The 72,089-nt window shown below is 38.5% G+C and overlaps 1 long non-coding RNA gene across 1 annotated transcript; it reads right to left on the bottom strand.

Moving 5' to 3' along the window:
• Window positions 1–30,450: 30,450 nt before the first annotated feature.
• Window positions 30,451–54,772, bottom strand: LOC118496902. The gene is made up of 4 exons (XR_004899462.1): window positions 54,741–54,772; window positions 50,697–50,704; window positions 39,847–39,963; window positions 30,451–30,470 (listed from the first exon to the last, which is right to left on the bottom strand). It is a non-coding gene; the product is annotated as an uncharacterized LOC118496902 (long non-coding RNA).
• Window positions 54,773–72,089: the final 17,317 nt, after the last annotated feature.

Here is a 72,089-nt window from a genome sequence, read left to right as displayed (position 1 = left end):
GGGGAGGGAAGTGTGATGGGTGAGCAAAGGTGAAGGGGAATAAGAGGTACACATTTCTAGTTATAAAATTCATAAGCCACAGGGATGTAGTGTGCAGCACAGGAAATATGTTAATAATATTATAATAACTTTGCACGGTGACAGATGGTTACTAAACTTACTGTGGTGATAACATTGTAAAGGTATATAAATGTCTAATTACTATGTTGTGCACCTAAAACTGATATAACATTGTATGCCAAATATACTTTAATAAAATAAAGTAAAAAATGGGGGAAACCCATACAAAATATGAGAAGAAAGTCATAAACTATCTTGAGAGAAAATATTAGGAGACAAAATTGGGGCAAATGCAAAATTCTTTATAGTACCATAAGATCCCAAGGTGAAGGGAAGTGGGGAGGATAGAGGCTTTTCTTGGCCCATCAACAACACCTCCCTTTTGGACATTGTTTAAAAAGGAAGAGACAAACTTTTGGAACATCTTTACAGTGGCTCTCTGCCATAACCACACACTAAAACCTCTTGTGAATTTATTTTAAAATATGATTATTATTCAATGAGTGGGGGTAGAGTCTTGAAAATAAGCTTTTTGAATTTGCTTATAATAATACCTCTAACTTAGCTAAAGGGATCCAGCATGAATTGGATCAGCTGTTTGAATCCAGATGCCAATTTGCTGGCAATACAGAGGAACACATCAAATGTGAAGTCTGCAAAATCCAGACTGTGGACACTCTACACACAAACACCTTGGTTCTTTGATGGAAAAATTGAAAGGAAAAGAAAGATATGAGGAAGAAACTTATACATTAAGATATTTAAACATTTCAAGTTCAAAATGATATAAGGAAGGAATAAGTATCCAAGTAGGGTACTGTTGACTTTTAGAAGGGGAGAGTACTCCTGAAAATTTCTTTACCTGAGTAGCAGTTATGAGAGTATTCCTTCAACACACTAAGTTAAATATTCTTGTGTGTAATTTTCTGCATTTGTGTCTTATTTTACAATAACAAGGTAAAAAGAAAAAAAATGTCAGGTGATTTTGATTTAGAGTTTGAGAAACATTGACTTGCTGCATACTATATATGGAACCAGTAATCCTCACATTCCCAAGAGTTAATTTGAATAGGATTGGGGGAGTTTATTATTCTCATTTTATAATGTAATAAATTGAACCTCAGCAAAGTTTTGCTGATGTTTTATAATTTAGCTAAATATTTTCAACAATTCCAGTTTTCTTGAAAGGGTGTGGTGTGGGGGGACCAGACAAAGAAGTTCAGGGTAATCCATACTTTGGTTTCATAGAATTCTAGAACTAAGGAGCTAAGAACTAGAACTGCAGGAACTAAGAGGCACCTTTGTTGGCAATCTACCATAAACAGCTCTCCATTTTTCAATGAAAACACTCATCAAGTCCAGAGAAAGAACTTAACACAGAGTTAGTTATAGAGAGAACATATACGCCAATTTTCCGACTCTCTCTTCAGTACTTAGGAAAAGCAATTACTGTCTCCTGATTCTTGAAAAATTGAATCACTCTTTACCTACAGAAACCCATTTAATCTTCCACCACTTTATAGATAAAAAAATAATTGAAATTCACTAGGTTGAAAATTTTGAGTAATAGCTTGGAAGTGACAGAGCTGGAATTGGATCCATGCTGTAATTTCTGGGACCAAACACAGGATTCTCAAACATAATATAAGAGGGCTTGTTCTACCAGTGACAACTGAGAAAACTACCTTAAAAATCGTGTTGCACTATATTGCGTTGCTATTCTATTTGGAATTTCCCACAAACCTCAAATTCCTGTCTATCCTTCTCTGCTTTGCCACCTGACAAAGGCCTGAGCACCCATAGACTTCTTCATCATCAGGCTTTTCTTACCCACTGACTGCTGCATGGATTCAGCCAATGAGAGGCTCTAGCAAGAGACCACAGGGTGGGAAGAGAGAGAGGATGGGGTATTTCTACCCCAGTTGTCTCCCTGCTTTCACATGGTGAGTGCGACAATGGCCTAGTCCTATTTTACTATAGTTTCCTCCACCAACCTAGCTCTCACATGATCCAGTACACACCAAACCCTCTTCTTAGCTGTTCAGGCCAGAGGTATCACTGGCTTCCCCATGCTGTTTGTTTCTGGGTGGTTAAGTCTTCTTCCTTAACTCTTCACATACTTTGGTAAAGAAATACATTATTAAATTTTCTTTGGTTAAAACTTTTTGACTGGTACAAAGACTGGCCACACATAGATGTGAGGTTAGGATAAACCTTAGTTCATAAACTCAGGAATGAAAATCATGGTATGGTGCTAATTTTCTCTTTTCAATTAAGTACAACTCCAGAATGTCTGAGGTTGGCTATCAGGACACCCAACATAAGACATAATTGGGTTCTTTTTCACACCTAGGTCTATATAAAGATTACATGATTTTCATGCTAAACAAAATCTTCTGTAAGACCCTTCCACCCTCAGGATATGCTGGAGATCTCTGTGATTGCACTGTCCACTGCCCATGGTCTCTTGACCAATGGAGGTTCCATTATGCTAGGAGTTTGGCCATCCTGAACACCAGGGCCCAAGCCAGCCTTTTCAGGTGCCCCACATAATTATGCTCTGGCCTCCAGAGGTGCAGCCACCTCTTCTTCAGAGCTCTACAAGAAAGTGGTCAACAAGTACTCAGTACTCCTGTAACACTGGGTGCCATTCTGCTCTCAGTCTCAATTTTTACACCCAGTTTTAGCTCTGTGTCCACACCATCTCTTGAGTCATGAAAGATCACAGAGTTGGGCTATCTTCTTGACCTGGATAAGGGTGAAAAATACAAAAAGAACAATACATAAAGTTAACTGGACATTGGTATTACAATATCGGATACAGCCTAGACAACCTAAAGTGTACTCCATTACTTCCTTGATAAGACCTATGGAATCAAACACTGTTCTCTTGGAAACAGGTATTTGTTGGGAACCACCCTGCCTGGTTTCAGGAGCTGTAACTCCCTCATGGCTAAGGCTGAGTGAGCAGCCTTCGGACCAGAAACCACTAGGGAGACAAAGCTTATCTCCCTGGCAGGGACACTGCCTCTGACCACTTTACTTCATGCTGGCTGGCCCCAATGCCTGGTCAGTTAGCCAATGATAGGTAAGATTCTCCAAGGAGGGAATGGCTTCAGACAGGCATGATCACATGGGAGGCCTCCAAGGAAAGACTTGGGGGACTAGAGCAAAAGGGGGTGATAGACCCTTGCCCCTTGGCTTGACAAAGCCTGAGTTCTTATCCAGTCTGTGAGAAGTCTCTTAATCTCTTGGCTGCCTTACTTCCCCTGTCTGAGTTAAGCCTGAAACAATGACAGAGGGTGGTGCAGCCCTCTTCTGAAAAGGGTGGGTTTCCTGGGAGATCAGACTTAAGAAAGAATATGAAAATTCTGTGAAACCTGCTTTGCTAAGAATGCTCTCAATTAAATAAGGGTCCAAGCAAGAAGTGAGTTTCTTCCTCAAAGTTTTTATAGCTCTTTAGCTGTCTGACCCTGACTCAAAATAGGCCCTCAGAGTTATTTGTTATCTATTTTTTGATCCTTACTGCTTGACAATGATTAATGAGCTTTACTTGTATTCTTGTGCAAACAAACCCAATAAAAGCCCATTGAGGAAAAGGTTCTTGGCCCTTCTCCTTTGAGAGATTGGCCACCTTTCCTCCCCAAGCAGATTATGTCTTGGTAGACTTATTCTCATCTGTGTCAGCCAATGGGGCCTTGCAAGCAGAGCCCTGCCCCCCCCCCCCCAGGTATTGAAAGAAAGCAATAACTAATTAAACTTACAAACCTGTCCTGTAGCAGGGGAACATGGAAATCTCCCAGCCTGCTTGATGAGCAAGTTAAATATAACATCCTCCTTGTCTTCTAGAAAGGGTCAATACAAGGTTTTATTTCAGGATCATTTAGAGGTGCCAATGGAAGAAATTCTTATTTTATTTTATTTATTTTTGGACAATTATTTATTTAATGCACTATGAAGTAGAAAAATAACAAATAAATGACATATTAAAACCAGATACTCTGGATAGTTTGTCACAGTGGATTGAGTGCTGATCTCAGAATGAAAAATGTTGCTGGTTCAATTCACATTTAGGGCACATGCCTGGATTGTGGACCAGGTAGGTGCCCAGTTGCATGGGAGAGGCAACCAATCAATGTATCTCTCACACTCTGATGTTTGTCTCTATCTCTTTCTCCCTCCTTTCCCTTCTTTCAAAATATAAATAAATAAAATATTTCCCTGGATGGTGTGGGTTAGTGGATTTTTTGCTGGCCTGGGAACCGAAGGATTGCTGGTTCAATTCTCAGTCAGTGCACATGCCTAGGTTGCAGGCCTGGTCCCCACTGGGGTGCACACAAGAGGCAACCACACATTAATGTTTCTCTCCCTCTCTTCTCCCTCCCTTCCCCTCTATCTAAAAATAAATTTTAAAAAATCTTAAAAAAGAAAAAGGAATGGAAAACTAGGACCTGAAAAAAATCTTAAAAATTAAGAAACTAGATATCCAGGTACATGATCAATAAAAGTTTCTGTTTTTAGGTTTAGAGAAGACAAAGAACAATTGAATTATAATTTTTAAAAATCATTCTTAAATATCACCATGAAGGGATTCTAGAGAATATCACTATAAGGCTGACATTACCAAGAATTTTAATAAGATGTGAATACAACTATGCACATAGTAAGCACTCCAATGTGTTATATTGTTTTTGACACCTGAACTACAAAACTGTGTTTATTTTTATTTTTTCTTCTAATAAAATATATTATATATTATATATGTGTTATATATAATATATAATTTACCAGGGAATGGAACAAATTAGCTTTTAAAGAGCTAGTCATCTGACTTTTAAAAAGTCTCTAAATTCTCTGAGACTTTATGTTTCTTATCTTTAGCTCTAACAACTCTATGAATGTGACTTTCAAAAACACAGAGAGCAGTTACTAAAGTTCAAAAGCTTTGAATTCAGAAAGTATGGTTCAAATTATAAAGCCAGCCCTCGAATGCAGTGTGAACTTAGGTAAATTATATGACCAGAATGTTTCACTGGAGAATTTTACAAAACATTTAAGGAATAATGAACTCCTTCTTGGAAATCTCCAAAAAATCTAAGCACTTCCAGTGAAAATGGATGCATTGGTAGATATATGTTGTCTTCTTGCTCAACCAAAAGAAGGATAGCAACAAACTTAAAAACAAAAATTAACCAGAACTGTCAGAAAATCAAACTGTAAGGAAGTCCAACAATGAAGGAATTAAAGAAGAAATATTCATTCAGACTGGTAATAGGGGCAGAGATGAGCACCCAGGGCAGAGAGTACTCACAGCAAGGCTGCAAACAGCAGACTGGGTGGTGAACATTTGTGTGCAGATAAATAGGGAGGAGCAACTGGGGAGCGAGATGAGCCATGCAACCCAGGGTTTCAGCACAGGGAAAGAAAGCCTCAAAACCTCTGACTATAAAAAGCTGTGAGAACAGTTGTGGTGGGAAAAACTCCTCGCCTCACTGAAGAGTTCATTGGAGAAGCTGACAAGGTCCCGGAATGTACACAAACCCACTCAGGAATCAGCACAAGAAGGAATGAATAGGCTTGTGGGTAGCAGAGGAAGTGACTAAAAGCTGAACAAGAGCCAAGCAAGCAACATTGTTTTCTGTCTGACCCTTCCCCCACATACACCACCAGAACATAGAAAAGTAAGGATGCCCAGTCTGTATCAATACCCAAGGCTCTGCCCCTTGCAAAATAACAAGTGCTCTGAGACAAAGAAACATGGCCCAAATAAAAGGACAGACAAAAAAAAAATCCAAAATAGAACTAAGCAATGAAGAGGTATACAACTTACCAGATGCATAATTTAAAATATTGGTAATCAGGATGCTCACAGAAATGGTTGAGCATGGTCACAAAATGGAGGAAAAAAATGAAGGCTATGAAAAGAGAAATACAGAAAAAACATACAGGAAATCAATAGTGAAGGGAAGGAAAGCAGGACTCAAATCAATGATTTGGAGCACAAAAAAGAAATAAATATTCAACTGGAATACAATGAAGAAAAAATAATTAAAAAAAATGAAAGGCTTAGTAACTTCCAGGACAAACATTAATCTTCCAGTATCTGAATCATAGGGGTGTCAGAAAAAATAGAAAGAACAAGAAATTAAAAATCTATTTGAAAAAAAAAGATAATGAAGGGAAACTTCCCCAGTCTGGCAAAGGAAATGGACTTCCAAGAAGTCCAGGCAGCTAAGAGACTCCCAAAGAAGTTGGACCCAAGCAAGCAAACACCAAGGCACATCATAATTATATTTTTACCCAAGATTAAAGGTAAGGAGAGAATCTTACAAGCAGCAAAAGAAAAGGAGAGAGTTACTTACAAAGATGTTCCCACTATACTATCAGCTGATTTCTCAAAAGAAATCTTGCAGGCAAGAAGGGGCTGGTAATAATTATTTCAAGTCATGAAAGGCAAGGACGTATATACAAGATCACTCTATCCAGCAATGCTATCATTTGGAAGGGCAGATAAAATGCTTCCCAGATAAGGTCAAGTTAAATGAGTTCATCACCAAGCCCTTATTACATGAAATTATTAAAGGGTCTTATCTAAGAAAAATAGTTGATTAAAAATATGAATGCTAAAATGACAGTAAGCTCACAATTATCAACAAATGAACCCCCCCAAAAACCTAAGCAAACAACTAGAACAGGAACGGAATCACAGAAATGGAGATCATGTGGAGGATTACCAGCACAGAGGAGTAAGTAAGAGAATGGGAGAAAGGGCACAGGGAATAGGAAGCATAAATGGTTGGCACAGAATAGACAGGGAAAGATTAAGAATAGTATAGGAAATGGAGAATCCAAAGAAATTACACGTATGACAAATGGACATGACATAAGAGGGGTGGGGCATGCTTGTGGGAAGGAGGTTGAGGATGGAGGGATTAAAGGGGAGAAAAAATGGGAAAACTGTAATAGATAGTCAACCAAATATACTTTTAAAAATAAAACAAAATATCCAATGAAAGAGAAGACTCTAAAACACCTTTTTTGAAGCCAGTGTCATCCTAATTCCAAAACCAGATTAAGACAAGACAAAGAAAAGAAAGTTAAGGCCAATATCACCAATGGACATAGACGATAAATACCTCAACAAAATACTGGCAAAACTTCACTCAGGAATACATTAAAAAGATCATACATTATGATCAAGTGAGATTCATCACAGTGATGTAAAGATGGAATAATATTTGCAAGTCAATAAAAGGAATACATCATATTAACAAAAGAAAAAAGAAAAATCACATGATCATATAAATAGATGTGGAAAAATCCCTTCATAAGTTACAGCAAATGTTTACAATAACAACACTCCACAGAGTGGGAGTAGAGGGAGAATAATTCATCAAAATAATAAAGGCCATATAGGATAAACCTACAGCCAACATCATACTCACTGGGCAAAAACTAAAAGCTTTGCTATTAAGACCAGGAATAAAACTAGGATGTCCACTTTCACCACTTCTGGAAGTCCTTGCCACAAAGATAAGACAAGAAAAAGCAATATAGGGTATTCAAATCAGAAAGGAGGAAACAAAACTGTCACTGTTTGCAAATGACATGATAGTGTACATAGAAAATCCTATAGACTCCACCAAAAAACTACTCGACCTAATAAATAAATTTGGGAAAACAGTGGGAAACAAAGTCAATACTGAGAAGTCAAAGGCATTTTTGTATACCAACAATGAAATGTCAGAAACAGAAATCATGGGAAAAAATCCCATTTGATACAGCAACAAGAAAAATAAAGTACCTGGAAATAAACCTAACCGAGGAGGTAAAAAATTTCTACTCAGAAAACTATACAACACTGAAGAAAGAAACTAAGGAGGACACAAACAAATGGTAGCATGTACCATGCCCTTGGATTGGAAAAATTAACATCATCTAAATGGCTGTACTATCCAAAGCCATTTATAGATTCAATGAAATCTCTATTAAAATACACATGACATATTTCACAGATATAGAACAAACATTTCAGAAATTTATATGGAACCATAAACAAACCTGAATAACTCCTGCAACTTTGAGAAAGAAGAACAAAGTGGGAGGGATCACAATAACTGGTATCAAGCTATACTACAAGGTTACTGTAATCAAAACAGCCCAGTACTGGCATAAAAACAGGCACATAGACCAATGGAATAGAACAGGGAGCCCAGAAATAAACCCAAGTCTCTATGGTCAATTAATATTTGATTGAGAGGGAAGAAGCATAAAATGGAGCAAAAGTAGCCTCTTCACCAAATGGTGTTGAGAGAACTGGAGAGCTACATGCAAAAAAATGAAACTTGATCACCAATTTACACCATACACAATGATAAATTCAAGGTGGATAAAAGACTTTAAAATGTAAGTCATGAAACCATAAAAATCCTAGAGGAAAACATTGGCAGGAAAATCCCAGATATTCCACTCAGCAACATCTTCACAGATATGTTCCCTAAGGCAAAGGATATAAAGGAAAAAATAAACAAATGGGACCTCATCAAATTAAAGAGCTTTCTGCATGGCTAAAGAAAACAGCATTAAAATGAATAGAGAGCCACTCATATGCAAAAAACATATTTGCCAATGACACCTCAGACAAGAGCTTGACTCAAAAATATATAAAGAACTCACAAGATTCCACTCCAGGAATATAAAAAACCCAATTAAAAATGGGCAAAAGACTTGAACAGACAGTTCTCCAAGGAGGACGTACAGAGGGCCAAGCAACACATGAAAAGATGCTCAGCATCACTAGCCATCAGAGAGATGCAAATTAAACCCACAATGAAATCCCACCTCACACCCATCAGAATGGCCAACGTAAACAAATCAACAAACAACTGTTGGAGAGGATGCGGAGAAAATGGAACATTAGTGCACTGTTGGTTGGAATACAGACTGGTGCAGCCACTGTGGAAAACACTATGGAATTTCCTCAGGAAACGAAAAATGGAACTGTCTTTTGATCCAGCAGTTCTGCTGCTGGGATTATACCCTAAGAGTCCTGCTACACTAATCCAAAAGAACCTATGCACCCCAATGTTCATAGCAGCACAATTTACAATAGCCAAGTGCTGGAAGCAACCTAAGTGCCCATCAGCAAATGAGTGGAACAAAAGTTATAGTACATTTACACAATGGAATTCTATGCAGCAGAGAGAAAGGAGTTTATACCCTTTGCAGCAGCATGATGGAACTGAAGAGCATTATGCTAAGTGAAATAAGCCAGGCAGTGAGGGACAAATACCATATGATCTCACCTTTAACTGGTACATAATCAACAAAAGAAAAAAGCAAACAAAATATAACCAGAATAATTGAAAATAAGAACAGCCTAACAATAGCCAGAGTTGGGGGGAGGGGACAGAAGGGAGAAGGGTTTTCAGGAACTACTATAAAGGACACATGGACAAAACCAAAGGGGAGGGTGGAAGTAAGGAAGGGAGGTGGTTTGGAGGAGGTGGGTGGGAGGGGTGGGGTGAAAATGCAGACAACTGTAATTGAACAACGATTAAATAATTTTTTATAAAAAGAAATAACGGACAGATGGGGAAAGATGATGGCTTTGCTCTAGGCAGTGTGTTTCTCGGCTTCTGTGAAGAGGAGTGAAACTCGTGGTTCGGTGGAGAAGCAGAGCAAGTGGACTAGGTTACCGAATCACTTTTGAAAGCAGGACATCAAAAATTATTGCGATCATTGAAAAACCAGATGGTAAGGAGACTGCTTCAGGATAAAAGGTACCTAGGGATCAGCACGGAGACTGGGGGGGGTGCTCTCGGGTCTGCCTTGGGGCTCCAGAGAGAGGGGAGTCGCTGCTCCCTCCCCTGGATATGGGGGTTGAGCAACTCCAGGAGAAAACTTGTTGCTTGAAGGCACAGATTGGCCAGCTGAACTGGGAGGGAATCGCCCAGGGACTATGAACACCCATCCAGAGACCTGGGAGAAGTGATGGCCTCCAGCCCACATGACCAGGAGCAGCCTGGAAGAGTGCCTGCACCCCTAGCCTGGTGGAAGTGCAGATCGGTGGAAAACCCAGAGCCGGGAAGGACTCCAGTGCTTTCAGGTCTCGGGAGCCAGCAGTTCTGATCTGGGAAAGTGCATGCCCCATTGGGAATCTGGACTCGCGCACGCTGTGATCCCGGAAGGGACGCAGAGCTTAGTGCCTTCCTATAGCCCGAAACTCAAAAATTTCCAGCCAGCCTGACCAGGGGCAGCCAGGAAATGTGACTGCACCCATAGCCCGGTGGAAGTGCAGATCGGTGGAGGACCCAGAGCCAGGAGAGGCTAGGGTGTTTTTGGGTCTCCCGAGCCAGCAGTTCTGACCTGGGGAAGTGCGTGCCCCATCAGGAATTTTGACTCGCCTGCTGTGATCCTGGAAGGGACAGACCCTTAGTGCCTTCCTAAAGCCCAAATCTCAAAAGTTCAGTGGAGGGGCACGCCCTTTTAGGACTCCCAGGGAGGGCACAATGAATTCCAAAACCTTGCCTATGCGTCCTGAGATCACAGAAGAGCTGGAATGCAGCAGGGACCCTGGAGTCCAGAAGAACATGGCAGTGAGCTCCAGAGAGTGAGTGTGCTCGGGAGCTTCCAGGGTTCCTGAGAGACTTGCCGAGATCTGGCTGGGAAGAGAGAGAAGCATTTCAAAGGTCCCTCAGCCAGCTGAGGCCAGCAAGATCAGAAAAACTGGTCTGGCCAGTTAGAAACCAACAAGAGGTTTCTTTTTTTTCTTTCTTTTTTTTTTTTTTTGTTTGGTTTGGTTTGGTTTGGTTTTTGTGGCTGTTGTTGGATGATTGATTTTATCTTGTGTTTTAAGTGACATTTTATTTTTCAATTCTTACTATTTTTATATATTGCAATCCTTTATGTTTCTCTTCCATTCATCCTAATAATACTCTTTCCAATTCAGATTTATCTCTCCTGCACTCCATCTTCTGCTTTTCTTTCCTTTTTTTATCATACAATTTACTGTAAATTTGTATTATCTTTTTCTCACCGTTCTGACATTTTTTGTTTTAATAATATTTTGGTATTATTTTTCTTTTTGCATAATCTTCTTTGCTGGGCTGGTTATACTGTCATTTGATAGGTTCCCCCTGATATCTCAGTCACAGTGCGTCGATAATTTACTATCCTTCATCTGTGACCCATTAATACAACTCTCGAGGTTCTATACTCTTTATTTTTGTTATCTAGATCTCATCTATTCTGCCACAAGACTGTAACTTTACTGTTACTTTTAATAAGACCTAGTCCTTACAATTGTAAATACTACTCAATACCCCTACCTGATCTCAGCCCACTTTGAAATTTCCTGAACTATGCTATTGTGGGGGTTCTCTCTATTCTTTTACACACTACTCCTATATACTAATCTTTAATCCAACCCTACCTTAGAATCTGACCTCCCACAGCCTCACAGCTTTCTAGATCCAACTATCAATCCTCTCATCCCCAATAAGAGTCTTACTCTCTTTCCATCCTTTCCATCCATGTTTTCATGTATAGTGGGGTGGAGGATCACTATTAACACTATAAGGAGGCAAAGGATAACCCATCTCTTCTCTACTGGCTGCTAATGTAAATATCATAGTACATTGTCTTGCTGTCTTAAACCATTTCGCCTTACTTCTCCAACTGTTCACAAAAAAAAAAAAAAGAGTAGGGGGAAGCTGTGAACACCAGGATACATGAAGGAGATTGCACCACTAAATTCAACAAGTATTCTACCACAAAAGTTCACACCATAATTGCAGGGAACCAGAACAGATAAATTTAAGAAAAAGAGGTTAACAAGAAGAAACCCACGAACAATGAGAAAACAAAGAAACAAACTCTGATAGAAGGGAAATGAGGAAGCCTCAGAAAAAATGCTAAGTGAAATAGAGGCAACTCAACTGTCACATAGTGAGTTCAAAACAATGATTATCAGGAAGTTCAATGAACTCACAATGAGCTATCAGATATTAGAGGGAAACTACATCAATCTCACTGCAAACTATATAAACATGAAAAAGGAAATAGAAACTCTCAACAAAAGCCAAGGGGAAATGAAGAATACAATTTCTGAACTGAAGAACACAGTAGAAGAAATGAAAAACAGGATCGATGAAGCAGAAGATCGGATTAGTGAGCTAGAGGACAAAGTAGAAAACAATACTCAGAAAGCGCAAGAAAAGGAAAAGAGGCTCAGAGAGAATGAAGAAGGATTAAGAGAAATGCAAGACAATATGAACTGTAATAATATCCGTATAACAGGGATACCAGAAGGAGAAGAAGAAGAGCAAGGGATCAAAAACCTATTTGAAACAGTAACAAAGGAAAACTTCCCTAATTTGATGAGAGAAAAAGTCACACAAATCCAGGAAACACAGAGAGTCCCAATCAAGAGGAACCCAAAGAGGCCCACCTCAAGACACATCATAATTAAAATGGCAAAATTTCAAGACAAAGAGAGATTCTTAAAGGCAGCAAGGGAGAAAAAGGAAGTAACATACAAGGGAGCCCCAATGAGGCTAACAGCTGACTTCTCAATGGAAACACTTCAAGCCAGAAGAGAATGGCAAGAAATACTCCAGGTAATGAGAACCGGAGGTCTGCAACCAAGGCTACATTACCCAGCAAGGCTCTCAACCAGGATAGAAGGTCAAATAAGAAACTTCCAAGACAAAAGAATTCTAAAAGAATACACTTCCACCAAACCAGCTCTGCAAGAGATTCTAAAGAGACTGCTTTTAGGAAGGGATGGACAAGAGAGAGTGAGAGAGGACCAAATGTACATAAAAGACAATGAATAAGTACCTATCAATAATAACCTTAAATGTAAATGGATTAAATGCTCCAATCAAAAAACACAGAATAGCGGAATGGATAAAAAATGACCCACATATATGCTGCCTACAAGAGACCCACCTCACAATAAAGACATACACAGGTGGAAAGTGAAGGGTTGGAAACAAATCTTCCAAGCAAATGGACAGGAAAAAAAAAGAGCCGAGGTAGCAATACTCATATCAGACAAAATAGACTTCCAAAAAAGATCCCTAAAGATAGACCCAGAAGGTCACTTCATAATACTCAAGGAAAGAATCCACCAAAAGACATAAATATTGTAAATATATATGCACCCAACATAGGAGTACCCAAATACATAAAGAAAATCTTAGAGGACTTCAAGAAAGATATGAACAGAAACACAATTATAGTGGGAGATTTTAACGCCCCACTATCAAAAATGGACAGATCTTCCAAACAAAATATCAACAAAGGTATTGTGGCATTGAACAATACCCTTCATGAAATGGACTTCACTGATATATACAGAGCCCTCCATCCAAAAGAGGATAAATATACATTCTTTTCAAATGTACACGGAACACTTTCAAATGTAGACCACATGATAGGACACAAAACAAGCCTCAAGAATTTCAAGAAAATTGAAATGATACCAAGCATTTTCTCAGACCACAAAGGACTGAAGCTAGAAACCAACCCCAAGGAAAAAAACCCAAAAACTCAAAATCATGGAGATTAAACAGCATGCTATTAAACAATGAATGGGTCAAGAACGATATTAGGGGAGAAATCAAAATATTTCTGGAAACAAATGACAATGAACTCACAACAACCCAAAACTTATGGGACACAGCCAAAGCAGTCCTGAGAGGAAATTTCCTAGTGATACAGGCCCACCTAAAAAAGTTAGAAACATTCCAAACAAACAACCTAACCCTACATCTACAAGAACTCAAGGAACATCAAAAAACACAGCCCAGAGCAAGCAGAAGGAAGGAAATAAGATCAGAGGAGAATTAAATGACATAGAGATTAAAAGCACAATTCCAAGTATCAAGGAATCCAAGAGCTGGTTCTTTGAACAGATAAACAAAATTGACAAGCCTTTAAGCAGACTCATCAAGAAAAAAAGAGAGAAGACCCAAATAAACACAATCAGAAATGAAAGAGGAGAGATTGCAACAGATACCACAGAAATACAAAGAATTGTAAGAAAGTACTACAAAGAACTGTTCACCAAGAAATTTGAAAACCTAGGTGACATGGACAAATTTCTACAAAAATATAATCTTCCAAAACTCAATGAAAAAGAAGCAGAAAGCCTGAAAAAAACCAATAACAGCAAAAGAAATTGAAGCAGTAATCAAAAAACTCCCAACACACAAAAGCTCTGGACCAGATGGTTTCACAGGAGAATTGTACAAAGCATTTAAGGAAGAGCTAACCCCTATCCTTCAAAGACTATTCCAAAAATTCCAAAAAGATGGGAGTCTCCCAAACTCTTTTTATGAGGCCAACATCATCCTAATTCCAAAACCAGATAAAGACACAAGAAAGAAAGAAATTTTCAGGCCAATATCACTGATGAACATTAATGCTAAAATCCTCAACAAAATACTGGCAAACCGCATCCAACAATACATTAAAAAGATCATACACCATGACCAAGTGGGATTCATTCCAGGGATGCAAGGATGGTTCAATATTTCCAAATCAGGAAATGTAATACATCACATAAACAAAAGCAAAGAGAAAAACCACATGATCACATCAATTGATGCAGAAAAAGCATTTGATAAGGTCCAGCACCCATTCATGAAAAAAACACTCGGCAAAGTGGGAATAGATGGAGCATTCCTCAACATAATAAAGGCCATATATGAGAGACCTAAAGCCAAAATCATTCTCAATGGGCAAAAATTAAAATATTTTCTACTAAGATCAGGAACAAGACAAGGCTATCCACTTTCACCACTTCTATTCAATATAGTACTGGAAGTTTTAGCCACAGTGATCAGAAAAGAAAAATAAATAAAAGGAATCCAAATTGGAAAGGAGGAAACAAAACTGTCACTGTTTGCAGATGACATGATAGTGTACATAGAACATCCTATAGATTCCACCAAAACCTGCTTGACCTAATGAATGAATTTGGAAAAACAGCAGGATTCAAAGTCAATATCCAGAAATCAAAGGCATTTCTGTACACCAGCACTGAAAAAGCAGAAGCAGAGATCAAGGAAAAAAACCCATGAGATAGCAAAAAGGAAAATCAAATATCTAGCAATAACCCTAACCAAAGAGGTAAAAGACCTATATTCAGAAAACGACATAACACTGAGGAGAGAAATCAAGGAAGACACAAATAAATGGAAACATATACCGTGTTCATGGATTGGAAGAATTAATATCATCAAAATGTCCATACTTCCCAAAGCAATTTACACATTCAATGCAATTCCTATTGAAGTACCAATGGCATATTTCACAGATATAGAACAAACACTTCAAAAATTTATAGGGATTCATAAATGAGCCCAAATAGCAGCTGCAATTTTGAGAAAGAAGAGTAAAGTAGGAGGGATCACAATACCTGACACAAAACTATACTACAAGGTCACTGTAATCAAAACAGCCTGGTACTGGCATAAAAACAGGCACATGGACCAATGGAACAGAACAGAGAGCCCAGAAATAAACCCAAGTCTCTATGGTCAATTAATATTTGACAAAGGAGGAAGCAAAATAAAATGGAGTAAAAATAGCCTCTTCAACAAATGGTGTTGGGAGAACTGGAAACTTGCAAAAAATGAAACTTGAGCAAGCAACTTACACCATATACAAAAATAAATTCAAGGTGGATAAAAGACTTAAATATAAACCGTGACACCATTAAAGTCCTAGAAGAGAACGTAGGTAGGAAAGTCTCAGATATTTCACGCAGAAACTTTATTACTGACTTGCCCCCTAGAGCAAGGGACATAAAGGAAAGAATAAACAAATGGGACCTCATCAAAATTAAAAGCTTCTGCACAGCTAAAGAAACCAGTATCAAAATTAAAAGAGAACCAACTGTATGGGAAAACATATTTGCCAATGATATCTCAGACAAGGATTTAATCTCCAACATATATAAAGAACTTTCACGACTGGACTCTAAGAAGACAAGGGATCCAATTAAAAAGTGGGCAAAGGACTTGAACAGACACTTCTCCAAGGAGGACATACAGAAAATCTAAAGACACATGAAACAATGTTCAATATCGCTAGCTATTGGAGAGATGCAAATTAAAACTACATTGAGATGTCACTTCACACCAGTCAGAATGGCCATCATAAATAAAGCAACAAACAACAAGTGTTGGAGAAGTTGTGGAGAAAAGAGGTCCCTAGTGCACTGCTGGTGGGACTGCAGACTGGTAGAACCACTATGGACAGCAGTATGGAACTTCCTCATAAAACTAAAAATGGATCTGCCTTTTGACCTTGCAATTCCACTGCTGGGACTCTGTCCTAAGAACACTAAAACACCAATGCAAAAGAACCTGTGCATCCCATTGTTCATAGCAGTACAATTTGCAATAGCTAGATCCTGGACACAACCGAGATGCCCGTCAGTAAATGAATGGATCAAAAAACTATGGTACATTTACACAATGGAATTTTATGTAGCAGAAAGAAAGAAGGAGTTCCTACCCTTTTCAACTGCCTGGATGGAGCTGGAAAACTTTATGCTAAGCGAAACAAGCCAGGCAGTGAAAGACAAATACCATATGATCTCACCTTTAACAGGAACCTAAACAACAAATCAAAGAAGCAAACAAAATATAACCAAAGACACTGAAATAGAGGACAGGCTGACAGTGACCACAGAGGAGAGTAGAGGGAATTTCAGGGGACACTGGGAAGGGTTCACGGAAACAAACTTAAAAGACACATGGTCAAAAACTAGGGGGAGGGTGGTAATAGGAGGGAAGTGGAGAGGGGTGGGAGGGGTCTGGACTGGGAGTAAAAAGGAGAAAACTGTATTTGAACAATGATTAAAATAAAATTTAAAAAAGCAATAATGGCATACAAATTGGAAAGGAGGAAGTTAAGCTGTCATTTTTGCAGATGCCATGATAGTATACATAATCCTATAGAATACAGCAAAAAAAAATTAATCTCATAAGTGAATATGGGAAAAGAGCAGGATATGAAGTCAATATTTAGAAACTAAAGGCATTTTTGTACACCAACAATAAAATCAGAAACAACGATAAAAAAATTCCATTTGTTACAGCAACAAGAAAAATAATGTACCAAAGAATAAACCCAACCAAGAAGGTAAATGACCTGTACTCAGACAACTGCACAACACAGAAGAAAGAAATTAAGTAAGACACAAATATATGAGTGTATACCATGTTAATGAATTGGAAGAATTAACATCATCAAAATGTTCATACTATCTAAAGAAATTTATATATTTGATGCAATTCTTATTAAAGTACCAATGACATATTTCGCAGCTACAGGACAAATATTTTTTTAATTATATAGAACCATAAACAACCCCAAATATGCACAGCAATTGTCAGAAAGAACAAAAATGCACAAAGGGCCACAATACCTGATATCAAACTATGTTAATATTAGACATGGTAATCAAAAAAGTCTGGTACAGAAATAAGAACAGACACATAGATCAATGAAACAGAAGAGAGTCCAGAAATAAACCAGAGTATCTATCATCAATTAATATTTGACACAGGGATCACAAGCAGAAAATGAAGTTTAAAACAGCCTCTTCAACAAATGGTGCTGGGAGATCTGGACAGTTACATGCCAAAAGAAAAAAGGAAATTCGACCACCAAATTACATCATACACAAAAATAAATTCAAGGTGGGTAAAAGACTTAAATATAAATTGTGACCCAATAAAAGTCATAAAGGAGAATTTAGGTAAGAAAATCTCAGATATTCCAGGCAGCGATATTTTCACCAATATATCCCCTACAGCAAGGGACGTAAAGGAAAGAATAAACAATTGGGACCTCATGAAAATAAAAACCTTCTGCATGGCTTATGAAAACTGCAAACTGAAAAGGACAAACTTGTGTGGGAAAATATATTTTCAAATAATACCTCAGACAAGAATTTGATTTCCAAAATATATAAAGTACTCTCACAACTCCAATCCATAAAGACAAACAACTCAACTACAAATCAGCAAAGAATCTGAACAGACACTTCTCCAAGGAGGACATACAGAGCACCAAGAGACATATAAAAGAATGCTCAGTATTTCTAGCCATCATAGATATTCAAATTAAAACCATGATGAAATACTACTTCTCACCAGTCAGAATGTCCATCATAAAGAAATCAACAAATGGCAAGTGCTGGTGAGGTTGTGGAGAAAATTGTACCCTAGTGCACTGTTGCTGGGGATGCAGACTGGTGCAGCCACTGTGGAAAATAGTATGGAATTTCCTCAGAAAACTAAAAATAGTACTGCCTTTTGACCTAGCAATTCCACTGCTGGGATTATACCCTCAGAATCCTGAAACACTAATTCAAAAGAACTTATGCACCCCAGTGTTCATAGCAGCACAATTTGCATTAGCCACATTCTGGAAGCAGCCTAAGTGCCCATAAGCAAATGAATGGATCAAAATCTATGGTACATTTACACAATGGAATACTACACAGCGGAAAGGAAGAAGAAGATCCTACCCTTTGCATGGATGGATTTGGAAAGCCTTATGCTAAGTAAAATAAGCCAGGCAGTGAAGGAAAAATGTCATATGATCTCACCTATACATGGAATTTTGTTGGGGCCTGCCTTGCCTAGTCTTAGGAAGCTGTAACCCCCCGTGACTTAGGCTGAGTGAGAAACCTTCGAACCAGGAGCCACTAAGGAGACAAAACTTATTTCCCTGGCATAAACACTGCCTGTTCTGTGCCTGGCCTCCTATGCTTGATCAGTTAGCCAACAACAGGTAAAATTTCCCAAGAAGGGAATCAATCGCCTAAGACAGGCATGATCACAAGGAGGCCTCAGGGAAGAGATTTGGGGCTGTGGAAATGAAGGGGTGATGGGCATCAACCCCTGCCCCCCTTGGCTTTGCTAAAGCCTGAGTCCTTGTTCTTAAATGTAAGAATTCCAAGTTTACTGGCTGCCTTTGTCTCCTATGTTGATTCAGACCTGCAGAAATAACAGGGGCGGTGCAGCCCAGACCAGAGTTGGTGTACCCCCAGGATAATCAGGCCTGGGACATAGAATTTGCAAGATCCTGTAATATCTGCTTGCTGGGGGATGCATTGAATTAAAATTTAAAGGCACAAGCAGGAAACAGGACTAGCCTTTTAAGTCCTGTAGTGATAAAACCCCAAACTTTGCCCAGAATCCCAGCGGGAGTTCTGTCAGCACCTTTAAAAGTTACCTATCCCTTTTAATCTTTTCTGCCAGACTGTATATCCACAAACTGAGTCTGTATTCTTAATAAAAACCTACTGAGATGGGGGTTCAAGGTGCTCTCCACTAGAAAGAGTGGCTGTTCTGTCTCTATTTCCCCACAGGACCTGGTTGTCTCTGTGTATGTTTTTCTCCTGTTTCAACCAGCCATCCGCAGCATTCTGCGATCACTGCAGGCAAAAGTCGTGTCAGAACTTAATCAACAAAATGTACATGGAAGCTAAATATAACTAGAGACATTGAACTAAACGATAAACTGGCGGTGACCAGAGGGGGTTGGGGAGGGGGATAAGGTGGTAAAGAAACAGAGGGGTCATCAAGGAACATACATAAAGGACACATGGACAAAGCCAAAGGGGGGTATAATTGAGGGTTGGAGGTGGTGATGGTTTGGGTGTGAGGGAGTTTTAGGGGGAAAATTAAGACAACTGTACTTGTACAACAATAAAAAAGTAAGAAAAATGAAAGAATCTGTACTTTAGTCTCTTTACCTTTTAAATGAGAACAAACACATAATGATGATTGAGACAGTGCATATGAGTAGTTCACATACAGCCTGCCATTTAGAAAGATCACAATAATTGAGTTCTTCTTGTCATTGTCAGGATAACATTTTCTGGTACAATGTGAGCACTAAAAAGATGTGAGAAAAGCTACACAAACCATATATTCTCATTTTCAGCCATGCACCTTAGACCTGGAGGTGCAAGATTCATGGCATTCCTAAAACAATCACCCCAGTTGAATGTCCCAGTGTCTGAAATATTGCTCCTGGAGGTTTCTTGAGTCAGGACAGCCCCTTTCTCAATATTAGAACTCTTAATGTTTGACCAGTTGAGTCAACTCTGAGTGGGATGAAATTGGGTACTATCAGTGACCTTAAAAAAGCCATCTTCACTCTCTGAGACTCAGAGGGCTAGAGCCAAATTAGAATTGTGAAGCTATGAGAAAGAATGTGTGGACAAAAAGCTTAAGTTGCAGAAGCATAAGGCTGTATGATATAGTTGATGTTTGAGGAACCATAGGTGAATCTGGTGGGAAGAGTCTCCTCAGACACCTGCCTGCTGCTGTCATCACGGAAGCTCTTGGGCAGAGGCCATTGAACCCTCCCACTGGAAAGATGGAGAGTGGAACTGCTCTGGTTGTTTGACATACATCTATCAAGGAATAAATGGATATCACCTACATACAAAATTCTCATGACTTTAGTAAGAGTGAAGTATTCCATGAGGGTGAACTTTGAAAATGATAACCTGGCCATGGGCTACCCTTGAAATAGCTGACTGGACAGGTGGCAGGTGGCCTTCCATAGCAATAAGAAATTCTGATTGTATCCCCTCTGCCTTTGTTTGTTTACTTGATTATTTATTTTCAACTTTATTAAGATATAATTGACATTAAATTATGTGAGTTTAAGGTGTTCAACATGCTGATTTGATACACTTATATAAGTGCATACAGCAAAATCTGCTTTAACCAAGTAATGACACTGTTAATAGAGGATAATTACATCTTGATATGAATTATTTTGTCACATTTTCCTCCGGGTCCTGAATAAGAACTCAGAGAAGAACACAGGTGAGTGGAGGGCAGAAAACCTGACTCTCTAGATGACAGTTGTACTTGGGGTCCACTCTATGAGTGGCAACCACCTTCTCCCCACAACTTCAATGAACCCCTGACTAGATTAAGGTCATTTACAGAAAACTAATTTCTGACTTATTGTTCCAGTTGTCTAAAGAAAACTCTCATCCCACCCCCAGCAGGCATCATGATGCTCTAAATTTATATTATGTTTATAAGACTCAGAAGATGACTTGTTGGAAGCTGGAAGTAGTTGAGATGAGGGCTCTGGTTAACAGCTGTGGAGTCCAAAGATGAAAACCAGCCCTGGCAATACTTTCCTTGCTTTTAACACTTCCCTTCCCACATGGGCTGTCACTATCTTTAGCTCTGTCAGCTGCTATGCCCAGATTTGACCCCATACTGGCCACTCACTCACATAGGTCATTTGGTAGCTAACTATGAATGAATTTCCAATGGAGGGGCTTGGGAGAAGGGTCACCTGAGAAAGAAGATCTTCCCCCACTGAAAGTTCCCTAGTAAGCTCACATTCCAGACCTGGCATAGGCAGCTGAACTTCCACACACTCTGCCTTCCATTCACTCACTCGATGGACACCATTAGAACACTTGCTTGTATGGGCAACTGCATGAGATGCTATAAACACAGCTGTAAATAGGACTCATCCTTGAGGCTCTGCATTCCAGCTGGAGAGACAAAAATTGGAGGACAACCAGATGCCACATGAGTGGATTCATAGCTGGGGTGCATCTTATTATTCAGGGAAATAAGGAAAGAGCGGGGACCTCCTGGCGGTAACTGAAAATCATTAGAAAAGTGACTTTTCTCTGTTATATGAAAGGGGAATATTTTTAATTATAAAAAGAATACCCAGCTACAAAAACTCTAAGCCATGCAGAAGCATAGAGCAATCTTGAAAACACATCACAAACTCACTCCCCAAACATAATTACTAATATGTTTTGGACTATAAAAAATCATATAAAAAAGGTGTGTGTGTCTGTGTGTGTGTGTGTGTGTGTGTGTGTACACACAATAAGGTCATCCTTTATAGACTTTTCATTAGACTGGTTTTCCCACTCAACAATTTAGCATGAATACTTTTTCATGTCAATACATTTTGGCCTATTTTCAAAATTATTTTAATGGCTATAATCTACATTATAGATGGTCCATGATATATTTAAACCATTGCCCACACTCTTATTTCAGATCAGTATTGTATTATGAGCTATATAGCCAGGCTCCCCTACTTCCTTTTCAGGCATCCCAACTTGGGCTTTTGGTCACAGGTTCTCTTGTCACTATCAATGTGTCTCTTAATAAAAACCTAACATAGATCATTGAATTCAGGAATATATTGTCATAGAAGCAAACCTGAATGCAAATATCAGGAAAGCTCAAATTATAATTATCTCTACTAGTTATAATTAGTGCTAAATGGAGGAGATATGTTTTCCTGAAGAACGTTCTAGACTCCAAAATGCTGGCCAAATGAGAGCAACCTCTATGAGGTTTACTACTGCTGTCCTCTGATGACACCCTGAGGCACTGCACCACAGAGCCTCTCTGCAAGCCAGGTACTAGCTCTAGGGTTGGTGGTTGATCTAATTGTACTTGTGAGTTCCCCAGGTCTTTGAATATGTGCTAACATTTCTCATGTTTAAAGGGTACTTAATAGAGTGTCATGGCATAGATCCAGTGAATTCACTTCGAATTAGACCACTGATTTTCTTTTTTTTTGTAGGGGGGAGGCTGGAGCAAATGACTATTTTTCATAGATCCATAACATTGTATGTTGTATAAAGACATACATTGAAATGCTCAAAGTAACTAACCCACTAGTTATACATCAAGGGTCATACTCATCCTAAGATTTTAACATAACCACTGTTTTTTAGCACATTACCCAGTAGTAGTCCAAAAATGCCTGTAACCATTCATTGCCTGTCCAATTAATTTTCAATTCTAATGGGGAGAAGGAGTTTTATGCCTGTAATAAAAGTCAAACTGATTTCTTAGGTCAAACATTATTGGTGTCCTACTCCCAGTTTCAAAAGCCCAAGAAACCCTAATTCCAAGCAGGCAGCGTCTAACCTCTTGAGTAAGCATAAAAGAGCTATAGATACCAAATGACTGCTTAAGTCAACACCTAAATTTGGGCAAAGCTAGAGTAGCTGCAAAACCCTCAGCTAGCTATTTTTTGTAGGTAAAAGATGAGTCCTAGAAACTAAGCAAAGTTCCTCCCTCAGTTGTGTTTATTTTTCATCCAGTATGATGTGGCAATTTATCAGGCTGCAATTTGTACATATCTAAAGATGTTAGACATATGGATTATAGACAAACTTTGGAACTGAATCGTACCTAGTTGTATGGGGGCACAAGCACCAAAGAAAGGTGGAGAAACAAGACCAAGTCAATCACCAATAGGCAGCCATGGAAAGCTGCCTAAGTGGAAAAAAAGAAGGCATATGGTGGTGCATTTTTATGAAATATGATGACATTTTAGTGACATGAGAACTGTAGCTTTTTCATTCTAAAAGTTCAGGGTGAGACTACCTAAACTGGTATTCTGAGTTTCTGCACTTTTTACATTAACAAAGGGAAGAGTGGGAAAACTTTCACTAACTGAGCAGTATGGGCCACATTTAGACTCCAGAAAGATAAAGTTTTGGTCTTTGATAAGCATTACTTTATGTAGCTGAAATAAGGTGCTGAGACTAATGAGATCTTTTCCTCTGATTTTTTTTAAGATTTTATTTATTTTATTTTATTTATTTATTTTTAGAGAGGGAAAGGAGGGGGGAGAGAGAGAGAGAGAGAGAGAGAGAGAGAGAGAGAAACATTAATGTGCGGTTGCTGGGGGTTCTGTCCTGCAACCCAGGAATGTACCCTTGCTGGGAATTGAACCTGGGACACTTTGGTTCCCAGCCCATGCTCAATCCACTGAGCTACGCCAGCCAGGGCTTTTCCTCTGATTTTAATGAATTCACTTAACCCTGTGACACCTTTTCCTCCCTTGGCAGAACAAGGGAATGGCTGTGATTTAACCAAGTAATCAAGGCTGATGTTTAAAAAAGAACAAAAAAAATCCTTCATGGCTTATGGCTGTCATTTTTGTCTATGTATTTTTAAATGATAAATATATGTGCTGGAATATATATTTCCTATAGAAAGTTCAGGGAATACATAAACATATAAAGAAATAATTAAACCACTCAGTTCATCTATACAACAATGACAACATCCAATATTTTAATGTCTATTTTTACAGTTATTTTAAAAATTAATGATATTTATTTTCACATCTTTCTTTATCTACAACCATAGCTACATAGTTGGAAATCAAATATCTGTAGTGTTTTTGTAAAGCTGATTTATTTTGGTTAAAAATGGTAATTATACTTGTTACATATTATTATAAAATATAACTTTGAGGGATGTATAATATTCCATCATGAATTTTCCACACTTTTCTTGTCATTTAAATTGTTTTTATACTGAAAATAATGCTGTAATAAACACCTAATAAGATTTCCTTTGTTTACTTATTTGTTTTATAATTTACTAATAATTCAGATTCAGTGAATAAGAAAAGATTAAAAAAATGAAGATGTTTAGGTTCAAAGGCCATGAGTGACTTTCCTAAGATGGCAGGGAACAAATCAACAACTGTTTACAAAATAATCATTTCAAACATGGTCATACAAGATAATAGGGAAGTGAGAATGATGCCTCCCTCAGGTCCATTTGTCTAGACCTGGACCTGTCTCACTCTCTGCTGATTCTAGGGCTCAGAGGTCGGGTTCCGCCAGAGGTTTTAAAGAAGGCCTAGGTGAGAGACATGAGTTCACAATTGAAGGTCTTTAAACACTTCATATTATCCTCACAGTATGCTAGGGAGGTTTATTATAATTTTTTATTCATTTTGACAGATAACAAATCTGAGGATTGGTGACAATTGCAGGAGCTGAATTGTGGAAAAGTCTAGTTTGCAAGATTTAATGAAGCATACTTGGGATTAACACTTTTAAGAAGGGAGGAGACCAGAAGTAGAGAGTAGAGAAGTAAGAAATTGAGGAGAGGGAGGAGGAGTGGAAGAGGGTGCAAAGAGAGAAGAAGAGGAAGGAAAGGACAAAGGAGAAGTACAGAGGAAAATAAATAAAGAGGAGTGAGTAGAGGATGTAAGAAGGAGTGGATGATGTAAAGAAGTAGAGGAGGAGAAAGAATGGAATGGGGAAAGAAGAGGAGGGAAACAAGAATGGAGTAGGGTGAAGGAGTAGAGAAAGGGGATGACATGAAGGATGAGAAGAAATGGTGCGAGGAGCAGGAGAGTAGAAGGAGGAAGTAAAGAGTGAAGGATTGGGGAGGCAGAAGCAGAGAATGGGGAAAACAGTGGAGGTGGGGAGAAGTGGACAGTAAGAGTAAGTGGTAGAAGATGGGAAAGAGATTGGAGGATGGGGGAAAGGATTAGAGAATTGGGGGTAGGAAGGAGTGGAAGAGAGGGTTGGATGAAATGTAGAATGGAGGGAGTAGTGGAGGATGGGGGTAAAGAGTGGAGGGGAGGAGCATACGTAGAGGAAAGGAAGCAGTGGTCAGAGGGAGAAGCTGAGCTGAAATGAAGGCTGGACAATGGCCTCAACCAAACATAATGATGGCCCCAGAATGGGCATAGTTGTTTGGGTCTTTATATTCCTGCATTTAGGAGGACTCGCTAGATACGTATTACATTGAAAAGAATGTGACCTGGGCATCCTCTGCTGCTAAGGCTTCCCTGAGGGGATCAACAGCTAAACAACAACCTCTCAAAGGAGAGAATTCTGCACATACAGTTCTGTACACTACAACTGCAGGGGGGGAAACAAACTTCTAAGTGAGGAAGAATTGGACTTTAAAGGCTGAGTCAAGACATTTAAGTTCTCTTCTCATAACCCTTAAAAGCTGCCCAAGGCTAGGTAGATAGCATTGATAATCCACTTTGTAGTCCTAAGACCCTGGCACAATACTGACCATGTCCCATCCTCCAGTAGGATTTCAATCCTCGGTTACTTCAGGATCTGTGCAAAGGGCATTTTGTCTGGCTGAGACTCTGCCTTCAGGTACTCACCTGTCAAAACTTCAACTTTTGGCTGAAAAGCCTATACTTATTCCCTCATCCAAATCCTCTCATGGCACTCCCTTCCTTCATGGCATTCTCTTAAGCAATTGTATCATTTGCACAGTAATCTGTCTTTTTATTATTGAGAAGTATCCACATCTGTACTTTGACACTCATTTAAACCTTCAGATCTGGTCTTTTCCAAAAACAACCTAGCTTAACAAATGTCAGCCTCAGTTTACCCATTTGATTGAGATCATCCCCTGAGTAGCCCTAACTCCCCTGTATTCAGCCACATTCACAGACCTCACTAAGAGCAGACCTGGAGTTTGTGAAAAATTACTCTATCTTTCATTTTGGATCACAAATGCACAGGAACTGTCTTTTTTTTCTTCAGTGGTTCAACAAGAAGAATACTAATTGCATTGGGAATCCTACCACGCCATATAATGACAGTGATTTCTTTTTTTTTTATTTTAATCATTGTTCAAGTACAGTTTTCTCCCACTTACTTCCACTCCAGCCCACCCACCCAACCCTTCCCTCTTCACCCCCCATTACCCCCACCCCTAGTTTTTGTCCACGTGTCCTCCAAATTTGTTCCTGTAAACCCTACCCATTCCACCCTGAAATTCCCTCTTCCCTCCCCTCTGGTCATTGTCAGTCTGTCCCCTATTTCAGGGTCCTTGGTTATATTTTGCTTGCTTCTTATTTTGTTGTTTAGGTTCCTGTTAAAGGTGATATCATGTGGTATTTGTCTTTCACTGCCTGACTTGTTTCACTTAGCATAATGCTTTCCAGCCCCAGCCATGCTGTTGCAAAGGGTAGAAGCTATTTCTTTCCTTCAGCTGCATAGAATTCCATTGTGTAAATGTGCCAAAGTTTTTTGATCCATTCATTTACTGATGGGCACCTAGATTCTTCCAGCATCTAGCTATTGCAAATTGTGCTGCTATGACCATTGGGGTGCAAAGGTTTTTTGTATTGGTATTTCAGTGTTCTTAGGGTATAGTCCCAGCAGTGGAATTGCAGGGTCAAAAGGCAGATACATTTTCAGTTTTCTGAGGAACTTCCATACTGTTTCCATAGTGGTTGTACCAGTCTGCAGTCCCACCAACAGTGCACTAGGGTCCCCTTTTCTCCACAACCTCTCCAACACTTGTTGTTTGTTGCTTTGTTTATGATGGCCATTTTGACTGGTGTGAAGTGACATCTCATTGTGGTTTTAATTTGCATCTCTCCAATAGCTAGCGATATTGAACATCGTTTCATGTGTCTTTGGATTTTCTGTGTGTCCTCCTTGGAGAAGTGTCTGTTCAAGTCCTTTGCCCATTTTTTAATTAGATTCCTTGTCTTCTTAGAGTCCAGGGGTGTAAGTTCTTTATATATTTTGGAGATTAAACCCTTGTCTGACATATCATTGGAAAATATGTTTTGCCATGCAGTTGGTTGTCTTTTTATTTTGATACTGCTTTCTTTAGCTGTGAAAAAGCTTTTAATTTTGATGAGGTCCCATTTGTTTATTCTTTCCTTTATGTCCCTTGCTCTGGGAGACATGTCAGTAAAAAAGTTTCTTCGTGTAATATCTGAGATTTTCCTGCATACGTTCTCTTCTAGGGCTTTAATGGTGCCATGGTATATTTAAGTCTTTTATCCACCTTGAATTTACTTTTGTATAAGATGTAAGTTGGTGCTCAAGTTTCATTTTCTGTCCAGGTCGCCCAACACCATTTGTTGAAGAGGCTGTTTTTATTCCATTTTATGTTGCTGCTTCCTTTGTCAAATATTAATTGACCATAGAGACTTGGGTTTATTTCAGAGCTCTCTGTTCTGTGCCATTGGTCCATGTGCCTTTATTTATGCCAGTGCCACACTGTTTTGCTTACAGTGGCCTTGTAGTATAGTTTAGTGTCAGGTATTGTGATCCCTCCTACTTTGCTCTTCTTTCTCAAAATTGCAGCCGCTATTTGGGCTTGTTTATGATTCCCTATAAATTTTTGAAGTATTTGTTCTATGTCTGTGAAATAAGCCATTGGGACTTTAATAGGTATTGCATTGAATGTGTAAATTTCTTTGGGTAGTATAGACATTTTGATGATATTAATCCTTCCAATCCATGAACATGGTATATGTTTCCATTTGTTTGTGTCTTCCTTCATTTCTCTCCTCAGTGTTATGTCGTTTTCTGAATACAGGTCTTTTACCTCTTTGGTTAGATTTATTCCTAGGTATTTTATTTTTCTTTTTGCTATTTCAATTGGGATTTTTTTCTTGATTTCTGCTTCTGCTGTTTCATTGTTGGTGTACAGAAATGCCTTTGATATCTGGATATTGACTTTATATCCTGCTGTTTTGCCAAATTCATTTATTAGGTCAAGCAGTTTTTTGGTAGAGTCTATAGGATTTTCTATGTACACTATCATGTCATCTGCAAACAGTGACAGTTTTGTTTCCTCCTTTCCGATTTGGATTCCTTTTATTTCTTTTTCTTGTCTGATTGCTGTGGCTAAAACTTCCAGTACTATATTGAATAGAAGTGGTGAAAGTGGACATCCTTGTCTTATTCCTGTTCTTAGAGGAAAAGATTTTAATTTTTGCCCATTGAGTATGATGTTAGCTGTAGGCCTCTCATATATGGCCTTTATTATGTTGAGGAATGCTCCCTCTATTCCCACTTTGCCAACTGTTTTTATCACAAATGGGTGCTGTACCTTATCAAATGCTTTTTCTGCATCTATTGATATGATCATGTGGTTTTTGTCTTTGCTTTTGTTTATATGATGTATTACATTTACTGATTTGCGAATATTGTACCATCTTTGCATCCCTGGAATGAATCCCACTTGGTCATGGTGTATGATCTTCTGAATGTACTGTTGGATGCGGTTTGCCAAAATCTTGTTGAGGATTTCAGCGTCAATGTTAATCAGCAATGTTGACCTGAAGTTTTCTTTGTTTGTTGTGTCTTATCTGGTTTTGGAATTAGGATGATATTGGCCTCAAAAAAAGAGTTTGGGAATCTTCCATCTTTTTGGATTTTTTGAAATAGTCAGTGAAGGATAGGGATTAGCTGTTCCTTAAATGCTTTGTAGAATTCTCCTGTGAAACCATCTGGACCAGAGCTTTTGTGTGTTGGGAGTTTTTTGATTACTGCTTCAATTTCTTTTTGCTGTTATTGGTTTTTTCAGGCTTTCTGCTTCTTTTTCATTGAGTTTTGGAAGATTATATTTTTCAGGAAATTTGTCCATTTTATCTAGGTTTTCAAATTTCTTGGCATACAGTTCTTTGTAGTAATTTCTTACAGTCCTTTGTATTTCTGTGATATCAGTTGTAATCTCTCCTCTTTCATTTCTGATTGTGTTCATTTGGGTTTTCTCCTTTTTTTTTTTTTTCTGGATGAGTCTGCTTAAAGAGTTGTCCATTTTGTTTATCTGTTCAAAGAACCAACTCTTGGATTCCTTGATCCTTGGAATTGTGCTTTTAGTCTCTATGTCATTTAATTCTGCTCTGATCTTGGTTATTCCCTTCCTTCTGCTTGCTCTGGGCTGTCTTTGTTGTTTTTCCTCCAGTTCTTGTAGATGTAAGGTTAGGTTGTTTGTTTGAAAGGTTTCTATCTTTTTCAGGTGGGCCTGTATCAGTATGATCTTCCCTCTCAGGACTGCCATAGCTGTGTCCCATAAGTTTTGGGTTGATGTGAGTTCATTTTCATTTGTTTCCAGAAACCTTTTGATTTCTTCCCTAATATCAATCTTGACCCATTCATTGTTTAATAGCATGCTATTTAATCTCCATGATTTTGTGTGTTTTGGTTTTTTTTCCCTTGGGGTTGGTTTCTAGTTTCAGTCCCTTGTGATCCGAGAAAATGCTTGGTATGATTTCAATTTTTTGAAATTATTGAGGCCTTTTGTGTCCTATCATGTGGTCAATCTTTGAAAATGTTCCATGTACATTTGAAAAAAATGTGTATTTAGCTTCTTTGTGATGGAGTGTTCTGTATATATCAGTAAAGCCAATTTTATCAAGGGTATTGTTCAATGCCACAATATCTTTGTTGATATTTTGTTTGGATAATCTGTCCATTTTTGATACTGGGGTGTTAAAATCCCCCTCAATAATTGTGTTGCCATCAATACTTTTCTTGAAGTCCTCTAAGATTTTCTTTATGTATTTGGGTGCTCTATGTTGGGTGCATATATATTTACAATATTTATGTCTTTTGGTGGATTCTTCCCTTGAGTATTATGAAATGACCTTCTGGGTCTCTCTTTATGGTCCTTCTTTGGAAGTCTATTTTGTCAGATATGAGTATTGCTACCCCGGCTTTTTTTCCTGTCCATTTGCTTGGAAAATTTGTTTTCAGCCCTTCACTTTCAGCCCGTGCAGATCCTTTATCCTAAGGTGGGCCTCTTGTAGGCAGCATATGTGTGGGTCTTGTTTTCTTATCCAATCCGCTATTCTATATCTTTTGGTTGGAGCATTTAATCCATTTACGTTTAAGGTTATTATTGACAGGTACTTATTCATTGCCTTTTATGTACGTGTGATCCTCTCTCACTCTCTCTTTTTCTTTCTTTCCTTAAAGCAGTCCCTTTAGAATCTCTTGCAGAGCTGGTTTATTGGAGGTGTATTCTTTTAGACTTCTTTTGTCTGAGAAGCTTCTTATTTGGCCTTCTATCTTAATTGAGAGCCTTGCTGGGTAAAGTAGTCGCGGTTGCAGGCCTCTGGTTCTCATTACTTGGATTATTTCTCGCCATTCTCTTCTGGCTTGGAGTGTTTCCATTGAGAAGTCACCTGTTAGGCTTATTGGCGCTCCCTTGTATGTTACTTCCTCTTTCTCCCTCCCTGCCTTATGATTCTCGCTTTGTCTTGAAATTTTGCCATTTTAATGATGATGTGTCTTGAGGTGTATCTCTTTGGGTTCCTCTTGATTGGGACTCTTTGTGTTTCCTATATTTGTGTGACTTTTTGTCTCATCAAATTAGGGAAGTTTTCCATCATTACTTTTTCAAATGGATTTTCTATCCCTTGTTCTTCTTCTCCTTTTTGTATCCCTATTATACGGATATTATTACGTTTCATATTGTCTTGCATTTCTCTTAATCCCTCTTCATTCTTTCTGAGCCTCTTTTCCTTTTCTGGCTCTTTCTGGGTGTTTTCTTCTACTTTATCCTCTAGCTCATTGATCCGACCTTCTGCTTCATCGATCCTGGTTTTCATTCCTTCTACTGTGTTCTTCAGTTCAGAAATTGTATTCTTCATTTTCTCTTGGCCCTTGTTGAGAGATTCTATTTCCTTTTTTATGCTGATGTAGTTTTCATTGAGTTCATTGTAGCTTCCCTGTAGTTTCTGGTAGCTCATTTTGAGCTCATTGAGCTTCCTGACAATCATTGCTTTGAACTCAATATCTGATAGTTGAATTGCCTCTATTTCATTTAGCATTATTTCTGAGGCTTCCTCCTTTCCTTTCATTTGGGGATTGTTTCTTTGTCTTCCCATTTTTTGGGAGACTCTTGTTGTTCACCTCAGCTTCTTATATTGATCTGTTCTGCCTCCCTGGGTTTATGATGTGAACTTCTTTAGTGGAATAGCAGTGAGTTTCAATGGTGCTGTTTCCCTGATCTCCCAAGCTCACTGGTCTTGGGCTGTTGTTTAAGTTGGCTTTGTGTTTACCTTTTTGCTTTGATTGTTGTTGAGTCCTTCTTTGATGTTTCTTCCCACCAGCTGGTTAAATGAGGGTCACTCTGTCCACTACCTCCTCAATTTTGTTGTGCTGGTGAGGGCAGGTTGTGTTGAAGCTGGTTCTTCTGTGTGTATAAGGTTTAAAGAAATCTTGTTCAGTTGTTTGTATTGGGTACTGTCTCTACTGTTTAGTTGTATTTCCATATAGGTCCTGGATTGAGGTTTGTGTGGTTACTACTCCCTCCTCCACCTTCTTCTGTTGTTATCTGTTAGTGGTTCCTTTGTTTTGGGGGTTCCTCTTCCAGTGGGTATCCTGGTGTTCACCTCCTCCACCTATTCTTTTTTGTCATCAGTTGGAGGAGGAAGGCAAAATGGTTTAAGCCAGCAACAGAGAATTCTATGCTATTTACAGTAGTAGCAAGTAGGGAAGATATAGGAGATCCTTTGACTATGTATAGTGTTAACCGTGGTCTTCCACCCAGCTAGCTGATTTTTAGAAAGGATGGAAAGAAGATAAGACTCTTGTTGGGGGAGGAAGGATTGTGAGTTGGATCTATAAAGCAGAGAGGTTGTGGGCGGTCAGATTCTGGGGTAAGGTGAGTGTAAATGATAGTAAATAGGTGTAGTGTGTGAGAGAATAGAGTTAACCACTATAGTAAGAGAGTTTAGGAAACTTTGAAATGGGCTAATATCTGGGGGTTGGGGGTGTTGTGTAGTAATTACAATTGCATGGAACAGCAGTTATTTACAATAATATTATGGCAACATTCATATGACAGAGTCTATGAGATCTAGGTAACAAGAATAGGGAGTACAGAACATCGAGTAGTATGCTGATGGGACACAGGTGAGTTAATGGACAGTAGATTAGTAATACAGTATAGAAAGAGATATCAGGGGAAAGCTGTGAGGTCATACAATAAAACCAGCCTAGCAAAGCAGGCTATACAAAAAGAAGAGGGATATAAAAATATTGTTAAAAAAGATGTAGGAACACTGGAAAAATAATAATAATACAAATATGCAATAACTTACAGGTTCTCTGTAATAGTAGAGTGACATTTATCTCACTGTCCCAGCTGTTGTGATGCCCCTTCTTTGAGTTCAACTTTGGTCTTTTCACAGATCCAGGATTTTGTCTCACTTGTAGGTATTTGGAAAAAAATTTTAAAAAGTAAAAAATAGAAAAGGCAGACGAAGGAAGGAAGAAGAGATAAAATTGGAGGACAGGAAGGAGGAAGGAATAAAACAAGAAATCTGGTAAGAGAGGAAAAAGAAAAATCAAAGAGAATAAAAACAATAAAAATTAAAAAATTAAAAATTGTTAAAAAATAGAATCAAATTAAAAAGTCTCTTGGTTTCAAAGTGGCCAAACCAGTATTTCTGCTCTTGCTGGCCGAGGCAAGCTGAAGGATGATTTGTTTTTTTTTTCTTCTGTGGCCAGAGGAGTTCACACCGGCTCCTCAGCCTTGGCGCCTGGGTGTGGGAATCAGGTCTTTCCCCAGGGTTACTGCTGTGGACTGGGGTGCAGAGATGCTCTCCCTGCACTCGCGCCCCATGCACTGGCGTGTCCATGGCTGGGTAGCAGGGAGGCTTGAGCCACTGATCACTTTAGGAGAATTCCCCAAACAGTGTCTGTGTCTATTCACCCCTTCCTCTTGAGAAATTCCTCCCATTCAAGCCCGCCGCTCCCCACAGTGGCCTGGCTTCTTCCACTGCCAAAAGCTCCAGCCAGACCGGTGACTGTGGGGGTCCAGGTCCGCTGCATGACTCAGCTCCTTTGGTGTCCACTGCCTCCAAATGTGCTCACAGCCCCCGTGTGTTTGCCAGCACCTGAATTCCTCCCAGAGCCACTCAGACCTTGTTTGGCTGGGGAGGGAGCAGTTGACCTGGCTCTCTCCCAATGACCCTGTGGCTAACCCAGCAGCAGCCTGGGACCTGGGGCTGCAGCCCAGGGACCACACACTGGTCCCGGGACCCTACCTTGTGGCAGCACTCCCCTTAGGGTCCATTCTTTGTTCTTTCGATTCTGCCACAATCCTTGGTCCCCTATTTTCAAAAATGCTAAAGTATGTTGGTTGCTTGCCTCTCTATTCCATAGATCGGTCAGGATTTTCTCCCCTGAGCAGAGGAAAGCAGAATCTGCTTCTTCCTACTCCGATGCCATCTTAGCCCCCCAAGTGATTTCAACAGTGCTGCAAATAAAGTTGAGGAAGCAAAGAGAAGTGAATTCTCTCTTCTGAGAATGCAGATGCTCAGAATAAATAAGAGGTCTGAGGATGATCAAGGTTGCATTTCAAATCATGATGGGAAAAGACTGGGGAATGGGCTTTGTGTTATTTACTATTATTTACATTGAATCTGTAATCAATATGTTTTTAGAAAAATAACTTGTCATGAGAAAAATTAAAGGTGATTTTTGTTTATGTGATTAATCTAAAATCCCCATAATTTTTAAAAAATTGTTTATTTTTAGAGAGAAAAGAAGAGAAGTAGAAAGAGAGGGAAAGAAACATCAATGTGTGGTTGCTTCTCATGCACCCCCTACTAGGGACCTGGCCCACAACCCAGGCACGTGCTCTGACCAGGAATCTAACCAGTGGCCCTTCAGTTCACAGGCTTCTGCTCAATCCACTGAGCTACTCCAGTCAGGGCTAAAATCCCCATACTATTTATTTAATATTTTCATGCATTAACTAGCAAGTGAGTGCATCAGAGGGAATTTATTTTTGCAATTCTAATGTTCTCACAGTTATTGACAGTGAGATAGAACTTGAAAATAGAAGGAATACAAATAAGTTACCTGCCACATTTCTACAGATTTCCAATTTCATAACATGGTATGGTGGCAGGATTTGGAAAGGGGACTAGAATCAGGGAAATGAATAGGATGTGATTAACATGAAATGTACAAACTGGACTTACCAGAGTTTATTAGAAAAATTCATGGAGCTGACAGTTTAAGTGAAAGTATTATTTGAACCTTGCCCTTCAGAATCGCCTTCATTTTCTGTTGTTTTCTTTTGTTTCTGCACACTTCCTCACCATCTTCTAAGCAAGAAACTTTCTCTGAGCCCACCTTGAGTGGTGGCTTTTCTCAAGGGTATGCCCTTGTCTTATCAAACACTTTCTCTTCTTCCCATATACAAGTCTTTGCATCCAGCTGAGTACTTTCTTCTGCACTTTAGACCCACTTACTAACTGTCCAGAGGACCACCTTGGCTTGAATGTCTCCTGCCATTCAAGCTCAAAGTTTCTAGAAATGGTCTTTTGATATTTTTCTCCACTGACTCCAATCACCATTCAACTTCCAAACTAGTTTTGATAAGACGATTTCAGACTTATCCATGTATTTCAAGCTTTTTCCAAATGAGGGAAAAATAAGCTGTCCATGCACATATATGCCTGCCACATATGAGTCTCTTTCTGGGTGTCCCCTAAATCTGTGTGTAGTCTTCTATCCAACTGTACAATTCAGGTGCCTTAGCTTGGGTTCCCCTAGAAGTAGATGGAGACTTAGACAATGATGTGCTTTAAAATAGTTCATTTGGGATATGATTCTACAGAAGACCAGTAGAAAAGTAAATAAGTGAAAGGGAGAGGAGCCAATGAAATGCGCGTAATTAAGCTAGTCCACTTAATGGGCAATTCAGTCTCTTCTGCTGTAAAATATGCACAGCATTGTTCAACCCAGGGAGGGGAAAGAGATTCCACCAACTCTCACCACTTCTCTCTTGAGACCTCCTCCAAGGGGGTGTTCATTCAACACCTGCCACATGAAAGCTCACTCAGGTAAAGACATGAACATGCTGGTGATAGCATTGGGATGACATGCACCAAATGATAAGGTCTGAGGGATTATAGGAGCAGTACAAAAATCTCAGGGTCATTCTTGACTTCTTCTTCTACATGTTTAATGCTTTCTATTCATTTTAATCAAATGCCTTGTCTAGTAGACTCTACTGCCTATATAACAGATAAATGTCATATTCTCTCCATATTCATCTCCAGCTCTCTAGTTCAGGCCACAATCACCCATTACTTACTGGCACAGGTTCTTAGCTTGTCCCTCTGCTTTTATTTTTTTTTAATTGTTTTACTGTTCAATAAAAGTTGCCTGCATTTAACATACCCCACGCACCCCCACCCCAGCCATTCCTACCTCCCACCACTGTTTCCATCCCCCTTGATTTTGTCCATATGTTCTTTACAGTAGTTCCTGAACCCCCCCCCCCACTTACCCCCATTATCTACCCCTACCTCCCTTCAGATTGTTCTTAATTTTAATATCTTTAGTTATATTTTGCTTTTTTTTTTTTTTGGTTGGTTGACTAGGTTTCACTTAATGGTGAAAACATATATTTGTCCCTCACCACCTGGCTTATTTTATTTAGCATAATGCTCTTCAGTACTATCCATTCTATCATAAAGGGTAGGAACTCTTTCTTCCTTTCTGCTGTGTAGTATTCCATTATGTAAACATATCACAGTTTTTTTATCCACTCATTTACTGGAGGGCATTACAGGTTACTTCCAGCACTTCACTATTGTAAATTGTGCTGCTATAAACATTGGGGTGCAAAGGTTCTTTTGGATTAGTATTTCAGGGTTCTTAGAATATAATGACAGCAGTGGAACTGCCAAGTCAAAAGGCAGTTCCATTTTTAGATTTTTGAGGAAATTTCATACTATTTTCCACAGTGGCTGTACCAGTCTGCATTCCCACCAACAGTGCACTAGTGTTCCCTTTTTCCACAACCTCACCAGCACTTGTTTGTTGATTTGTTGATGATGGCCATTCTCACAGGTATGAAGTGGTATCTCATTGTGGTTTTAATATGCAATGCTAGTGAAGCAGAGGATCTTTTCACAGTTCTCTTGGCCTTCTGTATGTCCTCCTTGTAGAAGTGTCTGTTCAAGTCCTTGGACCATTTTTTTACTGGGTTGATTGTCTTCCTGGAGTGGAGTCCCATGAGTTATTTATGTATTCTAGAGATCAAACCTTTGTCCAATGTATCATTGGCAAATATGTTTTCCACATAGCTGGTCCTTTTTATTTATTTTAATGCTTTCTTTAGGCATGCAGAGACCTTTGAATTTGATGAGGTCCCATTTGATGAGGTCCCATTTTATTTATTTTAATGCTTTCTTTAGGCATGCAGAGACCTTTGAATTTGATGAGAATGAAATGTATTCTTTCATTTATATCCCTTGCTCTAGAGGAAATGTTACTGAAAATATTACTGCATGGAATGCTTTAGATTTTCCTATGTTATCCTCTGGTACTTTCATGGTGGCACAGCTTATACTTAAGTTTTTTATTTACCTTGAATTTATTTTTAAGTGTGTTTTTAAGTTGGTGATCAAGTTTCTTTTCTTTTTTTTTCCTTTTTTTTTTTTTTTTTGTTGCATGTAGCTGTCCAGATCTCCCAACACCATTTGTTGAAGAGGAGATTTTTGCTCCATTTTATTCTGCTTCCCCATTTGTCAAATATTAATTGACCACAGAGAGTTCAGTTTATTTCTGGGCTCTCTGCTCTGTTTCCTCAGTTTATATGTCTGTTCTCATGCCAATACCAGGTTGTTTTGATTACAGTGGTTTGTAATACAGTTTGATATCAGGTATTGTGATCCCTCCTACTTTGTTCTTATTTATCAAAATTGCTGAAGCTATTTGGGGTCATTTATGGTTCCATATATATTTTTGAAATGTTTGTTCTATATCTCTGAAATATTTCATTGGTATTTTAATAGGTAATGTATTGAATCTATAAGTTGCTTTGGATAGTATGGAAATTTTGATGATGCTAATTCTTCCACTCCATGAACATGGTACATGCTTCCATTTGTTTATGCCTTCCTTAATTACTTTTTTCAGTGTTGTGTAGTTTACTGTTGTAGGTGTACTACATCCTTGGTTAGATTTATTCCTGGGTATTTTATTTTTCTTTTTGCTATATGAATGGACTTTTTTTCTGATTTCTGTTTCTGATATTTCATTGTTGATGTACAAAAATGCCTTTGATTTCTGAATATTGACTTTGTATCTCACTTTTTTTGCCAAATTCACATATTAGATCAAGTATTTTTTTTTTTTTTGGTGGGTCTACAGGATTTTCTATTACACTATTATGTCATCTGTAAACAAGAACAGTTTTGCTTCCTCCTTTCCATTTTGGATGTGTTTCATTTCTTTTTCTTGCCTGATTGCTGTGTCTAGGACTTCCAATACTATGTTCAATAGGAGTGCTGAAAGAAGACATCCTTGTCTTGTTCCTGATCTCAGTGGAACGCCTCTAAGTTTTTGCCAATTGTGTATGACGTTGGTGGTGGGTCTCACATATATGGCCTTTCTTATGTTGAGGAATGCTCCCTGCACTCCTACTTTGCTCAGTGTTTTTATCATAAATGGGTGGTGTACCTTATCAAAGGCTTTTTCTGCATCTCTTGATATGATCATGTGATTTTGTCTTGCTTTTTTATATGATAGAATACATTTATTGATTTGTCAATATTGTACCAACCATACACCCCTGGGATGAATTCCACTTGATCATGGTCTCTTCCACATATTGCTGGATGCAATATGCAGTTTGCTTATATTTTGTTGAGGATTTTAGTGTCTATGTTAATCAGCAGTATTGGCCTTTAGTTTTCTTTCTTTGTTATGTCTTTATCTAGTTTTGGGTTTAGGATGACCCTAGCTTCATAAAAAGAGTTTGGGAGTCTTCCACCTTCTTGGATCTTTTGGAATAGCCTGTGAAGAATAGAGGTTAACTCTTCCTTAAATACTTTGTAAAATTCTCCAGTGAAACTGTCTGGTTCAGGGCTTTTGTGTGCCAGAAGTTTTTTGATTACTGCTTCAATTTTGTCAGCTGTTATTGGTCTGTTCAGGCTTTCTGCTTCTTCATTGAGTTTTGGAATATTATGTTTCTAGAAATTTGTCCATTTCACCTTGGTTTTCAAATTTCTTGACATATAGTTATTCATAGTAATTTCTTGTAATCCTTTGTATTTCTGTGGTATCACATGTAATCTCTTCTCTCTCATTTCTGATTATATTTATTTGTGTCCATTCTCTCTTTTTCTTGATGAGTCTCTTAAAGGCTTGCCAATTTTGTTTCCCTTCTTAAATAACTATATCCTGGATGTATTGATCCTTAGGATTGATCCTTTTGTCTTCATGTTGTTTAATTCTGCTCTAATCTTTGCTATTTCCTTTCTTCTACTAGCTCTGGGCTCTTTGTTCTTTGAGTTCTTGTATGTATACAGTTAGGTTGTTTATTTGAAATGTTTCCATCTTGTTTAGGTAGACTCATGTCACTATGAGGTTCCCCTTCAGGATGCCTTCACTGTGTCCCATAAATTTCAGATTATTTTGAGTTCACTTCCATTTTTTTCAGGAAAGGTTTTCTTTTTTTTATTTCTTCCTGATCCCATGTTTATCTCATTTATTGTTAAATAGCATGTTATTCCATCTCCATGAGCTTGAATATTTTGAGTTTTTTCCTTGAGGTTGGTTTCTAGTGTCAGTCCCTTGTGGTCACAGAAAATGCTTGATATAATTTTAATTTTCTTGAATTTGTTGAGGCTTCTTTTGAATCCTATCATGTGCTCTATCTTTGAGACTGTTCCATGTGCATTTGAAAAGAATGTGTATTTTGCTTCTTTGGGGTGAAAGGTTCTATATTTATCAATTAAGTGCATTTGATATAGGACATTGTTCAATGTCACAGTGTATTCCCTGATACTTTGTTTGGAAGATCTACTCATTTTTGACAGTGGGCGATTAAAAGTCCCTACTATAATTGTGTTACTGTCAATATCTTCTTTGAAGTCCTCCAAGATTTTCTTTATGCATTTCCATGCTCCTAAGTTTGGAACACATATATTTACAATGTTTATGCTTTCTTGATAGATTCTTTCCTTGGGTATTATGAAGTGACCTTCTGGGTCTCTGTTTATGGCCCTTGTTTTGAAATTTATTTTGTCTGATATGAGTATTACTACTCCAGCATCCCGCCCCCCTTTCATTTGCTTGGAATATTTGTTTCCCACCCTTCATTTTCAGTCTGTGAATGTGTTTTGTTCTGAGATGGGTCTCTTGTTGGCAGTCTATGTATGAACCATAGTTTCTTACCCATTCAGCTATTCTATGTCTTTTGATAGGAGCATTTAATCCATTTAGGTTTCAGGTTATTATCGATAGATACTTTTTCACTGCCATTTTTTCATACCTGTGTTCTCTCTGTCACTTGTTTATTTCCTCTTTGAAGCAGACCCTTTAGCATCTCTTGCAGAGCTTGTTTGGAGGAGGTATATTCTCTGAGGCTTTTTTTTTTTTTTGTCTAGAAAGCTCCTTAGTTGTCCTTTCATTTTAATTGAGAACCTTGTTATGTAGAGTAATCTTGCTTGTAGGCCAGTGTTTTTCATTGCTTGGAATAGTACTTCTTATTCCCTTCTGGCATGGAGCATTTCCATTGAAAAGTCAGCTGCTTGTGTTATCAGGGCTACCTGGTATGTTACATCCTGCTTGTCTCTTGCTGCCTTTAAGATTCTCTGTTTGTCTTGGAATTTTGCCATTTTAATTATGATGTGTCTTAAAGTGGGCTTATTTGGGTTCCTCTTGATTGGGATTTTCTGTGTTTCCTAGATTTGTGTAACTTTCTCTCTCATCAAATTAAGGAAGCTTTCCATCATTACTTTTGCAAACAGGTTTTCTATTCTTTGTTCTTCTTGTTGTTCTGGTATCCCTATTATATGGATATTATTACGTTTTATATTGCCCTGCATTTTCCTTAACACCTCTTCTTTCTTTCTGAGTCTTTTTTTTTTTTTTCTTTTCTTGCTCTTTCTGGGTGTTTTTTTTTTTTGTTGTTGTTGTTTTTTTTTGTTTTTTTTTTTTTTTTACCTTGTCCTTCAGCTAGCTAATTCAATTCTCTGCTTCATCAAGCCTGCTTTTGACTCCTTCTACTGTGTTCTCCAATTTGGAAATTTTATTCTTAATTTTCTTTTTGGCCTTTGTCAATAGTTTCTCTTTCCTCTTTCATGTCGATATAGTTTGCAGTGATTTCATTGTAATTTCCCTGTAGTTTTTGGCAACTTTCTGTGAGCTCTTTGAGCTTCCTTATAATTATTGCTTTACACTCAATATCTGATAGTTGACTTGCCTCTATTTCATTTAGCATTCTTTCTGAGGCTTTCTTCTTTCCTTTCATTTTGGGTTTGTTTCTTTATCTTCCCACTGTTTGTGAGATGCTTCTTGTTAGCTTCTGCTTCTTAAATTGATCTGTTCTGACTTTCTGGGTTTATGGTGTGAACTTCTATGGTAGGAGAACTGTGAGGTTCAGTGGTACAATCTCCTTGATCTCCTGAAGTTGTTGCTCTTGGGCTGTCATTTATGTTGGCTCTCTGGATGTCTTTGGGTTTTGATTGTTGTTGGTTCTTCTTTGGTGGGTCCTTTTCCCCAGATTGTTAAATGAGTTTCACTCTGCCTAATGCATCTTGTATGCTGTTGTGCGGGTGTGTACAGGATGTGTTGATGCTGGTTCTTCGGGTTGTCCAAATTTTTGAGGTTTCTCTCTCGCTATCGTTCAGTTGTTTGTTCTGGGTAATTTCTTCACAATTATTTGCAATTCCAGATTGGTTCTGGGTGGAGGTTAATGTGGCTTCCACTCACTCCTTCACCTTCTTCTGTTATTATCTGCTTGTTGTTCTTTCATTGGTGTGTTCTCTCCTCCAGCAGGTATACTGCTGTTCACAAGTGCCGCCTACTCTTTTATGTAATCAGTTGGCAGGGGGTGAAAGTGCATTAAGATAATGGAAAGTGTATTCTATGGGATTTAGAGTACCAACTCATAAAGAAGACATAGGAGCTCCTGTAGATAAGTATAGTGTTAACTGTGATATTTCAGCTAGCTAGTCACTTTTTAGAAAGGGTGGAAAAAAGTTAAAACTCTTGTTAGAAGGTGGAAAGATTGTGAGTTGGATCCAGGAAATAGTGAACTCAACTGCCAGTCCAGTTCCTTAGTTCACTGTTGGACCCCCAGTGCCCTTCTGCACCATGACAATGCCTTCAGTCCACCAATTGTGCTGTTCTTGAGGTGCACCAATTAGGGGCAACTCACACACAACCTTTTCACTCTTTGCTGTCCTAGGTGCTAGAGACTCTCAAAATCTCTTCAGGGTAGTTTGGCTCCCCCACTGGGTTAAGTCCTTCTGGGGACTGCTAGCTCCCTGAGCCCTGCTGCTCTATTGTGCAGGGGGCACCTCTTCCTTCCTCTTAGCAAGCTAGTCTGGCTCTGAAGGGCAGAAGCACTGTCGTGGCTGAGGCAGGGTGCTGGTACACCTCTGTTGCTGTGGTGGTGGCTGCTGTGGTGGTGAGGTTGGGGGCACAGCTGCGGGTGTGACTTGGTGGAGTGTGCACCACTGGAGTTGTAGGCATGGGGGTGTGTCCTCCTCTGCTGCTGCAGTAGGGCACAGCCATGGTTCAGCAGGGTCAGGTGTGGGCTTCTGGGGCCTCAGACACAAGTGGGTGTACTCCACAGCTGAGGCCAGAGAGGGGGTAGGGGTGTGGCTGTGGTTGTGGTAGCAGGAACGTGCCCTCAGCAGAGGCTGTGGAGGTTTCAGGGTCGCAGCCAGGGGATGTGGGTCTGCTGCCTAGGAGAACCCCCTAAACCACCAGGGAGAACCTTCCTTTTTTTTTTTTTTTAAACAAATTCCTCCTGTTCAAGCCTGCTACTTCAAACAAGTGCCTGGCTTCTTACACTGCCCAACTTTCCAACCAGACCAGAGACTATCTGGGTCAGGGTCTGTCATTCCCAACTCTTCTCCCTTTTCAGGCATCACCCAGCTCCCCAGGTTCTCTAGTAATGACCCAGGCAGCATCTACAGTCTCAGTGAGTGGATACTGCCCCTGTGCCTTTGCTGCTTTATCTTTATTTCCCCCAGCTACTTCAAGCATACAGGTCCATCCTGGTGCTGCTGTATCCTCCCTGTTTGTCTGGAGAGGGAGCCATTGACCTGGCTCTCTTCCAAGAATCCTGTGGAAGGCCTGGCAGATCCAAGCCTGGAGATCCAGCCTACCTGGCCCCCACACTGGTTCCAGGAACCTTATTGTCCTAAAGCAATATCCTTACCATTGGATTTTTCAATGTCCTCTACAATTTTTTTCCAACCTTCATATAAGCTGGATACCGTTGGCTGTTCACTCTGTTCCTCAGAAGATTGGCTAGGTGTTCCACTGTGTGCAGGGGGAAGTGGACTCCACTCCCACCTATCTTGCCACCATCTTAATTCTCTTGTGCCTCTCTGCTTTTAGTCTCTAATTATTACCCAGATTGAAGATAAAAGCAAATCCAATCACCTCACTTCACTGGCATATAATTTTCCATGGCTTCCTATTTATCTTAGAATAAATTTCAGTATCCTTAATAAAAAGTATAGGTATGTTAATTATCTGCCCCCAGGTACCATTTCTGGTCTCATTTCTTGTCATCATAACCCTCGTGTATTTTGTTCATATTGAACTTGATTCAGTTCAACAAAAATGTGCAGGTCTAGATAGATGTATTTTCTTCTCCTTAAAAAATTGTCCCTCTGTTCTATGAGTTCTTTGTTAAGCTAACATGTTTTCCTGGTCTTAGCTTGGGCATTACTCCTTTACATAAGGGGCTTCTTCTCTGGACTTGAATAGCATATCGTATGTCCCTGTCAAAAACTTTGTCACACTCCAATGTAGTTTCTTTTTGGCTTGGCTGCTTATCTTTCTAGACTGAAAGCCCTGAGAGAACAGGGTCACTAGAATTCTCTTTCTTCCAGATATGCTATGGTTCTCTTTCCACCATTATAACCTCTAGCATCTAACAAAGTACCATGGCATGTTGAATGGATTAATACATGAATTATTGACCTGAATTACTGTCAAAGTTAACAAATTGCAAATTATTAACCTTCTAATAAATTTTAATTTTTCTATTTACTATTATGTATTAAAATAGTCTTTTTTACGGCTAAAAATCTATGCAAGTTAGTGATAGAGTCTGATTCAGAACACTTTGAAAAACTTGTGCCAAAATTACACCCTAATGTTTCAACTTCCAACATCATTTATAGGCCAATTTTAGACTTATTTACATATTTCAAGTTTTTCTCAACTAGGGAAAAATAAGGAATTCTTCCACATACATGCTTGCAACCTAGACATATTACAAGGCACAAGACTTTTTGTTCCTTCTTCTTGTGACCTGTGATGCTGAGCTATGTGTTTTTTATTGTCAATAAATATTTTCTGAATTGAAACACAGATTTGAGTCTCTGAAGTACAATATTTATTTCATTAAAATATATATTGCATATAAATATATTATGTATTATACATTATAAAATATATATTATATAATACATGTTTATTATATTCTATATATGCATATGTGTATATGCATATATAGAATATACACACACATATATGCACATATATGCTGGCAAAGTGAGAAAAACACAAAGTATGAATTTAGATGGATTTGGGTTCAATTCTGACTCTACCATTTTACTATTTAGTTGTTGGTATTACTCACAAATTATTTAATTTCTATGAGCTGCAATTTCATATTGAGCAATATGGATATAATAGCACCTACTTTGTAGGGCTGCTGTAACAGTACTTGGTATGTGAACAGTGTTACACAATACATATCTAATTATTTTTAGTAATATTGATAAGTTGATAGGCTATGACAGAGAGGAGACAACTGCATTTTCTGTCACTGGAATTGCAGGGATTTGCAAGTATAACTCACTCTGGTGTTCCCTGGTAGGGGCAAGAACACGCACATAGATAATCCAAACTAGAATTGGTAAATATGTTAAACACTGGTAATTGTGGTAGTTATGAAGCAACAAAGGTCAGCTATAGGGTTTGGGGGGCATGGTTCTATACAAGTCTCCAACTCTTGAGAAGTAGGGGGGGGATGGCAACATTTCTGGCTAGGTCTCTACACATTCTGGTTACTGGCACAGTCCTTCATTTCTTATTTGGCAGAGATTAATACACCTGTGGCTTTTTGGCTATCTACTCAAAAATAAACCTGTTTGTGCTCATTTACCATTTCCTTGGCCATAGAGGTATATATCATCCCTGCTTCAAGGATGTGTTTCAGGTTACCTGAAGGCATGAAAGATTAAGAAACATTTTTGAAACTGGAGACATCAAACCTTATAAGATTATATGTGTGTGTGTATGTATGTGTATATATATATATATATATATATAGAGAGAGAGAGAGAGAGAGAGAGAATGAAGGTGATCATACAATTAGATACTATTCTGTGAGAAACTCAGGCAATTCTATTGTTGAAAGATGTGAATTACCAACACTTAACAGCAAAACTCATCCTAACCAGTAAATTTGTTTTATTTCTAGTAATGAACTTGCACAGAATTTCTATAGCAATAGAAGTGTGCCCTTGAGGTAACTGCATTTTTCTAGAAGTACCTCTGAGAATGAGGCACCAGCCATAGGAACTGCCATCTCCTTTTCATTTTACCAAAATGATATTTTTTTAAAAAATCATTGTTGTTCAAGTACAGTTTTCTCCATTTCCCCCACACCACTCCCCCCTGAACCACCAACACCCACCTTCCACCCTCAATCCTACCTCCCCTTGGCTTTGTCTATGAGCATTTTATACCTGTTCTTGACAACTGTTCCCCTTCTTTTCTCTGGTATATCCTCCCCCCTCACCTCTGGTTACTGTCAGTTTGTTCTTATTTCAATGTATCTGGTTATATTGTGTTTGCTTGTTTGTTTTGTTGATTAGGTTCCATTTACAGGTGAAATCATGAGGTATTTGTATTTCACTGCCTGGCTTATTTTACTTAGCATAATGTTCCCCAGTTCTATCCTCTGGAGATATATAAAGCCAAGAAAAAAAATTTGTCCACATTTACACCTGGTTCACAGGATGCACTTTTAATTTGAACAAGCAAATAGAAAACATTCATTGGGATTAAATCAAAATATTATATAGTTGATTTAATTAAATCAATAAATACTTGGCAAAGTATCATAAAATTACTCCATAAGTAGCCTTAATACATTCCTGAAAACACACATTACATTCAACAAATAATCATTAATTTTACTGTATGTTAGGATCACTTGCATACTGCAAGTGTGACATGGATCTTAATATTCTCCTCAGACTTAGGTACCAGTTTCTCTAATGTACATGCAATTTTCTATTTTATGCTATTTCTTATCCAAAATTTACATTTTTATTTCTTCTTATTCAAAATTGTAATAATTCTCTACTGAGTTCTAGCATGAAGTTTACTGTTTATGTGTGAATAAAAGTATACCTTTTTCTCAATGATGTAAAGCACTTTCACTTTTTCACAAAAACAACATGGCAAAACTAAGATTTTTACAGTTTGTATAAACTGTAAAAAAAACTAAGATTTAAACAGTTTGTATAAACTAAGTTTATACAAACTGTTTAAAGTTTGTATAAAGCAAATGGAAAACTGGCACAATCCTTTTAAACGTTAGAGCTACTTAACAAAGAGATTTAAAAAAAAAATCAAATTGTGCTATCTTGTGTTGTTTGAAGTAGTGACTCTAGTGTACTGCTTTTTGATAGCCAATAAACACCAGTATGGATACAAGTAAACTTCAACACACTTGATGATGAACTACAAAACTTGAATAAACTCTCATTATCTCAGTGATGACTCTGGACTTTAGCTTTATTAAAAACAAATCACAAGAGCCACAGGTTTGATTGATTGTCTTCACAGCTATAAAATGTATGGAACATTTCTACTGGAGGTGGAGAGAGCAAAATTTTAGAATCTAACTCCAAACACGAGGTCTTCAATCACATGGTTATAGTAGAAGCAGACATGTTCATAAAATAAGACCCTCCCTGACCTTTTGGCCACATGATCCAACCCAAATTGGGCCCATGAGCTTCTTCCATTTGAAACCAGCAAGAATTAAGACTAGAAGAATACAGTCCTGAAGTGGCTGCATCTTCTACTACCAAACAACATGATTTATGGAGAAGTTGCCAGGAGCTGCCCACTTCACTGTGATGTGAGAAATAAAAGGCTTATCAGCAGTAGAAAGAAAAGTAATCAGCCCCTCAGAGAAAAACATGGCTGAGAGATACACAAAGAGAATGATTTGGACTACAATCAAAACTCTGGATTGTAGTTTATTACAGTCCAGAGACCCAAGGATACTCTTGTGGAGGAATTCCAAGAGTTGATAACCAATTCCCAAAGCTCCCCAGCAAGTTTTAATCTACCTATAGTCAAAAGAATCCTGATTAAAAAACAGAATACTAAATATTTTTTGAAATCCAGAGATAAAAAATAAAGGTTTGTGGTGTAATAAATATTAACAGTTGTCCTGGGGTTTGAAAGATATTGTTATTTAAAAAAAAATTGTTATTCAAGTACAATTGTCTCCATTTTCACCCCACAAGGGCCCCATGTCCCACCCATCCACTCCCCCCCACCCTCAAACCTACCCCTTTGACTTTGTCCATGTGTCCTTTAAACATGTTCCTTAATGGACTTTCTCTTATTTTCCCCCATTATTCCTCTCCTGCTCCCCTTGGTTACTGTCAATTTGTTCTTTATTTCAATGTTTCTGGTTATATTTTACTTGATTGTTTTGTTGATTAGGCTCCACTTGTAGGTAAGATTATATGGTATTTGTCTCTTATTGCCTGGCTAATTTCACTTAACATAATGCTTTCTGGTTCCATCCATGCCATTGCAAAGGGTAGGAGCTCCTTCTTCCTTTCTGCTGTGCAGTATTTTATTCTGTAAATGTATCAGTTTTTTATCCACTCATTTACTGGAGGACATTTAGGTTGCTTCCAGCACTTGGCTATTGTAAATTGTGTGGCTATGAAATTGAGGTGAATAGGTTCTTTTGAATTTCTCTTTCAAGATTCTTGGGGTATAATCCCAACAGTGGTATTGCAGCATCAAAAGGAAGTTCCATTTTTAGCTACCTGAGGAAATTTCATATTGTTTTTCACACACCATAAAATGCATGGAACATTTCTACTGGAGATGGGGAAAGCAAAATTTAGAGTCTAACTCCAAAAACCAGATTTCCAATCACATGGTTATAGTGGGAACAGCCATGCTCATAAAATAAGACCCTCCTCCACCTTTTGGCCACATGATCCAACCCAAGCTGGGCTGGTGAGCTCCTTCCATCTGAAACCAGTGAGAATTTGCTGGCTGCACCAGTCTACATTCCCACCAACAGTACACTACAGGCCAATATTGCTGTAAATATAGATGCTAAAATACTCAACAAATATTAGCAAACTGTATCTGCAATATATTAAAAAGATTATACACCATGATCAAATGGGGTTCATCCCAGGGATACAAGGATGGTACAATATTTGCAAATCAATAAACATGACATATCACATAAACAAAAAGAAAGATAAATATCATATCATATCAATAGACACAGAAATAACATTTGATAAGAGACAACACCAATTTATGATAAAAACCCTCAGCAAAGTGGGAGTATAGGGAACATTCCTCAACATAACAAAGGCCATATATGAGAAACCAACAGCCAATATACTCAATGGGAAAAAAACTAAAATCTTTCCCACTAAGATCAGGAACAAGACAAGGATGTCCTCTTTCACCACTTCTATTCAACATAGTATTAGAAGTTTTAGCCACAGCAATGAGATGAAAAAAAGAAATAAAAGGCATCCAAATTGGAAAGGAGGAAACCAAAGGATCATTGTTTGCAGATGACATGATAGTGTACATAGAAAATCCTACAGACTCTGTCAAAAAAACTGCTCGACCTAATAAATTAATCTGGCAAAATAGTGGGATAAAAAAGCAATATTCAGAAATCAAAGGTGTTTTTGTACAATGATGAAATATCAGAAAGAGATTGTGAAACTAATAATGTCATGTAAGGTTTTTCCTTAAAGCATTTCAGCTCTACTGTATCCCCATTGTAATTTATTCTTTATTATAGAGAACCATCCTGGGTGGCAATGGTAAATGTAGTTCAGCTCTGGTTCTGAAAACCAACAGGCAACAGGTGGCATACAAGAGCCAGGCCCACAGATGGGCTTTTTTATGGAGAACCAGGCCTGCATTATATATAGGCTGCTTTGAGGCTTGCTTTTGCTAAGACTCCCTCACTCTGACTTAAGACAGCATATTTTTAATGCATATCTTTGAACTAAGTTCCTAAGGTCTGTGCTAAACCATGCCAAGGACAGAGTGTAACCAGATCAATCACTGTTATCATTCCCTTGCATTTGCAACATCCTCTTCTTTGTTTTCTGTGAGAAATAATCAACAGCACCCTTTTCTTTGTTATCTGTAAAAATAATCATCTAAAGCAAACCTGAGCATAATGAATGAGGACCTTTCTTGATGTAATGTTCCTAAAAAGATATAAAAGTCTGTCCAGGCAAGGGTTGGGGCACTCTCACTCAGAGAGTGGCCATGCTTTCCCTTTTCTCCACAGAACTTCTGCAGTCCTTGTGAATTTTTTCATTGCATCCACAACATCACAGACACTGATGGCCAGAGTCTGCATCATCTGGCCCACAGAACAGGGACACATGGCTGTGAGCCACCGTTGTGGACAACACACCAACTTAGTCGGAGTGTATGCATCAGCCCAGGTAAGGGCAGATGACGCTGAATGCTTTTCAGTAAGGTCGTAGGGTATGTTGGATTTCAGAGAAAAAGGGATTTCTTCCAAGGTCGCCCTCTCTTGCAGCCATTTTGTATCTGCACCTTCTTTAGTAAGCAGGAGCTGTGCTCTCTCCCAAGAGATAAGACTAGATCTCTTGTCTACTAGTAAGCATGACTTGCTACACTCTGCAGGCATGGGTTGAACAGTTAAAAGTCACTAGGGTGCTTGCCACTAGAAGACACCCATGAGAGGATAACCTGGAATGGGGACTGAGACAAACACTAGGTTTCCTGAAAGCTGCAAGCAAAATTTGACTCAAAGAGAGGCAAACTGTTAAAGCACTCACAAACCCATGCCTTGACACAACCCCCAGCTAGGTTTAGGCTTGGGAGAAAGAGCAAAGAGTTTCCCATTAATCCATTTTAAAAGCAGCAACAAGTTACAGGGTTATTTACAAGTGATCAGCAGATTCTTTCTTTCAGGCCACCTCTTGCATTCCTTTGGATTTTGACTTTTCCTCCCATCCACCTGCATAAGGAAAAGCAGATGGTGAAGGAGTGTTTTGATTTTGACTGGACTCCAAAGACCACTTTCCTGGAGAAATGAGTGTTAGTCACAGGTTTTGTATGAGAACATTTGGCATCTGCCAGACTCTGAAGACAAAATGCACTGCCTCCCGTCAGCTTGAGAAATTGGGTGTTCCCATGTGAGTCAGAACCTAGTGAGGGTGTCTGGGATCAATTCATGAGACATGCAGGGGTCTTATAGGGACCTCCAAAACAATTTAATATAATTTCTCGCTTATCCAGGAATGCATGATATAAAGGTTGGTCACCTAGCATTTTGAGTCTCCCCTTGCAGTCCAAGACACTGGGGGGAGAATCCAAGACCCACAAGCAGGGTTAAGGTACCTGGAATATCTGGCAGCCCTTCCTGACAGTTTTCCACCACCAGCAAATGTTGACCCACTACACTCTCCTCATTAGCAAGAAACAGGATCTGAGAGAGCAGACAAAATAAAAGTGAAACTGTAACTTGTTTCATAATCCCTGCACTTGCAGTGGCAGGATTTTCACAAAAGGTTCTTTTTGATTTGTTAACGAATTTCTTTTTTTTTTTCTTTTTTTTTATTCTAAAAATGGGTTTTTTCCACAAGCTTTTATGATTTTTTGGGCTTATTTCTTATTCTTTTTTTTTTTATTTTAATCATTGTTCAAGTACAGTTTTCTCCCCCCTACTCCCATTCCAGCCCACCCACCCAACCCTCTGCCCTTCTCCCCCCATTACCCCCACCCCTAGTTTTTGTCCATGTGTCCTCCAAATTTGTTGCTGTAAACCCTACCCATTCCCCCCTGAAATTCCCTCTTCTCTCCCCTCTGGTCACTGTCAGACTATCCCCTATTTCAGTATCTTTGGTTATATTTTGTTAGTTTTTTTGTTTTGTTTTGTTGTTTAGATTCCTGTTAAAGGTGAGATCATGTGGTATTTATCTTTCACTGCCTGGCTTGTTTCGCTTAGCATAATGCTTTCCAGCTCCATCCATGCTGTTGCAAAGGGTATGAGCTCCTTCTTTCTTTCTGCTGCATAGAATTCCATTGTGTAAATGTACCATAGTTTTTTGATCCATTCATTTACTGATGGGCATCTAGGTTGCTTCCAGCACCTAGCTATTGTGAATTGTGCTGCTATGAACATTGGGGTGCATAGGTTCTTTTGAATTGGTGTTTTAGTATTCTCAGGATAGAGTCCCAGCAGTGGAATTGCCGGGTCAAAAGGCAGATCCATTTTTAGTTTTCTGAGGAAGTTCCAAACTGCTTTCCATAGTGGTTGTACCAGTCGGCAGTCCCACCAACATTGCACTAGGGACCCCCTTTCTCCACAGTCTCTCCAACACTTGTTGTTTGTTGCTTTGTTTATGATGGTCATTCTGACTGGTGTGAAGTGGTATCTCATTGTGGTTTTAATTTGCATCTCTCTGATAGCTAGCGATATTGAACATCGTTTCATGTGTCTTTGGATTTTTTGTATGTCCTCCTTGGAGAACTGTCTGTTCAGATCCTTTGCCCATTTTTTTAATTGGGTTACTTGTTTTCTTAGAGTGTGGTCGTGTAAGTTCTTTATATATTTTGGAGATTAAACCCTTGTCTGAGGTATCATTGGCAAATATGTTTTCCCATACAGTTGGTTGTCTTTTTATTTTGATACTGCTTTCTTTAGCTGTGAAAAAGCTTTTAATTTTGATGAGGTCCCATTTGTTTATTCTTTCCTTTATGTCCCTTGCTCTAGGAGACAAGTCAGTAAAAAAGTTTCTGTGTGAAATATCTGAGATTTTCCTACCTATGTTCTCTTCTAGGACTTTAATGGTGTCACACTTTATATTTAAGTCTTTTATCCACCTTGAATCTATTTTTGTATAAGGTGTAAGTTGGTGCTCGAGTTTCATTTTTTTTGCACGTAGCTGTCCAGTTCTCCCAACACCATTTGTTGAAGAGGCATTCTTTATTCTATTTTATGTTGCTGCTTCCTTTGTCAAATATTAACTGACTGTAGAGGCTTGGGTTTATTTCTGGGCTCTCTGTTCTGTTCCATTGGTCCATGTGCCTGTTTTTATGCCAGTACTAGGCTGTTTTGATTACAGTTGCCTTGTAGTATAGTTTAGTGTCAGGTATTGTGATCCCTCCTACTTTACTCTTCTTTCTCAAAATTGCAGCAACTATTCGGGGTCATTTATGGTTCCATATAAATTGTTGAAGGGTTTGTTCTATGTTTGTGAAATATGCCATTGGTACTTTAATAGGTATTGCATTGAATGTGTAAATTGCGTTCGGTAGTATGGACATTTTGATGATATTAATCCTTCTAATCCATGAACATGGTATATGTTTCCATTTGTTTGTGTCTTCCTTGATTTCTCTCCTCAGTGTTATGTAGTTTTCTGAATACAGGTCTTTTACCTCTTTGGTTAGATTTATTCCTAGGTATTTTATTTTTCTTTTTGCTATTTCAAATGGGACTTTTTTCTTGATTTCTCCTTCTGCTGTTTCATTGTTGGTGTACAGAAATGCCTTTGATTTCTGGATATTGACTTTGTATCCCGCTGTTTTGCCAAATTCATTTATTAGGTCAAGCAGTTTTTTGGTAGAGTCTATAGGATTTTCTATGTACACTATCATGTCATCTGCAAACAGTGAGAGTTTTGTTTCCTCCTTTCTGATTTGGATTCCTTTTATTTATTTTCCTTGTCTGATTTCTGTGGCTAGAACTTCCAGTACTATATTGAATAGAAGTGGTGAAAGTGGACATCCTTGTCTTGTTCCTGTTCTTAGAGGAAAAGATTTTAATTTTTGCCCATTGAGTATAATGTTGGCTGTAGGTTTCTCATATATGGCCTTTATTATGTTGAGGAATGCTCCCTCTTTTCCCACTCTACTGAGTGTTTTTATCATAAATGGGTGGTGTACCTTATCAAATGCTTTTTCTGCATCTATTGATATGATCATGTGGTTTTTGTCTTTGCTTTTGTTTGTACGATGTATTACATTTACTGATTTGCAAATATTGTACCATCCTTGCATACCTGGAATGAATCCCACTTGGTCATGGTGTATGATCTTCTTAATGTACTGTTGGATGCTGTTTGCCAGTATCTTGTTGAGGATTTTAGCATCAATGTTCATCAGCGATATTGTCCTGTAGTTTTCTTTCTTTGTTGTGTCTTTTTCTGGTTTTGGAATTAAGATGATGTTGGCCTCATAAAAAGAGTTTGGGAGTCTTCCATCTTTTTGGATTTTTTGAAATAGTCTGTGAAAGATAGGTGTTAGTTCTTCCTTAAATGCTTTGTAGAATTCTCTTGTGAAACCATCTGGTCCAGGGCTTTTGTGTGTTGGAAGTTTTTTGATTACTGCTTCAATTTATTTTGCTGTTATTGGTTTGTTCAGGCTTTCTGCTTCCATTTTATTGAGTTTTGGAAGGTTATATTTTTCTAGAAATTTGTCCATTTCATCTAGGTTTTCAAACTTCTTGGCATACAGCTCTTTGTAGTAATTTGTTACAACCCTTTGTATTTCTGTGGTATCTGTTGTAATCTCTCCTCTTTCATTTCTGATTGTGTTTATTTGGGTTTTCTCTCTTTTTTTCTTGATGAGTCTGCTTAAAGGCTTGTCGATTTTGTTTATCTTTTCAAAGAACCAACTCTTGGATTCATTGATCTTTAGAATTGTGCTTTTAGTTTCTATGTCATTTAATTCTGCTCTGATTTTGGTTATTTCCTCCCTTCTGCTTGCTCTGGGCTGTCTTTGTTGTTGTTCCTCGAGTTCTTGTAGACGTAGGGTTAGGTTGTTTTTTTGAAATGTTTCTAACTTTTTTAGGTGGGCCTGTATCGCTATGAACTTCCCTCTCAGGACTGCCTTGGCTGTGTCCCATAGGTTTTGGGTTGTTGTGAGTTCGTTTTCATTTGTTTCCAAAAAACCGTTTGATTTCTTCCCTAATATCATTCTTGACCCATTCATTGTTTAATAGCATGCTGTTTAATCTCCATGAATTTGAGTGTTTTGTTTTGTTTTTTCCTTGGGGTTGGTTTCTAGTTTCAGTCCCTTGTGATCCGAGAAAACGCTTGGTATGATTTCAATTTTTTTGAAATTGTTGAGGCTTGTTTTGTGTCCTATCATGTGGTCAATCTTTGAAAATGTTCCATGTACATTTGAAAAGAATGTATATTTAGCTTCTTTGGGATGGAGGGCTCTGTAAATATCAGTAAAGCCCATTTCGTCTAGGGTATTGTTCAATGCCACATTATCTTTGTTGATATTTTGTTTGGAAGATATGTCCATTTTTGATAGAGGGGTGTTAAAATCCCCCACAATAATTGTATTTCTGTCCATATCTTTCATGAAGTCCTCTAAGATTTTCTTTATGTATTTGGGTGCTCCTATGTTGGGTGCATATATATTTACAATATTTATGTCTTCTTGGTGAATTCTTCCCTTGAGTATTATGAAATGACCTTCTGGGTCTCTCTTTATGGTCCTTCTTTGGAAGTCTATTTTGTCAGATATGAGTATTGCTACCCCAGCTTTTTTTTCCTGTCCATTTGCTTGGAAAATTTGTTTCCAGCCCTTCACTTTCAACATGTGCAGATCTTTTATCCTGAGGTGGGTCTCTTGTAGACAGCATATGTGTGGGTCATGTTTTCTTATCCAATCAGCTATTCTATGTGTTTTGATTGGAGTGTTTAATCCATTTACGTTTAAGGTTATTATTGATAGGTACTTATTCATTGCCTTTTATGTACCTGTGATCCTCTCTCACTCTCTCTTTTCCTTTCTTTCCTTAAAGCAGTCCCTTCAGCATCTCTTGCAGAGCTGGTTTATTGGAGGTGTATTCCTGTAGACTTCTTTTGTCTGAGAAGCTTCTTATTTGGCCTTCTATCTTAATTGAGAGCATTGCTGGGTAAAGTAGTCGAGGTTGCAGGCCTCTGGTTCTCATTACTTGGATTATTTCTTGCCATTCTCTTCTGGCTTGGAGTGTTTCCATTGAGAAGTCAGCTGTTAGCCTTATTGGGCCCCCTTGTATGTTACTTCCTTTTTCTCCCTTGCTGCCTTTAAGATTCTCTCTTTGTCTTGAAATTTTGCCATTTTAATTATGATGTATCTTGAGGTGGGCCTCTTTGGGTTCCTCTTGACTGGGACTGTCTGTGTTTCCTGGATTTGTATGACTTTTTGTCTCATCAAATTAGGGAAGTTTTCCATCATCACTTGTTCAACTAGGTTTTCTATCTCTTGTTCTTCTTCTTCTCCTTCTGGTATCCCTATTATACGGATATCATTACGTTTCATAGTGTCTTGCATTTCTCTTAATCACTCTTCATTCTTCTGAGCCTCTTTTTCCTTTTCTTGCTCTTTCTGGGTGTTTTCTTCTACTTTGTCCTCTAGCTCACTGATCCGATCTTCTGCTTCATCAACCCTGCTTTTCATACCTTGTACTGTGTTCTTCCGTTCAGAAATTGTATTCTTCATTTCCTCTTGGCCCTTGTTGAGAGTTTCTATTTCCTTTTTCATGCTGATGTAGTTTTCATTGAGTTCATTGTAGCTTCCCTGTAGTGTCCCGTAGCTCATTGTGAGCTCATTGAGCTTCCTGACAATCAATGCTTTGAATTCAATATCTGATAGTTGAATTGCCTCTATTTCATTTAGCATTCTTTTTGAGGCTTCCTCCTTTCCTTTCATTTGGGGATTATTTCTTTGTCTTCCCATTATTTGGGAGACTCTTGTTGTTCACCTCAGCTTCTTATATTGATCTGTTCTGGCTCCCACGGTTTATGATGTGAACTTCTTTAGTAGAGTAGCAGTGAGTTTCAGTGGTGCTCTTTCCTTGACCCCCCAAGCTCACTGGTCTTGGGCTGTCATTTAAGTTGGCTTTGTGTTTGCCTTTGTGTTTTGATTGTTGTTGAGTCTTTCTTTGGTGGTTCCTTCCCACCAGCTGGTTAAATGTGGGTCACTCTGTCCACCACCTTCTGTATTTTGTTGTGCTGGTGAGGGCAGGTTGTGTTGAAGCTGGTTCTTCTGTGTGTACAAGGTTTAAAGAAATCTTGTTCAGTTGTTTGTATTGGGTACTGTCTCTACTGTTTAGTTGTATTTCCAGATAAGTCCTGGATTGAGGTTTGTGCGGTTACTACTCCCTCCTTCACCTTCTTCTGCTGTTTTCTGTTAGTGGTTCCTTTGTTTTGGGGGTTCCTCTTCCAGTGGGTATCCTGGTGTTCACCTCCTCCACCTATTCTTTTTTGTCATCAGTTGGAGGGGGAAGGCAAAATGGTTTAAGCCAGCAACAGAGAATTCTATGCTATTTACAGTAGTAGCAATTAGGGAAGATATAGGAGATCCTTTGACTATGTATAGTGTTAACCATGGTCTTCCACTCAGCTAGCTGATTTTTAGAAAGGATGGGAAGAAGATAATACTCTTGTTGGGGGAGGAAGGATTGTGAGTTGGATCTATAAAGCAGAGAGGTTGTGGGCGGTCAGATTCTGGGGTAAGGTGAGTGTAAATGATAGTAAATAGGTGTAGTGTGTGAGAGAATAGAGTTAACCACTATAGTAAGAGAGTTTAGGAAACTTTGAAATGGGCTAATATCTGGGGGTTGGGGGGTGTTGTGTAGTAATTACAATTGCATGGAACAGCAGTTATTTACAATAATATTATGGCAACATTCATATGGCAGAGTCTATGAGATCTAGGTAACAAGAATAGGGAGTACAGAACATCGAGTAGTATGCTGATGGGACACAGGTGAGTTAATGGACAGTAGATTAGTAATACAGTATAGAAAGAGATATCAGGGGAAAGCTGTGAGGTCATACAATAAAACCAGCCTAGCAAAGCAAGCTATACAAAAATAAGAGGGATATTAAAATACTGTTAATAAAAAGATGTAGGGACACTGGAAAAATAATAATAATACAAATATGCAATAACTTGCAGGTTCTCTGTAATAGCAGAGTGACATTTATCTCACTGTCCCAGCTGTTGTGATGCCCCTTCTTTGGGTTCAACTTTGGTCTTTTCACAGATCCAGGATTTTGTCTCACTTGTAGGTATTTAGGAAAAAATTTAAAAAAGTAAAAAATAGAAAAGGCAGACGAAGGAAGGAAGAAGAGATAAAATTGGAGGACAGGAAGGAGGAAGGAATAAAACAAGAAATCAGGTAAGAGAGGAAAAAGAAATCAAAAGAGAATAAAAACAATAAAACTTAAAAAATTAAAAATTGTTAAAAAAATATAATCAAATTAAAAAGTCCCGATTTCAAAGTGGCCAAACCGATTTTTCTGCTCTTGCTGGTTGAGACAGGCTGAAGGATGATTTGTTTGGCTTTTCTTCCTTGGCCCGTGGAGTTTGCACTGGCTCCTCAGCTTTGGGTCCTGGGTGTGGGAATCAGGTCTTTCCCCACGGTTACTGCTGTGGGCTGGTGTTCGGGGATGCTCTCCTTGCAGGCGCCACCCCCGTGCCAGTCCTCCCGTGAGCAGGCGCAGCCAGTCCGCCTCGGGCGTCCGCTGCCCACCGGTGCAACCCATGCTCCCGTGAGCGGGTGCGGCCTGTCCCCGCCTGTGCTCTCAAAGCTGGGGAGCAGACAGGCTAGAGCCACTGATCACTTTAGGAGAATTCCCCAAACAGTGTCTGTGTCTATTCACTCCTTCCTCTTGATAAATTCCTCCCGTTCGAGCCCGCCGCTCCCCACAGTGGCCTGGCTTCTCTCACCGCCAAAGCTCCAGCCAGAACGGTGACTGTGAGAGTCCGGTCCGCTGTGTGACTCGGCTCTGGTGTCCACGGCCTCCAAAGCTGCTCACCACCCTGGTGTGTTTGCCAGCACCTGGATTCCTCCCAGAGCTGCTCAGACCTTGCTTGGCTGGGGAGGTAGCAGTTCACCTGGCTCTCTCCCAAGAACCCTATGGTAAACCCAGCCGTGGCCCCCGGGACCACATGCTTGTCCTGGGACCCTACCTTGTTGCAGCACTCCCCTTAGGATCCGTTCTTTGTTCTTTGGGTTCTGCCACAATCCTTGGTCCTCTGTTTTCAAAAATGCTGAAATATGTAGGTTGCTTGCCTTTCTACTCCATAGACCGGTCAGGATTTTCTCCCCTGAGAAGAGGAAAGCCAAATCTGCTCCTTCCTACTCTGATGCCATCTTAGATCCCCCCTCTTTTCATTTCAATACTCTTTTGTTTAGCCATGTAGAATCTTTTTTAATTTGATGAGATCCCATTTGTTTATTCTTTCTTTTATGCCCCTTGCTCTAGGGGACATATCAGTGAAAATACTGCTGTGTGAAATATATGAGATTTCCCTGCCTATGTTGTCCTCTAAAACTTTAATTGTGCTATGAGATATATTTAAATCTTTTATCCACCTTCAATTTATATTTGTATATGGTGTAAGTTGGTGCTCAATTTTCTTCTTCTTCTTCTTCTTTTTTTTTTTTTTTTTTTTTGCAGGTAGCTGTCCAGTTCTCCCAACACATTTGTTGAAGAGGCTATTTTTACTTGATTTTATGTTGCTGCACCCTTTGTTGAATACTAATTGACTGTAGAGACTTGGGTTTATTTCTGGGTTCTCTGTTCTGTTCCATTGGTCCATGTGTCTGTTTTTATGCCAGTACCAGGCTGTTTTGATCACAGTGGCCTTGTAATAAAGTTTTATGTCAGGTATTGTGATCCTCCTACTTTGCTCTTCTTTCTCAAAATTGCAGCAGCTATTTAGGGTCGTTTATGGTTCCATATAAAATTTCTGAAGTGTTTTGTTCTATGTCTGTGAAATAGCCATCGGTACTTTAATAGGTATTGCATTGGATGTGTAAATTTGGGGGAGGGGGGTTAGTATGGACATTTTAATGATGTTAATTCTTCCAATCCGTGAACACAGTACATGATTCCATTTGTTTGTGTCTTTCTTCATTTCTTTCTTCAGTGTTGCGTACTTTTCTGAGTACAGTTATTTTACCTCCTTGGTTAGGTTTATTCCTAGGTATTTTATTTTTCTTGTTGCTATATCAAATGGGATTTTTTCCTGACTCCTGCTTCTGTTGTTTCATTATTGGTATACAAAAATTCCTTGATTTCTGAATTTTGACTTTGTACTCCACTGTTCTACCAAATTCATTTATTAGATCAAGCAGTTTTTTGGCAGGGTCTATACAATTTACTAGGTACAGTATCGTATCATCTGCAAACAATGACAGTTTTGTTTCCTCCTTTCCACTTTGGATTCCTTTTATTTTATTTTGTTGTTGTTGCTGTCTGATGGTTGTAACTAGGACTTCCAATACTATCTTGAATAGAAGAGTTGAAAGTGGACAACCTTGTCTTTTTCTTTATCTTAGTGGGAAAGAGTTCAGTTTTTGCACATCGAGTATGATGTTAGCTGTAGGTCTCTCATATATGGTCATTCTTATGTTAAGGAATGCTCCCTACACTTCCACTTTGCTCAGTGTTTTTATCATAAATGGGTGGTGTTCCTTATCAAGTGTTTTTTATGCATCTCTTGACATGATCATGTGATTTTTGTCTCTGCTTTTATGTATGTGATGTATTACATTTATTGATTTGTGGATATTGTACCATATTTTCATCCCTGAGATGAATTCCACGTAGTCGTGGTGTATGATCTTTTAATGTATTTCTGGATGCAGTTTGCCAATATTTTGTTGAGGGTTTTAGTATCCATGTTCATCAGCTACACTGGCCTGAAGTTTTCTTTCTTTGTTGTGTCTTTATCTGGTTTTGGTATTGGGATGATATTGGCTTCATAAAAAGAGTTTGGGAGTCTTCCATCATTTTGGATTTTTTTTTAAAGATTTTATTTATTTATTTTTTAGAGAGGGAAGGGAGGGAGATAGAGAGAGAGAGAGAGAGAAATATCAATGTGCGGTTGCTGGGGGTTATGGCCTGCAACCCAGGCATGTACCCTTGCTGGGAATCGAACCTGGGACACTGGATTTTTTTTAATAGTCTGTGAAGAATAGGGGTTATCGCTCCTTTAAATGCTTTGTAGAATTCTCCTGTAAAACCGTCTGGTCCAGGGCTTTTGTGTGTCATTTTTTTTTTAAATTTTTTATTACTACTTCAATTTCATCAGCTTTTATTGGTCTGCTCAGGCTTTATGCTTCTTCTTCATTGAGTTTAGGATGATTATATTTTTCCAGAAATTTGTCCATTTCACCTAGGTTTTCAAATTTCTTGGCATATACTTCTTCATAGTAATTTCTTACAATTCTTTGTATTTCTGTGGTGACAGCTGTAATCTCTGGTCTTTCATTTCTCACTGTGTTTATTTGGGTTCTCTCCCTTCTTTTCTTGATGAATCTGCTTAAAGGCTTGTCAATTTTGTTTATTCTTTCAAAGAAACAGCTCCAGTATGTATTGAATCTTAGAATTGGGCTTTTAGTCTCTACGTCATTTAATTCTGCCCCAATCTTGGTTATTTCCTTCCTTCTACTAGCTCTGGCATGTTTTTGTTCTTTGAGTTCTTGAAGTTAGGTTGCTTATTTTTAATGTCTCTCCTTGTTTAGGTAGGCTTGTATCACTATAAATTTCCCCTTCAGGATGCCTTCACTGTGTCCTATATGTTTTGGAATATTTTGAGTTCTTTTCCATTTTTTCAGGAATTATTTTTATTTCTCCCTTGGTCTCATTATTGACCCATTCATTGTTTAATAGCATGCTATTCAATGTCCATGAGTTTGAGTGGTTTTAAGTTTTTCCCTTGAGGTTGGTTCTAGTTTCAGTCCCTTTTGGTCAGAGAAAATGCTTGATATGGTTTTAATTTTCTTGAATTTGTTGTGGCTTGTTTTGTGTCTTATCATGTGGTCTGTCTTCCAAAATGTTCTATGTGCACTTGAAAAGAATGTGTATTTAGCTTTTGGGGGATGAATGGTTTTATATATATATATATATATATATATATATATATATAATCAGTTAAGTTCATTCAAGCTAGAGCATTGTTCTATGCTGCAATATCTTTGTTGATATTTTGTTTGGAACGTCTATCCATTTTTGACAGTGAGGTTTTGAAATGCCCTACTATAATTGTGTTGCTGTCGGTATCTTTCTTGAAGTCCTCCAAGATTTTCTTTTTTTTTTTTCCTTTTTTTTCCTTTTTTTAAATTTTATTTTAATCATTGTTCAATTACAGTTTTCTCCTTTTTACTCCCAAGATTTTCTTTATGTGTTTGGGTGCTTCTATGTTGGGCGTGTGTGTGTGTGTGTATATATATATATATATATATATATATATATATATATACAATGTTTATGTCTTTTTGATGGATTTTTCCCTTGAGTATTATGAAGTAACTTTCTGAGTCTCTCTTTATGGCCCCTTTTTGAAGTCTATTTTGTCTGATATGAGTATGGGTATCCATACATTTTTTTTTCCTGTCTGTTTGCTTGGAAAATTTGTTTCCAATACTTCACTTTCACTCTTTGTAGGTCTTTTTTCCTGAGTTGGGTCTCTTATAGGCAGCATATGTGTGGGCATGCTTTCTTACCCATTCAGCTATTCTGTGCCTTTTGATTGGAGCATTTAACCTGTTTATGTTTAAGGTTATTATTGATTGGTACTTATTTATTGACATTATTTGTACCTGTGTTCCCCTCTCTCCCACTCTCTTCCTTCCTTTTCTTAAAGCAGTCACTTTAACATCTCTTGCAGAGTTTATTTGGTGGATGTGTATTGTTATAGACTTCTTTAGTCTGGGAAGCTCCTTATTTGGCCTTAAGGAGCTTAATCGGTGCATCTTAATCGAGAGCCTTGATGGGTAAAGTACCCTTGGTTGCAGGCTTGTGGTTCTTGTTATTTGGAATATTCTTTTCTATTCTCTTCTGGCTTGGAGAGTTTCCATTGAGAAGTCAACTTATAGCCTTATTGGGACTCTCTTGTATGTGACTTCCTGCTTCTCCCTACTGCCTTTAAGATTCTCTCTGTCTTGGAATTTTGCCATTTTAATTATGATGTATCATGAAGTTGGCCTCTTTGGGTCCTCTTGATTGGGACTCTCTTTGTTTCTTGGTTTTGTGTCACTTTTCCTCTCATCAAATTAGGGAAAATTTTCATCATTACTTTTTAAACAGGTTTTTTTTCCCTTGATCTTCTTCTCCTCTTTCTGGTATCTGTATTATACGGATATTATTATGTTTCATGCTGTCCTGCATTTCCCTTAAACTCTCTTTGCTTTTTCTGAGCCTCTTTTCCTTTTCTTGCTCTTTTGGGTATTTTTTTTTCTACCTTGTTCTCCAGCTCACTGACTCTATCCTCTGCTTCATCTAGCATACTTTTGATTCTTTCTACTATATTCTTCAGTTCAAAAATTGTATCCTTCATATTCTCTTGGCCCTTGTTGATAGTTTACATTTCCTTTTTCATGTTGATATAGTTTTCAGTGAGGTCATTGAAGTTTCCCTGTAATTTTTTTTTTTTTTTGTAATTCTCAGTGAGCTTATTGAACTTCCTGATAGTCATTGTTTTGCACTCAATATCTGATAGTTGAGTTGCCTCTATTTCATTTAGCATTCTTTCTGAGGCTTTCTCCGTTCCTTTCATTTGGGAATTGTTTCTTTGTCTTCCCATTTTTTCTGAGACTCTTTTTGTTAGGCTCATCTTAAATTGATTTGTGCTGACTCCCTTGCTTTCTAGAATGAACTTCTATAGCAGAAGATATGTGAGATTCAGTGTGAGTCTCCTTAATCTCCTGAGCTCACTGGTCTTGGGCTGTTGTTTATTTTGGCTCTCTGTGTGTCTTTGGGTTTTGATTGTTGTTGGGTCTTTCTTTGGTGGGCCCTTCTCTCCACCTGGTTAACTGAGGGTCACTTCATCCCCCACATCTTGTATTCTATTGTACAGGTGTCGACAGGTTGTGTTGAAGCTGATTCTTCTCTATGTTCAAGGTTTTGAGGCTACTGTCTCACTCTTTTTTAGTTGTTTGTTCTGGGTAATTCCTCTACCATTTAGTTATATTTCCAGATTGGTCCTGGATAAAGTTAGTGTGGCTTCCACTTCCTCTTTCACCTTCTTCCATTATTATCTGTTGATGATTTCTTAGTTGGTGGGTTTCCTCTTTCAGCAGGTATACTGGATTTCACAGCCACAACCTAATCTGATTTTCTAAATCAGGGCAACCTACAGCAGCAATTTATTCTAGGTCCTCTTCCACAGTTGGAAATTCACTCTATCCTTGACTCCAGCAGGAGAGCAGAGAAGACCAGAGTCATGTGAGGAGAGTCTAAGTGTTGCGTGGGTCACCGGACAGCAGTGATCACGGAACGCTGTGGATGGCTTGATGAAAAACACGCGAGAAAACACATGCACAGAGACAAACTAGTTTCTGTGGAGAAGTAGGGACGAAATGCCCACCCCTTCTAGTGAGGAGCGCCCCAATTTACCATCCATACCTGCTTTTATTGGGCTTATTTTGCATAATAATTCAGGTAAAGTACAGTACTTATTAGGGGGAAGTAAGGAACTACAGAAAACAAGGAACTCTGCTGGTCTATTGAGTCGGGGTCAAAGAGCTGTAAGACTTTGAGGAACAAACTAACTTCCTTTTTGGACCCCTCTCATTCAACTGAAAGCATTCTAAACAAAGAAGGTTTCACAGTAATTTACATATTCTTTTTTAGGCCTGATCACCCAGGGAATCCGTCCTTTTCAGCACAGAGCTACACCACCCTGTCATTGTTTCAGGCTTAGCTGGAGCAAGGGAACTAAGGCAATAAGGAGATTTTCTCCCAGACGATGAGAACTCAGGCTATGTCAAAGCCGAGGAGCTAGAGTCCATCACCCCCTTTTGCTGCAGCCCCCCAAATCCTTCTTTTGGGGGGCCTCCCAAAGTGATCGTGCCTGTTTTAGGTCATTCCCCCCATGGGGAATCTTACCTGTCTTTGACTAACCGACCAAGCTTTTTAGGGTTCAGTTATGAATAAAGCAGCAGAAGCAGCATTCCTGCCAGGGAGATAAGCTTTTGTCTCCTTGCTGGCTTACGGTTCCGAGGGCATTCCCTTAGCCTTAGCCTAGGTGGGGGTTTCAGCTTCTGATACCAGTCAGGGCGGTTCCCAACATCTAAGGTTTGTGGCTCTTGGGAGAGAGCTGAATAGATGGCTGCCTGGATTCCTATGTTGAGTCCCTCTCCTACATCAGAAACACCATCTTAGGAGGAGCACCAAGATGTTTAAATTAGTTAATCGAGAAAGTTAGCACTTTTATTTCAGGAAAATTAAAAACCAAATTAGAGCTTTTAGCCCCAGTCAAATAGTTCAGTTTATTAGAGCATCATCCAAATATACCAAGGTCATGGGTTCAGTTCTTGGCCAGTGTACATACAAAAATCAACCAATGAATAAATAAATAAGTAGAACAGCAAATAGATGTCTTTCTGTCTTTATCTCTCTCTCTGTCTCTCTCTCCCTTCTTCCATCCCTCTCTGTCTTCCTCTCTCTCTCAAATAAATAAATAAGGAAAATCTTGTTTAAAAATTATAGTTTTGAAGGTTTTTGGTGGGGGTTGTTCTCATGGTATGTAGTGAATAAAACTAATATTTATTTATTTATTGTTGTCCAAGTACAGTTGTCTCCACCCCACCCCAACACACACACACACACAGCAGCTTAAAAAAAAAAAAAAACATTTGGTACAAATGAAGGCTGGTCAAGCATTTAAGAAAAATCATTTCACTATCTGATTATTATATAATAAAAAACATTTTATTCAAAGGAGTATGTCATGTTGGTCAGCAATATATGCTCCCACTAAATAACCAAAATGTACAAATTGAAATAAGGTGAACTCCTCTTTTAAGAGTTAATGAAAGGTTCCTGTTAGTAAATTTTAGGCTTTGGGATCCAAATCTTCTGAACAACACCGTGGATTTACTGGTGATTTATTACTGTTTAGATCAGTGGCTAATAGAGAGTTACTCTAAGGATAATTGATATCTCCTACCCATCAAGGTGGCTTTGCTAAAACCTGGACATCAGTTCCCATGGCCACAAATCCTTCCCAGACTCTTTCTCAGGTAAAATCTCAATGGGAAACATATGGTTTGGCCTTGTGTCATCTCTTCTCCAGGGCCCTCTCTTTTCTCTCTCCAATGCCCCAACTCCAATCCCACACTGCTCGCCTTCCTGTCACTTGGCTTATTCACCCCAGACCCAGACAAAGCTTACTTCCTCCATTGTCATTTCTTCTGATCCTTTATTTGTGAAAATTGATGCAGTACAATAATTCTAAGGCCAGTTTTGCCTTCTTGACTAGGAGGGTAGTAGATCTGGAAAGGATTCTTCTTAAATTTTTCCAAATGAGTAGTGGTCTTTTCCACATATATGAATAGTGGCCAAGTTCCCTCCCCATCTTTAAACTCATATTTCCCATCCTGGAGGAGGGCCATGCCCTGGTGCTTTCCAGACTGGCAAACCCTGTTGGGGACTGAAGGACTCTGCTAAGATATGTGGATTCTGGAAAAAGAGCATCTCATGTCACACATTTTGTCATTCACAGTGGTTGCTGGGTGGAATCTAGGGCAGAAAAGCTGCATGGAGATGAGATAGTGTTTTGACATTACTTGCGTTAGGGTGTTTGGACAATTCTTCCCTCATATCCTAATGTAGAGTGGTCATAAATAAAACTGACCCAATACACTCATTAAAGTTAATGTATATTATGCAGTTATTTTTCTTTACTTATTTTGATAGTTGTTTGGAAATGACACTATTTTAACATTTATTAATATAAACTAAAACTAACAAAATATAGAATGTTTATCTTAAACTTTACTTTTTAATTTTTTTGAATCTCTAGTTTTATATATCTTGTTATGACATTTAATCTCAAGCAGCTAACATCTGATAAATTCCTGCACATATCTTTTTGTAATGCGGCATCCTGCTTGATGTAATAAAAAGCCCAAAACAAAAACTGCACCCAGAAATTCATGGTCTAGTTGGAGGTAAATATGTAAGCATTAAAGGAGTACTGAATGAGGTTACTATGGGGACAGAGGCACTGAAGAGAGCTGAAGAGCTGACCCCATTTTTCTAAGGCTTCAAACTCTGACTTTGTTGGCTTTCACACAATGGGAAACTTTTTGAACTTCGGAGCTTTGGTGTACACACCTGAAGATGAAGATAATGTGAACCAGCCCTGGCTGGTGTAGTTGAGTGGATTGAGCATGGGCTGTGAAACAAAGAGGCACCAGTTCAATTCCTGGTCAGGGCACATGCTTGGGTCGCAGGACTGGTCCCCAGTGGGGAGGAGTGTAAGAGGCAACCACACATTAATGTTTCATTTCCTCTCTTTCCCCTCCCCTTCTCCTCTCCCTAAACATAAATAAATAAAATCTTTAAAAAAAAGATAATATGGAACTTACTTCACAGATTACAGTGAGCATTAACTGTGATTACTGTGCTATGCGTGGCACTCTGTAAAACATGTGATAGAAATCCATAATCACTGTCACTAGAAAGTTTTGGAGTCATGAATAAAAAGCTCACTCATGGGAAAGGTGCTATTTTAGTTAGATATTACACAGTGCATAAGATCTGACTCAGAAGGAAGAGCTATTTGTTTTGAGGAGGGAAGAAAACTAGAGGTATGAATTATACATCTATGTTTGTCTTCATTTCCCAAAATTATGTCTTAGTTCCTGGTCTTATGGAAACATCTCACTCATTGAAGAGAAAAAATATTTACATTTTTGGTAAAATATTTAAAATCAGAGATACCATGCACAGCTTTGCTACATACAAAATAGAAGGACAAAAATATTATGTGTTTAATTTGAATGGAGAATGAAGGAAAGAAGAGTTTTAAATATTTTACAGTCCTATAATTGGTTAACATTTATTTTCACATAAAACTCTCTATAGTACCATCCTGGCTTTTTCTTTACTCCCTTCCTGTTCTAACTCAGTCTTCACCAGAATGGCCATCACCTTTCCAAAACAGAGCTGAAGAAAAACTACATTTCTGTGTTTTTTAAACTTTTTTATTGTTGTTAAAGCAAAGTTGTCTCCATTTTCGTCCCACCACTATTCCCAACCCTAACCATCCCTACTTCCCACTCTTGACCTGACCCTACCCCTATTTGGTTTTGTCCATGTGTCCTTTATAGATGTTCCTGAAAACCCTTTCCCCATCCCCCCCATTATTCCCTCCCATCTCCTCTCTGACATCTTAACTAAAAACATATGAACCCTTAGAACTAAATTCTGAGCTCTAAGATAAACTCTTAAAAAATCAAGCTTATCAATTACATGTTAATTGTGTTGATTATAACTCTATGGAATGAGATCAGGCCATTTGGAAATAAAATTATTGAGACAAATTTCATTATGAAATTTATGTTTTCATGATGATAAATATTTAGAAATAAAAATTCTAGAAAAAGTGTTTTTTTCATTCAGATTAGACAAGTTGAAAGTTGTTGAGCATTTCTTCAGATGTTGGTTGTGAGAGAGTAAAGCAGACATTTGGTCCATCATGGAAATTTTGTCAAGGAGCAATGCATCCACCACACTGTGCTAGACTTTTGCACTTTATCAAATATTATATCTGGTTTCACTTTGAATGCAAAAATTCTTTCAAAACTCTCACTTCTGTCTAAATGAAATGTGCTAATGTCTTGAAATCACTGCTTTCCCAGCTGTTTATACACAAGCTACCTGGAACTTGGCCAGTACATTTTTTTTTTATTTATGTGCCTATGCTCTCAATTTTAATGCCCTTTCTGTGGATTATGCTGGAGATGGAATGAGAGTGGAGATTTTGAGCAAATGGTGTCTCAAAATACTTTAGTATTTCTACAGGCACTAACATCTAGCTTAATTGAAGGATTGAAGGTAACTCTGGGATGGCATATTCATGGTCAGAGCATCCATCATCAGTAACATTTCCATCCAAAATTTTTCTTCCAAAATTTTATTATTCTTCATTAGGACAAAGACTATCCAGGGAAGTTGCTGGTATATCTGGTGTGACTCTAAACCACACATTTTCTGCAGAAAAATCTACAACCTTCCTTGTATAAAAAGACATATTAAATTTAAGAAACCTGGGAAAATGGAAATGTCATCTTGGCAGTTAATTCAGGAAAGACTTGTATAACTAGTCCGTGAAGCCATGAGAATAAAAGAAGACAGAGAGAAGGTGGTCAAGGACTGAGTTGCAAGGGTTTCCAACTGTTAGATTGCCTAAAGGTGGTTTATCCAGGTGTGAAATACAATGCAAAAATATCTAAAATGTCACATATTGCCTCATGTTTGCAATATATCATTGGGATAACTTCAGAGAAACTCCAGCGAGTTCAGGATCAGATACTGAGAAAGAAGGAGGAAAGGTGAGTTGAGTGGGGAGGAAAATATGAACTTGAATGCTCAGTATCCCCTCCATAATGTCTTTAATCTTTTGCTGCCCAAGGTAGAGTGTGCAAATCATGCTTGGTCAGCACTGGAAGGCAAAGTGAGAGCTTCAAGTCATGTTTCACTTGCAGAAGAAGCACACATTTCTAATTATTCTAAAAACTGGCAGGTATATTCTCAGTCTGAACTAATATGTTACCAAGAACATAAACCAGTTTCCTTGCCATGGGGATTTCACATTTAGCAACCATACTTGTCTTTTAAATGTCAGGTGCCTCTTAGTCATAGTGACTTTTTATTCTAGAACCTTGTAGCATCCCCCCAAAATAGAAGTTGTACCATTTGAATGAGAAACTACTGCTATAATCCACAATTTATAATGTGATCTTCACTTCCATTTACTCACAATTTGAGCTATATCTCCTCTAACGCATTGACCATTCAGAACTCTTGCATAGAACGGTGTTGGCCTTTTATATTTTACAGTTTATGACTTCAACCAGTCTACAATCCTGGAGAATTATACTGAAGTTGGTATTCCCCATCACCTAGTCTGAAAAGTCTGTATCTTGCTTTGCTTCTACAATTAAAGATCTCCATATAGACACAAACATTTATCTACCTTTTTCTGATGATTAAACAATGCATCATTCCATCCTTGCTTCTATCTTAACTTTGTGTGGAAGGAATAGCTAGTATAGAAATTGCTGGATGACTTCAAATCCAACATTCATCACCTTTTTTTTAAAGATGAAACAATTGAATTTATTTTCACAAATCCAGTTGCTGTTTTACAATTCACACCTCAGGCAGAACATTTGGAAATGTCTTCCTTGAGGAACTATCTTCATCAGTTGTTCCTAAGCTTGGCTGAATATTAGAATCACATGGGGAAATTTGTTAAAATTATAGAGCCTCTGGAGTTTCCAAATTAAAATGTCTGTCCTGCATCTCAGGAATCTGTATTTTAAACCAGCATTGTTTATGCATCTCTATGGAATCCACATTAAATATATAAGATCTTCTAGTACATAAAATCAAACCAGAAGAAGAATATCTGTTGTTTGAAATGTCTGTAAATGATACAGCATTCCATTGCCTTGGTTAGAGTTGAAGCAGCTGTTGTACTTATGACCACCCTGTACAAAATCACTAGTCACACATAATTTACTAGATTTGGTCATTATTGTATCAATTTCAGTTGCTATAAAGATTGTTAAAAAAAGGCCTTATTAGAACTTTTTCTTATTATTCTCCAAAATCTCTTAATAAATCCTGGCCAGAGGTGTTAGAATTGATGCCTAAAGATCCTAAAGGATATTCTCAATGGTATACACATCAGAAAGCCTGGAGTGATTGTTCATTTCTCAGCTCCTCAGTTTAGACTCAATGGGCCAGCCCATTCTCTGGTCAGGTGATGATGAAAGATGTTTCAGGGCTTGATTCAAACAACTTTTCATACTTAAATGAAACTTGGAAGGAAGTGTTTCAGATGTTTTTTCTCAGTATTCTACTCATCCTTCTTCTCACAAAAGGAATTTGTTGCTTTTGTTAGATAGGTTTTGAAACATCTGAACCAAGAACATGGAATCTTTATTATAGATGATCCATGAAAGGTGGTCTGGCCAATGTCAACTTACAAGAAATATATTTTAACAGGTTGTTTTTGATGACAGCAAAACTATCAATTGCGTCTTTTCAATAACAGGGATATCATAGTGTGCCCCATGGACTCTCTACAACAGCATCTCCTGCATGGCTGCTAAAAACCACTCCACTTTTAGCTCCCTCTCCTAGTTTCTGCATCAGGATTTCTGCTGCTCTCTGGAATCTATGTTAACAATTTCTCTGGATGAGTCATAAGTGCAATAATTTTTGGAAACAATACACTAATTACAGACTCAGAGAGTGAAGAAGACAGTAATCTGCCACCTTTCAGCTCTAGAGTAATGCAAGGAAAGCCTTGGAAATAAATGTTGCACCACTAATCTCTAAACTTGCCAGTACCTCAGGTTTACTCATCCTAGTAAAAAACACTTCTACTCCTTACAGTCTTTCTTAACTTTCTCTCATATTCTACATTCAATCTTCTAAGAAGAAGATTCTGCCTATTTTACCTGAATCCAGTCACTTTCAACACCTCTGCTGCCACCAATCTCTTCTGCCTAACCTCTTGCTTTGCTTCATCTTGCCCCTCTTGCCCCCCTCCCCACTGATGGACATGTAGCAACCCCAGTGCTCTTTTTAAAGCAAAAGTCAGGATGTGTGACATTGCTGCCAAAACTTTTCTATGGCTCCCAATCTTACTAAATAATAAAACACAGTATCTTTCTTGTGGCCTCTAAATCATACATACTCTGGAACACATAGAATTCTCAGCACTCCTTCCCCCCAAAACTGACTCCTTGTCTTTCCTGCTACTTCTGGAGTATATAAAACATGCTCTCTTCAGGGTCTTTGAACTAGCTGTTCCCTCTGCCCCAGTGTTTTATCTCCTGATATCTCTCCAACTCAACCCTTCTCTTCATTTATGCCTCTGTTCAAATGGCATTGCATTGTGTCTTCCTTGATGGCCCTTCATATGGAACATCCCTCCCCCTTTTTCCCTTCCTTTGCTTGCTTTCATTCATAGCACCTTTTACTTCCCAACATGCATATTTTTATATGCATGTTTCCTCTTAGTGGAATGTAGAGTCCGTGGTAAGAAGGTGTTTTTCTATATCTGTCTTAGCTAGTTCTTCTGTGTCCCAGTAGCAACTGGCATATTGTTTATTTGGTGTGTAAATAATTGATGGGTCTCTGGACACTGAGGAGGACCCCCATGAGGTAGACACTGAGTTTGCTGTTGTGCCTGGATCATCTTACTGATATGTGGTTGTTATTATCATCTCAATAGAGACAACTCTTCATGAACTAATACTGCCCTTGTGGTCTTTCCTCTCACTTTCCCATTGTCAGTACTCCTAGAGCCCCCCTCCACCTGAAGGTCTTCCATCCTCCAGCAGCCTTATTTCCACCAACACCACAGAGAACATTTTTCAAAACCTTGCTCCACACCTAAACTCATTTCCATGACTCCCTTTCTCATTTGATTCATGCTTTCTACATCCTGCTCTCTATTCCTGACACTTTAACTTGTATTTGAACTCTTTGGTCAAGGGAATCCAAATTACCTCTTCCAATTTGCTGGTCTCTGTCACTGGCACTACTTTCCCACCCTTTGAGCCATTCATGGAAATTACTTTTACTGATATTCCAGGAATATTGCTCTGCCTGTCAGGAGATGCTCTTTGTCCACCAGCAGGGCCACCATCACAAGCTAGACACAGAAGCACTGGTTGTGGAATGTAAAGAATTTATATAAGGTCACTTCTGGGAATGTATTTTAATCTGCTAATTCAAGTGAGCCTGGGGTGATATGGGACACATATTCTCATTTCTAACTCAGTTTAAACCCTTTCCAAGCCATATTTCTTTGCAGCTCTTCCAACATGCTTTGGGGGGGGTTAAAGTGATTGCTTTATTCACAGTATGGAATTTCCTAAGAAAACTAAAAATGGAACTGCCTTTTGACCCAGCAATTTCACTGCTGGGATTACACCCTAAGAGTCCATGATACACCAATCAAAAGAACCTATGCACCCCAATGTTCATAGCAGCACAATTTACAATAGCCAAGTGCTGGAGGCAACCTACCTGCCCAACAATAAATGAGTGGATCAAAAAAACTATGGTACATTTACACAATGAAATTCTATGCA

The sequence above is a fragment of the Phyllostomus discolor genome, chromosome 9 (assembly GCF_004126475.2).
Source record: "Phyllostomus discolor isolate MPI-MPIP mPhyDis1 chromosome 9, mPhyDis1.pri.v3, whole genome shotgun sequence".
Lineage (NCBI taxonomy): Eukaryota > Metazoa > Chordata > Mammalia > Chiroptera > Phyllostomidae > Phyllostomus > Phyllostomus discolor.
Note: the sequence above shows the minus strand (reverse complement) of the source record. Positions and strands in the feature narration are given on the sequence as shown.